The sequence below is a fragment of the Amblyomma mixtum genome, chromosome 4 (assembly GCF_055824585.1).
Source record: "Amblyomma mixtum isolate Tamu chromosome 4, ASM5582458v1, whole genome shotgun sequence".
Lineage (NCBI taxonomy): Eukaryota > Metazoa > Arthropoda > Arachnida > Ixodida > Ixodidae > Amblyomma > Amblyomma mixtum.
Window position 1 is genome coordinate 137,962,265 of NC_143015.1, and position 62,150 is coordinate 138,024,414.

General features: G+C 48.2%; 4 protein-coding genes across 10 annotated transcripts; 2 read left to right on the top strand and 2 right to left on the bottom strand.

Moving 5' to 3' along the window:
* Positions 1-3,243: 3,243 nt before the first annotated feature.
* Positions 3,244-15,479, bottom strand: DCTN5-p25 (Dynactin 5, p25 subunit). 6 transcript variants are annotated; one of them, XM_089588096.1, is made up of 8 exons: positions 15,415-15,479; positions 14,553-14,678; positions 14,386-14,454; positions 14,182-14,300; positions 13,396-13,507; positions 11,060-11,162; positions 8,955-9,110; positions 3,244-3,422 (listed from the first exon to the last, which is right to left on the bottom strand). In XM_089588096.1, the coding sequence occupies exons 2-7, from the start codon at positions 14,598-14,600 to the stop codon at positions 8,986-8,988; spliced, it is 576 nt and encodes a 191-aa protein (XP_089444222.1). In that variant the 5' UTR covers positions 14,601-14,678; positions 15,415-15,479; the 3' UTR covers positions 3,244-3,422; positions 8,955-8,985. The 6 variants fall into 6 exon arrangements, with proteins under 6 accessions (XP_089444222.1, XP_089444221.1, XP_089444220.1 ...); XM_089588095.1 differs by having other exon boundaries at positions 15,299-15,434; XM_089588094.1 differs by having other exon boundaries at positions 14,553-14,866; positions 15,299-15,425.
* A 68-nt stretch (positions 15,480-15,547) lies between these two features.
* On the top strand, positions 15,548-24,211 carry LOC149348413 (UBA-like domain-containing protein 2). 2 transcript variants are annotated; one of them, XM_089588100.1, is made up of 3 exons: positions 15,551-15,739; positions 15,854-15,922; positions 19,533-24,211. In XM_089588100.1, the coding sequence occupies exons 1-3, from the start codon at positions 15,632-15,634 to the stop codon at positions 19,800-19,802; spliced, it is 447 nt and encodes a 148-aa protein (XP_089444226.1). In that variant the 5' UTR covers positions 15,551-15,631; the 3' UTR covers positions 19,803-24,211. The 2 variants fall into 2 exon arrangements, with proteins under 2 accessions (XP_089444227.1, XP_089444226.1); XM_089588101.1 differs by lacking the exon at positions 15,854-15,922 and having other exon boundaries at positions 15,548-15,739.
* Positions 24,212-25,781: 1,570 nt separating this feature from the next.
* On the top strand, positions 25,782-27,538 carry Ddx56 (putative ATP-dependent RNA helicase DDX56). Its single transcript, XM_089588102.1, has one exon. It carries the CDS (start codon positions 25,872-25,874, stop codon positions 27,459-27,461), a length of 1,590 nt encoding a protein of 529 aa, XP_089444228.1. The 5' UTR covers positions 25,782-25,871; the 3' UTR covers positions 27,462-27,538.
* Positions 27,539-28,676: 1,138 nt separating this feature from the next.
* LOC149348415 (guanylate cyclase 32E) lies at positions 28,677-53,823 on the bottom strand. Its single transcript, XM_089541753.1, has 21 exons — positions 53,384-53,823; positions 51,687-51,884; positions 49,944-50,241; positions 49,361-49,507; positions 48,299-48,474; positions 47,250-47,385; positions 46,967-47,121; positions 45,407-45,497; positions 42,750-42,822; positions 42,125-42,239; positions 40,884-41,108; positions 39,506-39,682; positions 39,276-39,426; positions 38,464-38,613; positions 36,653-36,857; positions 34,608-34,748; positions 32,975-33,098; positions 31,880-32,123; positions 30,435-30,533; positions 29,433-29,524; positions 28,677-28,863 (listed from the first exon to the last, which is right to left on the bottom strand). The coding sequence occupies exons 1-21, from the start codon at positions 53,573-53,575 to the stop codon at positions 28,687-28,689; spliced, it is 3,366 nt and encodes a 1,121-aa protein (XP_089397879.1). The 5' UTR covers positions 53,576-53,823; the 3' UTR covers positions 28,677-28,686.
* Positions 53,824-62,150: the final 8,327 nt, after the last annotated feature.

Consider the following 62,150-nt stretch of genomic DNA (forward strand, 5'->3'; position numbering starts at 1 on the left):
GCGTTTAGCGTACTTTCAGGCCGAACTTGCGAAAGTGAATAGAGGAAAGGCGCCGCTGTGCGAGGAGAAAGCACAGGATGTTAAGTGCGTCTTGGAGGAATTAGAAGCAAAGCGCCAGCAGCTAGCGCTGGAGCTCGCTGAGCTCAAGGCGTCTAGGAAAGCTAGTGAACTGACCAGGGAGAACTGCTCCGAGTCCCGAGAGGTGAGACAGCCTGTGCTGGAAGACAAAGGATTATGCTTGTCATGCACAGGTCAGGGAAAAAGCAGTGAGGACGCTGAAAGCAATCAGCCGGTATGCGGGAACGCATCTTTCTTAGGAAACGCCGCGAAAGGTTCAGGAAGTGAAAACAGGATTCCTGAAGGACGCGGAAATACCACAGCTTTTCCGCCACCGCGGGCGGCTAGCAAAGAACAGGAGCAGCCCAATTCTAGTGATCTAGGGCCAATCGTGACCAAGGTGTCCGATAACAAACAGGACAGCGGTGGAATTCCTGTAGGCTCTAAGATTGTGACCTCTGACGCGGAGCTAGTAACAGCCAGTGAAAATCTGGCGTTGCCGCAACCGCACACTGTGTCGGGTATGGAGCATGAAGTGCCCCGTAGCGTTTCTGGTGGCAAGAGCCCTTCATCCGAGGCAAAGAGCGGAGGTGGGCCTGTTGGGCCGACCGGGCAGAACGCCGCGCAGATGAACGCACCCGGTGTGTGCCCGACCAGGTCAGTTGAGGACCCGGAAATGTGTGGCGACTTGCCGCAAGGCAAGCCCGGGTCAAGTGACTGTCAGGGAGCTCAAGGAGCCCCAGAGTTAAACAATGCTACGAAGCCGGCAAGCGCCGACCAAGCGCGGAACGGCAACGTCAAGGTTTGCCCGTGCAGGAACGGGACAAATGGCTCCAAGCGAGGCAGAGTAGCTGGAGGCAGGTGCGTGTCTTTCACGGTGGAAGTCGGCGCGGGGAACAGTACGTCCCGTGCTGCAGAACGCCAAATCACGTGTGGCAAGAGTGGTCACACTTATATGATTAGGCTGGACAGGGACTATGTTCCTCACGCAGTACGCGTTTCGAACCGGCGCGCCAGAGAAAGTTTGCCCTCAAGTGTGTCGCGCGCTGAGGTATTTGGACCTATCGAGGATCCTAAAGTGTTTGATCCTGGAGGGCAGCAATTTTTGAATTTTTGCCGCGCTGTGGCACCAGCCTAATGAGCCGAGTGGCAGTTAGGCGTTGTGTTGAGACGCGTAGTGGCTCGAACGCACACAGGGACGCTCGGTGCGACTAAGGAGGCTCACGTGGCCACTTACGGACGTCGTGCGAGTGCTACTGAACGCTCTAGTTGCGAGTGTCGGTGTGTGTGTCGAGCAGGACGCGGGTGTGCATGCTGGTGAACTGGGTGCAACGCACCAACTTGGACGCTGTGTTACGGCGCACGGCAGGCATGCCACCGTGTGAATTTGTGGAATTTGCTGATGTTGTGTGTGCATTTTGCATTTTTTTTTGTTTTTGGTTTTGTTCGTGCCAGTGTTTGTGTAGCTGCGGTATGTCACCCACAGGGTGGTTTTGTGACCCGTACCGATCCCTTTGTTAGAATTCTAAAAGTGGCATTTGAGCCCTTTGTAGAATCTTGGGAAGGGCGTGTAAGGGTTCGGTAGCGTTCGCGGGGGTCATCGGAACGCGGCTGGTGGTGCTCAAAGCGAAGCGTCTCCTTTCTTGGAACGCGGCCGCTCGCGAACGCGCCGGGAAGTACGGGTGTCCACCCACCCGCGGTACCGATTCGCACACGTGCTGGCACGGATGTGTATTTGTGTTTGTTCTATTTTAATTTTAGGGTGGAGGGAATGTTCTCTGCACGTACTGGCACGACCGTGCGTTTGTATTTGTGGAAAGGGCGTTTTGCCCTACGGAAGCTGGAGGGCTGGCCAGGCTCTCGATAAGCCAATCATGTGAACGTCGCAACATGATTGGAAGCCACGAAATGTGGGCCGGGCCTTTAGGGCTTTAAAACTGGGCCCCGGAGCCGTAAGCGGGGTTCTGGGCTAAGGTCAGATGCAACGCATCTTCGGCAACGCCGAGTTAGGGGCCTCCCCTAGTGTTAGCCAGATCCGCCTTTTTGTTGTTTGTCTTGTGCCGTTAATTTGTCTCAAGTGTCTTAACTTGTATCTATTGTACATATTTGTATATAAATCTCCAGTCATTGCCTTTTTCATCCCTGCGGCTCTATTCATCGAGAGACCGTCTCTGACGGGGCACCCCTGGTGCGAAGAGCTTCAGTCTTCCAGTTGGAACTAACCGTCTCTGGCGGGGGCACCTCAGGTGCAAGGGAAAGAAGAAGAAGAAGAACCTGATCTTTACTTGCACTGACATCGCACAGTACACGGGCCTCTAGAATTTCTCCTCCAAAGAAATTCTAGCCGCCGTGGCCGGGATCGAACCCGCGTCTTTTGGGTCAGCAGCCGAGCACCATAACCGCTGAGCCACCGCGGCGGCACATTACAAAGAATAAAAAAAAAGATACAGAAAATCTGCCGATACAAACAGTACCTAGTGGAGTCCCAAAATCTTCCCTTCTAAGCCTTGCAGGAAGCTACAAAAACAGCACACGCAATGAAACCAATGCTCCTTGAAAAACTGCGCACATGAGTGACAGGTACCATCAGCAGCAAATGAAACACAAATAGGACAACTGAAAAGCAAACACAAAAAAAAACTTAAATATTAGCTGCTGCAGAGGCAACACTTTGAAAGAGCACGCCTTAGAAGTGAAAATCAAATGCGCCAGCATTGTCAATGGCAGAGGGCCAATCAGGGTCCTGTAATTTCACCGACACCATGGACTCCGTCCTGACAAAATACTAGAACACACGGACGGCTCCCCAGGAACGGTAAGAATCACAGCAAAGGGCTGACCAGCACTTCAGTGCCCTAATAAAGTACAGGGTCCGTCAAAAGTTCCAAGGCCACAGGGTTTTCTTTTGAGCAGCATAGTCGGGCTGTTGAGATACCCTCAAAGCTCAAAATATCTGCAGAGAATAGAAGAAGGATCGTTCTACCATCTGAGAACCTCGATAGCTCTATCGGAATCTTAAGTGCCAGGATATACCAATGAAAAGCGGACCATGTGGCCTGGGAACTTTTGACGGACCCTGTACATCTTCCAGTTCAGCCCTCTGCACAAAACCCATTAAGCACCACATAGAAACTGAGCGCACTTTGCAAGACAATGCCAACAAAACACAAAGCTTGGTAACAGTCGTTGTTGTGAAAGCCAAGCGTTGCAGCATCTTTTAATCATTTACTTAAATACATAAATGCAAAATAACATTTGGGGCTAGCTGGCAGCGCCCTCCGATGGCTTGAAATGGTGGTAGTATGCCTTGGTGAAGTCAGTCATCAGATCTTGCGTGCACTCCGGGAGTTCACCAGCAAACAGACCTGGAGGATGGAAGAGATAAAAGAATACATCATTATTAAATGTGACAAAGATGAGGGTGATACAGCCAAAATACCTAGGTTTTGGAGCAGTTCTTGGAGCTGAAAAATAAGTGTTCTGGGGCAGATATTGAACAGGGCTATGATTTTCTTGGTCAGTAATAACAGAATTTTGGAGCATCTTAAAGGTACACTAAAAAGGAATCTGAACTCATTTTTTTTGCTGTGGGAACTCGCTCTACACTATCCGAGCATCCTTAGAAACTTCGTATTAAAGGGACAGTGAGGAGAGCACTATAAATATTTTTTTTATAGCAAAATCCGATAGTTCGGCATTTCATGGCTTTGTTGCCACTTGGCCGGCAGCGAAAGATGCATTTATTTGTAAGAAATTTGGATTCGAAGTTGAAAAAGTTTTTCCCGCCGCTCTGATTCAAACTTGAGATTCTCTTATGACGACACAGGACTAAGTGACATGAACATGACGTGCACACGACGTAACGCAGACTCCGTGATTTCTGGCGGCCAGCAGAGCGGCCTAGCGGCAGCCAAAAAGAAAGCTACCGCCAGCCGCACACTGAAGGCATCTATCGGCTATTGCGGCCGTCACTACAGTCGCTTCGCTTACGTTTGCACCAGCGTTTTGCCAGCATTAGGATGGATCCCGTTCTCGAAGTCGTCAACAAAGTTCTCGCAAATAGACACCTTTAGCATACCATGTACCTTGTTACCGTTAGTGAAATACCGGAAGCCCGCCTACAGCCGGTGAGCTGGCGCTGATTGGTCCCGATGCTGCAAGCGCGCGCGTAGCTGCCGGGCACGTGGCGCCATCTGGCGACGTCAAAGAGATTTGCGCATGCATTTGCTGTGCCTCAGTGATTTGTGGCTTCTCGGATCCTAGTGTTAAGTACAAGCGTGATGACATCATAGGACAAAACAGTGTTGCTAGAACCAATGGTTCTAGCAACACTGTTTTGTCCTATGATGTCATCACGCTTGTACTTGTGAGTTTGGCCTGTGGCGGCGATACCTGTATTTTGGTTCTTGCTCTTTTCTGCGTTACACGAGCTTTGTTGTCAGTATGAGTGGCGTTTTTGTAATCAGGAGCTGGTATTCTGTCGATACAAACCAACTTCAATTTCTCCTCAGTGTCCCTTTAATATCTTGTGTGACCGATTTCCCTAATTTAATTTGGATTAAACGTCCTGGCTCTCGCCATTTTTTGAACTCACCGCTGACGGTAGGAGGAGTCGACCAACACATGGAGTGCCTTTCAGACATTCCCGTGTTGGCTTGCCGCTCTGCCATCGGCGGAGTGATACGTAGCGATCGGCGAAAGCAAAGAGTCCACGCGTATTATTATATCCGTGGGCCTAATTTGCAGCTACAGCTTATATTATCTCTGACTGGATCTATTTATTCACAGAAACCTAAAAAGCAAAATAAAAGCGAAGCCGCCACGCGACTGCCTGAAAGGCACTTCACGCATTAGTTGACTCCTCCTAAATTTCAGCAACAAGTTCCAAAATGGGTGGGAGCCGGGACGTTTAATCCGATTTAAATTAGGGAAACTGGCCGCACAGGACAATAATTCGAAGTTTCCAAGAACGCTCAGAACGTGTAAATCAAGTTCCCGCGGTAAAAAATGGCTGTGGCTTAGCTTGGTTAAGCCCGGTAATTGCGAAAGCAATATCCGTACCTACGCCATGGTTCAGCTGCTAGGGTAGCTGGTGGTGGTGCTTGTGGTTAGACTTGTGGTGATGCATCGGTTATACAATCCAATTCAATCCAATCCAATCCAATATGCTAATATGGTAGCTACCGGCCTCGCTATGCGATGGGCTGAAAGTGTAACTAGTATTGCTTTCGCAATAAAAGACGAGTTCAGATTCTTCGTCGGTGCACTTTAAGAGCAAAAACACAGTAAGTTTTTAAACCATAGTTGAAACGAACTCGCGCGTCTCGAAATATCCATGTCGTTGAAAGTGCACTTCTCACTCAGGTTTCCTGGGAGACTTGCTGTTTTTCAATAAAGCACAGTTGTTAGTCCAGTCGTTGCGTGTGCCTCGTCTCTCCTTTGTCCCCGTCTTGTTGGCTGGTTTTTTTCATAAGTATGTACCAACTAACCCAGATTTCAACTCTCCTCACCACTTATCATGCCAAGATTTTGATGTATGAATATCTGGCCTGCGAAAATTCAATAAAAGTGCCATCAGCTGAGAGTTGGTGCTGTGCGCAGGTCACATTGTGTGCCATGCCACGAACCAGCTTCTCCATTCAGGCACTTCAAAGCATACCTGTCCTCACTGCTCAGCAGCGCTCAGTACTTCACGTGATTCTGGGTGACATGCATCGAAAATGCCTCGTGCTTTGAAGCTAGACGAGAATAAAGTCAGTTTCCGAGAGCAATCGGGAGAGGAAGCATGCAGAGAGGAGTGAGCGCCTCTCACCCAAGACTCAGTTTCATTCTTTCAAAATGCCGCCGCGGTGGCTCAGCGGCTATGGTGCTCGGCTGCTGACCTGAAAGACGCGGGTTCGATCCCGGCCGCGGTGGCTGAATTTCTTTGGAGGAGAAATTCTAGAGGCCCGTGTACTGTGCGATGTCAGTGCACGTTAAAGAACCCCAGGTGGTCGAAATTTCCGGAGCCCTCCACTACGGCGTCTCTCATAGCCTTATACCCGTGCCACACGGACAGACTTAATGCCATTAACTGCTTACTGCCTTAAGTTTTAATGGCATTCATGCGGTGCCACATGCATAAATTTAATGGCATTAGCCTTACTGCCATTCGCGACCTACTGAGTTCGCCACAACTCATTCGCCCGTGCAACGCGTACTCTCGTTCCCATTCCACATGCAGAAAAGCATGCAGCTTTGTTAGTAACAACTTTCTAACCAGTAGTAAATGGTTAATTCTTAACTTTCAGTCAGATGGGGCATCTATACCGCATTTTCGATGCGAAGAGCGATATTTTAAACAGCCTTATTGACAGGTACTCTCGACTTATGTGCTGACATGCGAGTTTATGGCTACTTTTTCGACTTGTAAAGCAGGAACAGCCGTATTTTCTGGAAAATCGTTTTTACATTACATTTGAACAACATTCCCGATATATTGTGCTCATTAAGAATGTTTATATTCAGATGAAACTTTTGACTACCTTGCAAGCGTTATCGTCATCGTCACTTTCGATAATGGCATTAAAAGTGGGCGTGTAGCACCAACTCCGAAAATAATGGCATTAACAAACTTAAGGCCTTAAGCATTTACTGCCATTTCTTGTGCGCGTGTGGCACGGGTATTAGTCGCTTTGGGACGTTAAACCACATAAACCAAACCAAACCATTCTTTCAAAGTGATAACCACCACTGCCAATAACCACCACTGCCAAGCCGGTCAGCTCCCGAGCACGTGAGCTTGAGACTGAATCTCAGCCATGCTGGTCGCATTTCAAAAGGGGCTAGAAGCAAGAACGCCCGCATGCTGTGCAAACGGAACCCCAGATAGCCCTCCAATGAGCAATCCCTAATTGCTAAGGTGGACATTAGGGACCCTTTCAGGCGCTTTGTGCACAATTGCGTAAGCGGCAAACTTACAGCTTTTTCTGAGAAACTGGAGCACTTAACAGTGATTTCATTATTTCAGTGAAATTGAGCACCCTTCTTGTTGCAAATAAGCTGCTTTTTTGTACCATGTAGTGAATGCAGTAAATAATATTTCACATAAGAGTGAGCTAGGTAGCACTTTGTCCGCCATTTTTGTGCAGACAGATTTTGCCACGAGTGAAAACATCAGTTGTTTTTGCTAAATTTCGAGCGTAATGTGAATCTTTAAAACACAAAGTGATTCCATGATCCCTGGGGTGTTTACCTGACACACGGGAACATTCTGATGCTACTATTTCTAACAAATCTGGCACTTTGTACGGAATTCTCCACATCGTCGTAAAAACTGACCTGCTGGTCTCTCACGTTCGAAAACTAACAAATTCCCTTCCTTGAGGCCTGAATATACTACTTAGGTGAAAAAATAATTGATTTCAGTCAAAACAAAAAATGGCGCCGGAAAAGATTAAAACCCTATACATCTACCGCCTATTAATGATACTGTAGTTTGAATCAGGAAGAAGAAATGGGCATGAACAGGTCATGTTACGAGAAGACAAGATAACTGATAGTCCCTTGATGTAACTGGATGGATTAGAAAAGAAGGCAAGCATACCAAACGGCGGCAAAAAATCAGGTGGACGGATGAAATCGTAAAGTTTGCGGGGATAAGGTGGTCGCACCGGTCACAGGACAGGGTTAATTGGAAGGCTATAGGAGAGGCCTTTGTCCTGCGGTGGGAGTAGTCAGGCTAATAGTGACAGTCTACTACATGCGAGTGACTCAAACCGATGAGTTGTGCCTGTGCAATAAAAAGGCTACTCAGCAAGAGAAGCCGAAACATAATGATGCGCGCACCAAGATCGAGAAGTCCATTCAGCAAAGTGGATTCGTTTTCAGTGATTAACATGCAGTACCTATGGTAAACACACACTGATAACATGTTTAAAACCAATGACTACTGACAGCATATTCATTCAGAGCACAGGTAACACAAAGAATCGACTCTGACTTATCTGCTCTTCTATTCAAAGTTCAGGGTTGAATAAGGTGACTCTGAGTTTCAACCATAACTGCGGTGAGGAAAGTTCAGAACCTGTTGTGCAGACCATACCACAGCTCAATCAGCAACTTTCACTAGCCACGGCTTTCACCAATTCCATATTTCATGGGTCATCTAGCTGTTTACGGCCTCGCACGCCATAGACTTTCATCCCACACCACCCAGGCTGTCAATAAAATTCCAGCACATTTTTTTTCTGTGTTTCAATTAGGGGTCCTCTCCAAAGGTTTTCTGAATGATCTGTGCATTCATTGACAATAAATATCCACACTGAGCAAACCAGTTGGTCTAAATGCATCAGTAAAGTCATAAATGCAGACAACCACATATTCAAGATTACCCAATCAATCCATTGTGTACACAGTACCCCTATTTCATTCGCTTATCATTACCAACCGTGCTAAAGACCTCCACATTACTAACATCGATATCTTAACACACCCTGAAGTAAGTGATTTACGACACCTGTTGTAAGTGATGTGCAACAACTTTGTGGATGTGTCCAGCAATGGCTCCTAGTGATTTATGGGGGTTTAACATCCCAAAGCAACTCAGGCTATGGGGGACTCCATAGTGAAGGGCTACGGAAATTTCGACCACCTGGGGTTCTTTAACCCCTTCACCGTTTTGTTATATCAACGAATTTCTTAACAAAACTGCTTATTTTTTTTATTCCTGATTTCGAATATTATTGCAATAAAAAGCACGAATTCGATCTTTAAAAAATATTTGAAGCAAACACGAAGTCGAATTAGCATATTCAAGTTTATTACTTCTGACATTACGGAAAACGAACTTCCTGCTGGTAATGAGCTATAAATATATTCAAGCAAGTCATCAGGCAAGCTTATAATGAACATCTTACCGGGAACTGCAAGAAAAGGAAACCGAGAGGGTCATGTAGGGATGTTACTGACGTTGACCTTCATGCACTGACGCACGCTCGCAAAGTTCGCTTCTGAGCTGTCCACTTCATCGGAAGAACTGATAAGCACAACGTCAGCACTGTCGTCCCCACTCCCTGAAACAATGTACACTTCGGTGTCTCAGTCACCATCGTCTGAAGAAGATTACGACGAAGAAGAGCGTCTTTTCCGAGAAGACGGGCCAGCAAAACACGCGTCGCCTCCGCCGGATGCCATTTTTAAAACCCAGGTTGCCATACGAAAAAAAACGTTTATGCGGTAAAAGAAAACGAAATTAACAGGTCAGTGCTGCCATCTGTCGAGCAAAATGTCATCGAAGCCACACACGAGCACTGCTCGTCCGAAACGAGGAAGAGAAGAACCTATTCAGAGAGGACGAGCTACAGTCGTCCAAAACGGTTTGGGGACGGCTTGGCAAGGACGAGCACAGCTCGTCCAAAACGGTTAAGGGGTTAACGAGCCCTGACATCGCACAGTACACGGGCCTCTAGAATTTCGCCTCCATCGAAATTCAGCCACTGTGGTCGATCCCGACTGCGGCGGTCAAATTTCAATGGAGGCGATGGAAGCCCATGTCCTATGTGCATGCAAGTGCTTCATCAGGGAAGCAGGCGTACAGTGGAACTGCACAAACACTCACCTTACTACAAATAGATGCTAGACAGTCATTTATAGCTACAGACTATCTCTGCAGGTTTTTTTTCATGAAAATAAGATAAATGCTTTCTGAAAATTCTATGTTCATCATCCCCATCCGACCTTTCCAAATCTGTGGCTAACGATGTGGCAGTAAACACAAAAAAAGTTTCACGATTTTGACAGCAATCCCAATTCAGCTCGAGCAGCCAAGAACAAGAGTGAACTATTACAAGTTCAATGACGCACCCCCTACTCCCTGGCGCAGACAGCCTGATAACAGTATTGCTTATTACCAGTAACAGTACTGGTACAAACTGTATTTCATGCACACCACGAAGCCAGGAAGTGCATAGCACAAAGAAATACTTTGTCAAGGTGGGGCCGTGACGCAAACGCCCGACATACTCTGCACTTCCATCTAAAAGTGCAGGAGAAAGGGGCATTTTGATTGTGAAGGCTCGGCACTCCGATGGCTGATGGTGGTTTAAAAGGGGCTTAATATCCCAAAGTGACTCAGGCCATAAGGGATGATGTAGTGGAGGACTACTGATAATTTCAACCACCTGGGGTTCTTTAGCGTGTATCGACATCACACAGCACACGGGCCTCTAGCAATTCGCCTCCATCGAAATGCAACCACAATGGCCAGGACTGAGCCAGACTCTTTCAGGTCAGCAGCCAAGAGCCATAACCACTGAGCACCGTGGCGGCCACCTGGATAGGTAAAAGAAACTGACTCGAAGATGGCATGGCAGACAGAAGCATGGCAAAATCACTTGATTGTGATAGCTGTAACTCAGCAGTCAATTAGCATTTTCGAGACAATTTTTGTGGCTGTACGTTCCAGAGGCAACACCCAATGACTGGCACAGTGAAGCAAATTTTCTATCAAAAAGAGTGGCAAGGGACTGTTTAAAGTAGCACATACAGCATTCTGAAGCAGTAATTAGACATGCTAACAGCACCAGACTATGTACTACAAGATGACAATTGCAGGACTTTGGTCACACTTCCAAAATTTACCACTCGGTGTAAACAACACAACAGCACTAACACACAGGACGGAAGAGGAGAACACAGAAACAGTGTTCTCTTCTGTCCTGTCTGTTAATTCTGTTCAGTTGTTTCCATTAACATGAATCAATCAGCCCAACTAAGCCCTCTTCTTGAACCACTGGGTTACTTGAAATCCATTTTTCTGCTTTTTTTGTTTATCGCTGTTCACAATGTTAAAATATCATGCCTTCATATTTGTAATTCGCCATCTACCACCATGTAATGCTCACTGAGAACCACAGTGATTTCAGTGCTTTACCGAATCAATTAGTGCTTTTGCTGATCAATGCTTGTTGGGGGTAAAATTTGAAACATAGACACACAGGTTAGTTGGAGTTAGAAAACTTGCCTGGGGATCCAGAGAAGACGGCAAATGCCGGCACGACAGTCTCAGGTGCCAGCACTGTGTTGTCCTCAATCATGCAGCAGTCCTTGAGGACACTCCGACGTCCCTGGGTGAACACAGGGCAAAGGTGAAGCCCAACCACACTTAAGAAAAGATAAAAACAGCTCATCGGAGGTCTCTGAGCGGAAGCATTTAAGCAGCTGCAAACTCACACTATGAGCTAGACACGCATTTCTTTATTGTATACGTACTGTAAATGTTGTTGTTGTTGTGACTGAGAGAAGGATGAAAAGGAAATTGCACGGGCATGCCTACTGGCTCAGCCGAGCCACCACCGCTGCCACGTGCAGATAGAGGAGAGTTAAAAGTTTAGAGGAAAGAGAAAAAGAAAAAAAGAAGACGCGCGTCGCAGCAACAACCGCGTCCCCCGAAGCGGACGCTTGCTGAAAAAAAAACAGATAAACGGCCGAAACCGCGCTCGCTTCACCTCCTCCCACGTACTGTAAAAACTTTATGGAACATGGCATAGCTGAATGAATTTAATTTCTTTGCGTCCAGGGCATACTGCTTGAGATTTACTGGCTAACTGTGTTATTTCCCAGCTTACAATAATGTTGCACATACCTATATCTATTAAAGCTAAGTGCAGAGATAGCGGAGACGACAGCAACATTAGTTTTTCTTTCAGTGATACTCAGTTTTGTGACTTTAGACAGCGGGTGTACTGCAACAATGGGTTCTTTTATAGTGCCTTGCTCCCTTCTACACTGAGCAAAGCTGTGAAATGAAAAGTATAACACGAAAAAAAATTCATGTTTCACACTAAAGCTGGTGACCATGCAATGTCAAATGTGAATGTCACATACAAACACACACACCACGGGTTGGATGAGCTTGTGAAGCAGCAACCATGGTGGCTTGTGTGTCATTGTTTCTTTTTTTAGCGTTTCTGAGCTGGTCATACATCACTGCAAAACAGCAGCTCCAAGACACGAAATATTTTGTTTCATCATTCTACGAGAGTCATTAGTGGTTGGATGATGGGGTTTAACGTCTCCTAAAGCAACTTGGGCTATGAGGAACGCTGTAGTGGAGAGCTCCGGACAACTTCAATCAACTGACACTCTTTAAAGGCGCTCTGAAGTTACGGTATGTCTGGGATGTTAAAGCACACCGCTTTGCAAATATTGTCCAGCAAGGATTTTGTATTGCGCTTTGCAGAAGCTAAGTTATCTGTAGTCAAAATTTGAATTTCAGTGTCTTCGCGCCTTTACCTCTCCACTCATCACTTGTTGCACGCTGGAAGGTCGGCGCTCTTCCGCCGGCTCCACCTCCTGGAGCGGAGCTTCCTGACCTACACGGCTTATTGGCTACGGCCATGGTAGCTGCCTGACACCTGAAGGTATCTAACCAATAGCCACATTTCAATGTGTGCACGCAGGTACGAGCAACGGAAGAGGGTGTGAGCGTGAAAAAGTCGTCGGAAAGGGCTCAGCAACTTTTGCACGTGATTGTGGGTCCTCTGCTGCTTGTAAAGTGTATTATTTGGCTGAGGTTTTCATGACAACACAATATAGTGATTGAGCGAGTTCATGTGCTCTCCTTGGTGTTTCAGGGCCCTTTAATGAGCATTGCTCTCTCATAGTACATGGCCCTATAGCATTTCGCCTCCATCAAAATGCGACTGCCATGCAACAGCATCTTTTAGGTCAGCAGCTGAGCACCATAACCACTGAGCCATGGCGGCAGCTAAAGTGTCATTAATGCTTACAACATACAACGTGTGGCTAATCAGGTTGCTCATCTCAAAAACATTTACCACTTGCACTATGGAGAAGCGTATGCTGACTAGCCATACGTATTTGGCGCCCCCACTGTTTTCTCTCCAAAAACCTGCCCTTGCTTACAGAAGCATAGAAACCAAATTTTGCTTGCATGTTTTCCTCTAAACAGCTGTCCGCATGCCCGTTTGAATGATGTATTTCTCGGACTTTATTGTTTAAAAAAAAAAAAAACTGGCTTCAGCATGTAGTTTTCCTCTGCAAAACTGCCGCTTAGGGGAGAGGGGGAACACGGCCAGTGATGACAATGCTTGTATTTCATTTTCTGACGTTTTCGTTCTTAAAAAACTCCATTTTCAAAGAAAGTAGCGCCTTTGTCATTAGTGCAGGGTAATCAATGAACTTCAATTTGCCCTCAGTATCCCTTTAAGCTTAAACACAACTCTTTGCAGTTACAGAAATGGTTTCCCATGTGTATTTGCTGTAATGCAGTACACAAAACTTAAGTTAAGAAAAAGGAAATGGTTTCTTAGGAAAAGCAAATGGACATGGACTCACGATAACACAGTTCTTGCCAATGTAGACGAAGGAACCGACATGGCCTGCATTGACGACAGTGCCCTCACCAATGAATACATGGTCTCCAATATGAAGCGGGAAGAAGGCCACACTGCAAAGGCAACAAGCGATTAGCATCAAGTAAAAATTGTTCCCCAGTTTTGTAACACGATACCAGCTCGTTAAACACTCTAGCATTGAAATGTGAGATCCAGCTCTTAAAAGTGAAAGACTGCTGCTGAGACACAAAAACTGGTGTTGAGACACAGCTATGAGTCTTTAACCATCATTTGTAAGAAGTACAAAGCTCCTATTGATGAAATCAACAGAAATCTAAGAACAGTATGACTGAGAGGCCAGCCAAAGTATGCTAAAGAAGAAGTTGATGCAAATATGCATCACGAATCAAAGTTTACACATGAAATGAGACGCCGTTAAATATATTCTAATTATCAAAAGAAGTCGCACTTTGTGTGACTTCTTAAGTTGTTATAAGCAAGCCTTGCACAGGCCAGGCTGAAGAATGAGTGGGATACTCGTAGGAATGCATTACTCAAGGTGCAATTCAAGTATTTTGAAAAGCAACAGAGCAAACTCCATCACAACCAGCTAGCTCATACCTTAGACGGCCCACTGGTCTTCAAACGCATTATTTGTACATCTTAAACAAACGCCACTTAATGCCGGCTTCTTACACCGGGCTACTGATTTGCCCGCTGACACAAAACACTTCGCTCCGAGTCAAGTGAATGACGGACGTGCACCCAGACAAGAAAAATAACCTACCCTTTGCTAAACTTCTTGAACGGCGGCCTGATTACTGACCGGCTGCTGATGACACAGTGCCTCCCAATCCTTACGTTCGCCAGGTCACCACGTATAATAGATTCGGACTGAATGATTGTCTGCAAAGAAACATGACAAGTATGACGCCGGCGAACCCCAACACGTCGAAACGCCAATGAAAGCACACACGAACATGCAGCATACCTTTCCATTAAGGATTATGTTATGGCTGCCGCAAAGCACCGAGTTTCGGCTCACTTTATTTCCCGATGCCTGTAACACAGCAAGAAAAATATGCAAGAATGCAATCGAAGGCGTGCTTCAAACTCTACGACAACCGAAAGCGCACGCAAAGCTGAAGGCCCCCTCACGGTTTCTATGTAGTCCTGCTTGTTGTACCAGACGTCGACGACATCCATTTCACACCTCTGTACCAGACCCTTCTCTGGTGATATAATTGAAGACAACGAGGTTACGAAGAGACGAGTTGCTCGACTCTAAAAAACGAAAACAGACCGCCGCCCACCTGCTTTAGGAACTCCGTCTAGGCGGCCATGTTACGATTCATACATCCAGCAAGAAGCCATGGATTGGATTGGCTGTCGTTCGACTGGACGGCGCTTTTCAACACGCTCATTCAGCGATGAGTAATTGCGTCATTTCTCTAGCGCAGCAACGCAGTACGCTAAATAGGCAAGAAAAACGTGCAAAACCACGCAAATTACTCCTTCTATGCACCATCGCGCAGTTTTTGCGCCATGAACACTAAAATGCTTATAAAGGGGCAATAAATTTGCAACGTTAGAGTTCTTCTGCGCGCTCAGAAATGAAGTATGACGTGTTTTTCACGCATTGCTTCGATATGCTTATGAGTCAGCTGTTGGCAGTAAAACAAAGCGGGTCACAGAAAGTGTGACAAGACTGTGGAATTTTGTTAGCAGCGAGCTACCCGATGACATTTACGCACTTTTTTTGCGTGATGCGTATATTAGGCTTAAGAACGAGTTCAGTGTGTACGGGCGTAACGGTGCATTAACCTCGCTAGCGTCATTTTCATTTCAGGAAAAACGCCGCTCGAACGTACAAGATGACAGGGCAGCAACGGCGCTTTAAATACCTTTAATTCCAATCGTGCACGTTACAAGCCTCGCCGGAGGGAAACCAACAATTTCGCGTACGCTGGCACATTTAGAGAAACGCCAAAAATATGAAAAGACCGACTTCCTACAGCACCTGCTTCGGTTTGTTTACAAACAGAGCACACTTCCCAGCCGTGTTTTGAGCCGAGGCGGAAGCGGAAATGGCTCCACCGCGGCGACCCAATAGGAAGGCGGCCAGTGATCGCGCATGACCAATGATACCCCGCGTAGCCGCCTGACGTCACTCGGAGAGCCTCGAGCGAGGCGAAAAACGGCGCAGGAGGCGGTGGGTCGTCGGGGGATCCACAGCAATGGATTCCCTTCGTGAACAGGTCATGATCAATCAGTTCGCGCAAGCGGCAGGATGCGCCAGGGACCAGGCCAGACAACTACTTCAGGCTGCCCATTGGCAGTTCGAGGTAAGCACTGCGTCGCCCGAGATGAATCGTCGCTACCCCCCCCCCCCCCCCCCTTCATCAACATGGCCACGGGAAAGCTTCCTTCATAACTCGACCGACTCTTTCATTCCGCAGACGGCGCTGAGCATTTTCTTCCAAGACGCCGCCGTGCCTGGATGTCACCCGGCGGGCCACTTTAGCTCGGTAAGCCTCTACGAAACTCTGTCCTGTCCAACTTTTCGGTGACGCAACTCTTTTTTGCTCTTCACCACGAGTTAGTTCCGTGGACGGCGACGACGGTGTAGCAAGCTCTCCCTCTGTCCTCCTCGCTGTAAACCTCCTCGTCTACTATCGACAAGCTCCGCGTCGCGGCCGAATGTATGAACCGTCTAGCACCTCGACACTTTTTTCCGTTGCTCGATCTTTGGACTTGCACCAGCCAGCTGCAGTAGCCGCGATCCGCTGCTGCGGCATGCCTGGCATTTCGGCTTTCGCTGCGGGCAGTTTATCAGTGACGCATCCTGTGAGAAAGACGGTTGTTTGCTGTGCGCGAGCCGCGCTGTCATTCGCCAGAAGCGGCTCGCTCGCGCTGATAATCGGCTTGACTGCACTGCCGCCGCGACCTCCGTGTCTCTGCTCGTTTTACTTTTTAGTGTCGACAACGCTGCCTAAACCAACACCTCCTAATAGGTGGTGGTACCGTAAGCAGCCCCCCTCGCCAGCGTTCCGGGCTGTTGGCTAGGCGTGCTGAAACCGAGCGATGTCGGTGGTGCTGGCAGTACCGGGGTTTGTCTAGTCGGCGGCGCTTCGCCGCGATTGCCGCCGCCACAACCACCAACGCCGTTAAACAAACCGAGAACGGGGAAAAGAAAAACAAATAAAAAAGTACGAAACGAAACACGCCAGCGCCAGACGCGCATGCGTCTACTGTCGCTGCGCGTGTGTTGGTCTAGTACTTCCCCGGAGCGTTTCGGTTTTGCAAGCTTTTGTTGGCCAACGGATTCGCACGCGATCGCGCGTTCCACTGTAAACAAGACGACGAAGTTTACGCATTCGGCAGCAACACCTGACTCACAGTCGTCCTGTCAATGTATAAAGCGCGATCGCGGCTTGCGTTGTTTTAATTTCTCGTCTATTCATTGGCGCCGTGGTGTTCACGCGCAGACAGCGTGCTTTCATGACCTTGCTTGGGGAGAACTCTCGCGACAGAGAGGGAAGGGGGGGGGGGGGTCGGCAGTGTTACGCAACGTTACCAGACGCGCCGCGCGGTTCGATGCTATCTACCTCGCTGCGACTGTTGCCTAAGCGTTGGTTGGCGCGGTCGAAAGGAAGAAAATATGAGCGAAAAAAAGAAAGCGCGAAGCTGGGAAAAGTCGGTATCCGTGTGTTGCCTTACAGCAGTGGAGTGTTGTCGAGATTGCGGCCAGCTCTAGCTAGCTGTTGCCGTGTTTGGTGTTTCATTGCCCGGCCAGCTGGAAATTGAGCTCTAACAGCTGCGGCCATGTGTTCGTGCGTGCGTGTGTCGGCATGCCGCAGTGTTTGCTTTTGGCGGCGAGCAGATAAATGACTCATGACAGGGCTTGTCCAGCAAGATCGGTATTTGCCTGACGGCAGGCTGTTGCTGCCCGCTTGCCAGTCGTCTGCTCGACGTCCGAAGGACGTCCGCGCGGGATATCTCTGGCCATTTCGTCGGCCGCGAAACAAGCTTGTTTTCTTGTATATCATTATTATTATTGTATATCTACATCAAAACAATTTCTTATCGACCCCAGTAGCTTCGGGCATTATTGCAGGCAGTAAAATGTACTGGACCGCACCTAATGTCTGTTGATAATCGGACGTGCCGTGCCGTGCCCTGTTGTCAGTCTAATCTGAGCCTTACGCCAGCAACTTTTGGATGACCTATGTCACATTGTAATGGCTGGCTGAAGGGTAGCACGTGCAACGGATGATACGACCTGTCAGCTCTAGGCACACTCAGTGGACTGCGTTGTTGCTATCCTATTCTCATTACAAAATCTGTGCATGTCAGCCAGTCGAGTTGCTTTTTCAAGTGTATGGATTTTAACAAACTGTTTGGGACTTCTCATGAGAGAGACTTGCTTTCTTACAGTTGTAATAAAACCATTTTACGGGGCATCTCAAGTGCTTGCAGCAGTCAGTTTGCTAAGCATTAAGCTGGTCTTGGCATTGAAAGCCTATTGGGAATAATTTTCAGTTGGTTTTGACAGATGGATAACAGGTTCCTAATGATAAAGAGCCTACTTTCGCAGAAAACTGAGCATATAAGCTAGAAAAAAGCAAAACGTTTGAGGTATTGCCGCCACAAGTTGTTTACGCAGTACACTGTGGTGACATGATGCGAGTTTTTTTGTTGTCGTTGAATAGAAGAGGAAGCGAAGGATTATACACCATATATTGCAAGAACTGCTGTGTCACTACTATGGTGGAAGAAAGAGACTGTGACTGTGTAGCCACACTGTAGTGAGAGAGCGGCCACTTAGTGTGACCGGAAGCGAGTGCCGCCAATAGGAGCAGCCATGTGTTCAGGGGTCGGGGGGGGGGGGGGGGGGGGGGGGCAATCCTCTCCACTGATTCTGCTGGTGTTGCTATGGAGCAACGGCACACGCGCGTAAAAATTTTTGACCTCAGTCAGCACACAAACACTCCAGGCCTAACTGCAAACAACCATGAGGCGGTAGTACCGGGCCTTCTACCAATCCAGACCTTTCGGCTGGTTATGTCACTCAGCATTTGCTGATTGATTTTCGTTGCACTTTTGCTGCTTTTCATTCGTTTTTACTGCGGAAAAATTGGTTTTTAGAAAAAGAAAGGCACAGTATGTACCTATCTTGCTTCTCGGTGGACACCTCAACCGCGCCGAGAGAGAAGAGAGGAACATGTGCTGAAGGAGAGGTCGCGCCAGCAGACACTGCTCAGCCGAGGTGAAGGTCTTAGAGTTCGGTATACTTCATTCTGGGACTACATACCAAAATAGGGGGAAAGATACCGAGTGTGGAGTTCAACTATGACAAGCTGACAGCTGCTCAAGACTCTAGTGCAGCTGCCACCACCTGTGAGATGCCGTGGAACTCGGTACACCTTCCCTCCAACGCATTTCGTGCTTAGATCTACTCTCGGCGAGATTGACTGTCAATTTTTTGTTTTAAACAATGTAAACCCACTGCAGTGTCATAGTGGCCTTGGCGTTTGGCTGCTGATTCCAAGGTCATGGGAACGAATCCCTGCCATAGCGGCTTCATTTCAATGGAGATGAAGCACGGCAACACTGCATGTGATGTGTGATGTCAGCACACATTAAAGAATCTTGGGTGGCTTAATTTAATCGAAATCTCTCGTCGCCCGTGTGTCACTTTGGGACGTTACGTCGCACACGCCATACCACTTAAAACAGTGTAACATACGACGTAATGTATGCAACATGTCTTTTAAGGCGAAAGCCTTTAATGCCTCATACTGTCGTTAGCAGACGCGTCGGCAGCCGTGTCGACAGATTCGTCCGCCTTTCGGCGTCAGTGCTTAAAAGGCTCAAGGTTCCAGCATGAATAAAGGCGCTAATGAATGCATGGGCTTCATAAATAAAATAAAAGGAGTAAAGTCAAGAAAAGGAAAATAAGAAAATAAACATAATAAATAAAAACAATAAAATTAAAAAAGGAGCAAAAAATAAATTAAAAAATGTGAAAATAAAAAGTAAATAAAAACAAAAAGTGGGCAGAAAACGCTTTCGCCTTGCAGCACTTTAGAGAGCCAAAGTGCCCCCTGAATTTTTTTCTCGTTGCTTTCCTCACAGATGTGTACGCCCGCCAACACACCGGCGACGCCGCCCAACTTCCCAGAGACATTGCTCTCGCTGTCCAAGCTGTCAGCGGCCACGCCTCCGACAGGTCCGAGTCCCCTCCAGGGCAGCCACCAGTCCTCCTCAACCCTGCAGGGCGGTTGCCAGATCATGGGCGCCCCGAGCCAGTACCCTCCGCAGCGGAGCGTCGGCCCTTCTCCGCAGGGTCGCTGCTACCCAATTAGCACCTCACCTTCATCGTCCTCCATGGAAGCTCAACGGTAGACACCACCCTCTCCCACCTCCCTCCGTTGATGGTGGAAGAGTCCCCTCAACGTCGAAGAGGGGAGGAGAGCTGCCCCGTGCCGACGAGACGCACCGTTGCCTCTTCCCTGCTGTGGTGGTGACCGCTCCAAAGGGGAGCAGCGGCGCGTCTGGACATTCGTTCGGCGGTGGGGCTGTCGAGAAAGCGGGGTCGACACCTGCGAAAGTAGCTGGCGCTGACATCAGAGTCGTAACACCTCTTGAAAGCGGTGGTGTGTTGCTGGTTTGTGCCAGGGCCTTTTGCGTGCACAGCATGCTGCGGTTGCCATACGTTTACCCCGGATGTGCGGTGTTTTAGAGGCTCCACACCTCTGTGGTGTCAGCCAGCTGGCCAGCACTCTCTAGAGCACTGATCAGTAATCATGCTGTTGCGATTCCGTTTTTGTTTGTTGGTTTTTTTTTTTAAAGCTGAATATTCCTTACTTGATAGCTAGTGACTGGAGGGATTTCTAAGCACTCAAAGTTCTTAGTCGCCGCACATACCACTGCGGCAGCCCGTTTTGAATTGGTTCCGTGACCCCGGCAGTTGCGGCGTGCGCCACCAAATTTGGCATTTGAAACAACATTTGCATTGCGAGCGTAGGGAGGAGTGGAATGCCGTAATGCATTTTACACTGCACAGATGGTTATATCCTGCAAGTCGGGCTGCTTAAACAGGGAAAGAAAGTTTCGTTTTTTTTTTTCTTTTTCCTGCAGACCATTCGCTTATCTACTCAGCATCTCAGCCTAGGGGAGATATTATTCGGCTTTCCCTAGGTGTCTAATGTACGTACTAGGTGGCAAGGACGTTTTGGTAAGTTTTAGCTCGTTAACCTTCCTGTCACTTGCGGATTCGACCACATTGAGGCAGAGCTTTTGCAGTAAGTAGACGCCAACGTGCTGAGGTGTTCGAAAAGGGAATTTCCCTCCTCCCATCTCCGTCTTACGCTTGAGGGCAGTGGAAGGTTGGATGCGCTGAAGGTGCATGTTTCTGCTTGTTTGAAAGCTCCAAAGGAAAGTGACATTTTCGTCGAATGCTTCAGTGGGCGGAATTTGTGGAGGCTGTGGTAACAGCACGCGCAGTAAGTCTTTTTTGTGTGTGCGTGTGAGTGTGTAAGAGTTTGCATTAAACCCCGACTTTTGTTGTTGCATTTCTCTGTTGGTCGGAAGTGGTGGATTGGGCCAGTCTTGTTTAGAAAAGTTGCACTGGGACAGTGCATGTTTGTGTTTTAATTTTTATTTTTCCTCCCTCCTTCAGTGAGCTCACTGTTCTCACCTTCTTTTTGTTATGGCTGTGGAGAAAGTGGAGGTTTCTGCCTGTGCGCCTGCGGAGTGAAATGAAGTTAGCTGCGCCTGTTGTGAATATAGTGGTATGTGAATAATACACGCTGTTTCGAGACTAGATACCCCCCCTACCATTTGCTGAACTTTGGAAATGATAATGCCGATGTGCGACGCAGTTTTATTCTCTACGTTATTTTCTTTGGCTATATTTTCCAGCGATGCAGTGGTGTATCGTGTGTCTGCGTGCCTGCTACAGAAACTTGTTTTCCATAGCATGCGTTTTAGAGTTTGATTATGTGAAATTTTAATTTGCGTGTTGCTCCAGTCGTCACACACGCATCATAAATGCTTTCAAATGCGAGGTCTCATTGTGGTTTTGTTTTTTCCGTTTTACAGTAGGCAAGACGTTGCTAGCCCACATGCTAATTATATTAATGAACTGATAAGTAATCAAAATGAAACGCTTTACCGACGACGCGGTGTTAGCTTTGTAACATGCGGCCATCGTGCAGGATTTCATTCTGAAGTCGCAGCATTCCAAACTCGTGCGAGCTCAAATTTGTGCAGAGTGGTGTCGCCATGGTGTGGCCAAAATGCCATTTTCTGGCTGTTGTTGAAGCAGTGGTAACATATTCTCCACTTTCGCACACTTGAGCTGTTTATTAATTTGATCAAACTGGTTCTATTCAGACATGCATGTAGCTCAAAACTCGCAGTGATCATGACTGCTGTTTAAGAAAACATTCCAACATCGGCAAGGACGCTTCGTTTATTTTGGCCAAAACACAGCAACCTAAATCTTTTTTTTTTTTGTATTCCTTTACCATTGGTAAAGGAAGTCTATTGCTACCTGCAGTTACTTCAAGGATGGAGTGGGATTCGGGCTATATATAATAGCAGGCAGCACACATTTACTCACTGTGGCCTATGTTGAACCTCTTTTCCTTTGCTTCTACTTGTCCGAGTCACCAGCATTTGAAATTAAGCCGGTTTGGAAGAAATGCGATACATGTCAGAATGGCTGATAGCTACTTCCGCTGCACGCGTTCCAGATCAGACCACCAACGCTTCTCTTATTTATGAATCTGCCCAGTCTGTCGAGACGATTCTTGTTTTGTTATCCTCCGCTAGGAGAAGCGTACAGCGTGCAATTATTGACTTAAACTGGTTGAACTGGTCTGCACCCACACCAGCTGGGCTTGGAAGCTTAAGGGGGGATGAGGGTCTTGAAAACTTTTTTTTTATTTGTTAACTTATCTTTCTGAAACTTAGCATCTGGGTGTATCATTGAATGCTGATTTCGAATATCTCACTTGGAAGAAAATATATGGCAAAATAAAATATCCTAATTAGGTCATCTCTTACGGGCCTTTTTAGTAATTTATAAGTTAAATAAACATTTTTAAAGAATAAGCAGACATTTGCAAAGGCCCAAAGCACATCCTAGAGCTAACAGAATGTCTACAAACTAATTTTGTTGATCATAAATAAACAACAAAGTTGGAAAGAAAAAATGACCTGGTGGTAATTAGCCCACACTTTGCCTAATTGCTCATATATCATGTTTAAAGGAAAAAAGAAAGCTTTAGCATGTGCTTTGAGCCTTTGCAAATGTCTACTTATTCTTAAAAAAATCATTCTTTAACTGATAGATTACTATAAAGGCCCGTAAGAAATTGCCTAATTTGAATGTTATTTTGCGATAAATTTTCTTCCAGGTGAGATATTTGAAATCTAAATGCATATTTGAAATCAGCCTTCTATGATACACCTGTGTGCTAAGTTTGAACGAGTTATGTCGAAAAATAAACAAGTTTTCAAGACCCTCATCCCCCGTTAAGCTTGAGACACAGCTACAGAGTGATGCTGTTGTCGGCATGGTTGTGACCCGTCGTAAGCGAGCCCAATGCTACCAGAAGCATTGCACCCGTCTCTTGAGGCTGCACGCACGATTCTGCGAGTTGCCCAACGACGTGGCGCTACAGTTGGCTGTGGATGACTTGGAGCTGTTTCTGCAGAGTTGCTCACTACGTAGATTTCTTCCTTTTTTCTTTAATTTTGCCGAGTATTTGTCTCTTGTGATCTGCAAATGACCGTACATGTGATGTTACCTGAACTCCGTAGCATGTTTTCATTCCTTACAAAGGGGAGTGTTTTATCTTGTGCTAGAGATAGAGAAGGCATGTGTGAACAGATAGCTTGTTGCATGCAGAAAACTGTCTTTGCATGGATAATCCCATCGGTCTCGTCTGGCAGAGAAGGTGACGGGATTGGTTTTGCAGGACTGCGGTGTCCGTCTCATTGTCATGGTGTACCAGTTGTGGTGAAGCATCATGGTACTGAGATGGGTACCATAAGATGGATGATACTGGGTACCCTCCGTACATCAAAAGTATCCACGGTGTTGAGGCGCATGTCATGATGTGCCCACCTCAGTACTATCATGCTCCTCAGTGCTGTGATGCATGTCACCTCATTACCTAGGCTCCTGGTAACCCAGCCCCTGGTAACCCAGCTAGAGCTCCCTCACCATGTGCAATTCTTGTCACACAGTTTTATTTCTCTCAGTATTCAATGTGCTTATGTGCCTTGGAGCAATTGACAACCATAACTCGCACAGCTTTTTGCAGGATTTGTCGTGTCGTTATGTTTGCCGGCATGTCTTCTAGGTTTGGCTGTAACATAACTTTTGGGCAAGTCCAGGAATACCATTGTGTATAGTGTTGCGTGCAGAGTATAACAGTGGGTTAACTTGCGTGAATGAGCACACCATTGAATTTCAGTGAAGAGCAATATTGTGTGTCGCAGTATTGATATATACCTATATATAATAGCGTAATGTGAACGATTAAAGGTCGGATTAATTATTCTAATGATGAAGATATTTTATTGAACTATGAGCTATTTTGTGTCCAGCAATTGTAGTCACATCAAAATGAGACTGCTGTTTGGCAGTTTAATGAAGTTTTAACCTTCTTAGCTTTTTGTTACCAATTCTAAGAGCCCATAGATTGGAAAGGGAAGTTGTGAAAGAATGAACGTATGCACGAGTGTTCATTGACTGAATAAACGCAGTGTCTTGTCACCGTCAGTTTGGTGCCAACGGCCTTTGTTTCACTGACCATCAATACATTGTCCTGTGCTGAAGATCCCTATCGTGAGAATTCAGCGTTAAAGGTACCAAACAAAGTTTTGAGCTGATCGGACTTTAGGCAGGTTTACACTGGCGAGTCACAAACATTGCGCAACCGATTTTGGTCAGTTAGTTGGGGAGTGAGCTAAACAAATCAATTTAAACCTATCATGCGACCTCTGCGACTCGCCAATATAGACCTGCCTTTAGCTTGCTAGCCCTTGCAGTATTCCAGCATAGCACCACTGCTTGCAATCTGAACTTGCATGCTCTCATGGCGTGTCAAAGCAGAGGGTATTGCTACAGAGACTAAAACGTCCAGGCGCAGTCCACAGTGGACTCGACGTGAACAGGTATGTAGAAAATCTTGTGTAAAAAGATATCTGGGCAGGCATGCGAAATGAACTTTCGATTCGTTTTTAATGAATTGTTTTACGGCACCTCTACTATGGCTGTGGTACGACTCCATTTTCGTTTCTCTTGTTTTGCTTTGTTCTGCAAGCATGAATGCTTTTAAACTCCTGAAATGGACGAGTGGAAATGACTATAATTGAGACCTGGAAATAGGATATAGTAACAACGATAGAAATTTCACACTTGTCTCGGAAGGTTGGAAATTTTTTTGTGTTTGTGCAATCCTGACATGCTCCTCGTGAAAATCTGAATTTTAAAAATTAACGGACCGTACGTCTTTCCTGAAGGGGCTATGTGGCTTTGGAACAAGCAGCTAATACATCCTGATGATAGATGCTCCACATCTTGACGCCCAGTGTCCTAAAGGAAGGGCCCTGGTAGTGACCACATATTAGTAGTAATAGGGTCTCGCCGTTACCTTGTCCTAACGTGCGTGCTTGTTTTACGCACTAAGCCTACTCAGATGGCCAACGATGTCCGACGGACGTCCGATTAAGGTCTGTACATCCGAAGCCGAATCCGGACCTTCGAAGAAAGAACGAAGCAGACCCGTAAACGGACATCCGAATCCGGATGTCTGGTGTGCTTACGATGGTTGGCCTTCTTTGGACCGGCTACCTGCAAGCCGCAGTTGAATTTTGTCTGTAAACGGGAGCTACGCAACAGGAAGACACGCGATGTTAACCGTTAAAGAAAAGCTGCCAGAAAGAGCACCGCGAGAAAATTCCAACGTTACTTCATTTCTTTAGGAACCGCTTGCGTAAACAAAGCAAAAACTGGACGTTGAGGGCTGTTTACGCGGTTGTTGTTGTGGTGAAAAAGGTATTGCGATTGTGCACATAAACAACAAAAGTGTTTCGTGTCACAGCCAGCACAACTCTGGAAAGAACAAAGCTCTTGGGAAGCGTTTTATGCTCATTTATACGCAAACTATCGTAAAAATACTAATAATATACAAATTAATGTTACTGGTGTAATTAAAGTGCTTTAATTAGATTTTTATGTAGACAATCCTTGTGAAGTTAAAATGCACAACAAATTTTCAACACATTAATAAATGTACACTAGCGCCACCACTTGTGGCACAATGATATTATACGTTCACGCCTTGAGAAAAACAACCTTCCTTCGACGACAATATGGCAGCCTCCATGTAACGGTGAAGTCAAGATCGCAACGCGTGCTTTGATATCCCGCCAGAGCACCACATCAGCCGAACCATGTCAGAAACAGAGCTCGAGTTCCACGAGATGGGTCTCGACGACCGCCTTCTGAAGGCGATCGCCAAGCTGGGCTGGGGCAAACCGACGCCGATCCAGGAGAAGGCCGTGCCTCTCATCCTCGAAGGCAAAGACGTGTTGGCCCGTGCACGCACGGGCAGTGGCAAGACAGGCGGTTTCTGCCTGCCCATGATTCACCGCCTGATGCAGTACCGCAGCGACGAAGAGCAGGCAACGCGAGGGATTATCCTAGCGCCCACCAAAGAACTATGTCGCCAGATAGCACGTTGTGTGTCCCAGCTGGCTGGTCAGTGGTTGCGCTGCGTCGACGTGTCGGGCACCGCTGACCTAGCCGTCCAGCGACCGCTGCTAGCTGAGCGGCCTGCGGTCGTGGTCGGCACCCCCTCACGTCTCCTGGCCCACATCAAGGCGGGACACCTCACCCTGAAGCTCGAACTGCTTGTCATCGACGAGGCCGATTTGGTGCTCTCCTTCGGCCATGAACAGGACCTCAATGAGCTGCTGACGCGGCTTCCCAATCGTTGTCAGACCGTACTCACCTCGGCAACTCTCAGTCCCGAGGTGCTGAACCTCAAGCGGCTCGCGCTTCGCAACCCCGTGACCCTCAAACTTCAGGACGGCGATGAAGAGCAACAACGCCTCGCGCAGTACGTCATCCGGTGCGAAGAGGACGACAAGTTCGCCCTACTCTGCGCGCTCTTAAAACTGCGACTCGTGGTGGGCAAGACGCTCATCTTCGTCACCACCGTCGACCGCTGCTTCATTGTCAAGCTGTTCCTGGAACAGTTCGGCGTCCGATGCTGCGTGCTCAACTCCGAGCTCCCGCTGGCATCGCGAGCGTTCATCCTAAACCAGTTCAACGAAGGCCGCTACGAGATCATGGTAGCCTCCGACGAGAAAGGCATCGAAGCAGTCGCGGAAAAAGGCAAGGGTGTCAAACGGAGACGCAACCAGGACCCAGAGTACGGAGTGTGTCGAGGTCTGGACTTCCAGAACGTCGCCAACGTCATCAACCTCGACTTCCCAACTACAGTGCAGGCCTACCAGCATCGTGTCGGGCGAACTGCTCGGGGAGACCGTAAGGGCACTGCGTTGTCTCTGGTCAAGGATCGGGAAGCTCACCTCCTGGAAGCTGTCCAGAAGACGCTTCCAGAAGGCACGCTGAAGCCGTACCTGTTTCGCATGGAAGAGATCGAGCCGTTCAGGTACAGGAGCAAGGACGCTCTGCGCGCTGTGACGAGAATTGCCGTGCGCGAAGCGCGTCTCAAGGAGATCAAGACGGAGATGCTGTCATCGCAGAAGCTGCAGTCGTTCTTTGAAGAGAACCCCAGAGAGAAGCAGCTCTTGCGACATGACAAGGCACTGCACATCATTAAACACCAGCCGCATCTCAAACACCTGCCAGACTACATCATTCCTCCTACGCTTCAGCGTAGTCTTCAGAAGGAAGGTGCCACGAAGGCTGGTCCGCCACCCGTGAAGCGACCCAAGACACGTGAGGAGCGCAACCGAAAGTATGGTAAAAAACCCCGGCGAAATGACCCACTTCAGACTTTCAGTTGTGAATGAACGCATTGTTGGTGAGCTTTATGAGAGTGTTGTATTCTGTTTTTCAACAAAGTCTGGCATGACAGCCTACAGAAAACGTAGTGATAACGCCCACTACAGTACTTCAAATGCCACATCAGGTGAATGCGCTGTCAGCTGTGAAATACCTCTGTGCCATTGCAACTGTGAGCTGGATTCCTCATTTGAGCCTCTCCAACATTGATGCACATTAACCAGCGCACATTTTGGCAGGTTGCATCGTGTATCTGACTCATGTCTCAAACAGTTAATTAATGAGAAGATCTAATAAAAAATGAGCACTGAGGAAAAAACTTGCAATTCTGTGCCTGCTGTTTTTAGGTGGTTCAAATTAAAGTTACTCATCAGCCATCAACATGCATGCCACAAAACTCTTGTTGTACATTATCTATTAGCACAAAAGAAAAAGCCTTCTGATCAGACAGAACACCAATGGCATACATTACGGGAAACTCGGTTGCGTAAGAATTGATCGCTAAAAACACATGATACAAATTAACTGAAGCACTGCAAGTAATGTAACATTGAAACTGGAGCATATTGTACTGCTAACGACAGTCCAAACGCTCAGATATGAAAGAAATGAAATCAGTTTCATTTAATGTCATTCTCTCATGTAAATCATGCGACATGTAATGACAAGTCTCAAGTAGCTACCATACTAACAGACATAACCTGCTTTGGAGCAGAAACCACAGTAGCTAGTTTGTGACATATATTCGGTAATGCTTGATCATATCAAAAGTGAAAAACTTTTATTAATAAATATGTGACATTGTGTATATGGTTTGCACATGACATCAGAGGCGCCATCTTTAATTGCAGAGCCTAGCTTCCATAGTGTAGGCCGGTCCAGGTGGTGACAAGCAGATTATGAAAATGCCTAGGTTTTTGCTGCGCTTCTGGTTTGAAACATGACAGCCGCTGTTGGGTGCGAACTTTATAAAACAGCGTTAAGAACTTTCCTGAGATCAAATTTGATAAAGGCAGTGGTCACTGTTTTACCACACTAATCCCATATTCGCTTGCATCATGAACACGCTTCTTTTCCCAAAAATTTGAGAAAATTTGGGGGATTGCAGTAATTATGTGGTGCCACATATTAGCTAAGATTAATATTTTTGTTAAAAAAGGGTGCGTTTATTGTGCAAGTGCATCCATTATGCATGCGAATATTGTAACTGAATATGTGCGCATTGATCAGGGCTCAGCTGATACCCTGCCATGGTGGTGCACCCAGATCTGGGCATGAATGACTCCCTTCCGTTGGCTGAGACTCGGTCAGAGCCGAGGTGTTTTCAAACTGCTGGAAGCCGGTGCTTGACCGGCACCGGACGCCAGGTGCCCGGCCTTCGAGCCAATATGTCCGCATGTCTCCCTTTCCCTGCAACAAAAGCATGGGTTCGATGTAATGGCATAACTTTGGAGAGAAAGCTCCTTTAATAAAACATGGCACACCTAATTAGGGAAAAGAGCCCATGCTTTTCTCCAATGTGATTCTGAATGAATTAAAGAACAAGAGAAGTATTATGTGCGCTGTTAATGCCACTAGCCACAATACATGTGGTAAATATTTTTGCTGAATAATGTTTGGTGACACAGTTAAACTGTAATTTTCTGAACAATGTGCCGTAGATATACAGCGATCTATGCTACACTTAGCAAAGAAAGCCCCGATCACTTTGACCACTCTTGACACAAACACAACACACAATGCACCATACAATCTAGCCGTTTTTACTTCTTGCATTTCTTTGCTGTAAGCTCAGCTCGTGCTAGTACAACAGATCCATGAAGGATTTGCCACCAAACTAACACCTTTGCTTTCAAAAGGGCCCAGTGTGTACAGGTGAATTTTGTTATCTGTTTCTTTTTGTCTTTGCATGAGCAACTAAAGTCAGCTAGAATGATTCGTTTGCAAGAAGAGGAAAGAGAAATATAGGAAACGCATACCTTGATGTATACCAATCCTCTCTCCTCTAGGATGAATCCACCTGCTTTTTCAAGGAGCAATTTGCAACTCTCGCTGCAGTGAATCTTAAGTGCTGGAACAAACAAAGCGCACATTTGTTACAGTTGGATGCCACAATAAAATAAGGGAAGTGTTTCAACTTCATCAAAAGATGATGCGACAGTCTTGAATACCCTTTGCATCCGAATAACAATGAGCTCTAGAGAAAGCTTTGTGCCTTTACGTTTTATCTTAAATGGTTGTCATTGCTCTGTTGATAAACTGCTGTGTTTCATAAAGCCCTGTTAGTGCATATACAGGAAAAAGCACAGTACTGACTAAATGAAGCCTTGCGACCCATTGCAGTGGCTCAGTGGTTACGGCTCTCAGCTGCTGACCCGAAAGATGTGGGTTCGATCCCGGCCGCGGTGGCCGAATTTCGATGGAGGCGAAATTCTAGAGGCCCGTGTGCTGTGCGATGTGAGTGCACGTTAAAGAACCCCAGGTGGTCGAAATTTCCGCAGCCCTTCACTACGGCGTCCCTCATAGCCTCTGTTGCTTTGGGACATTAAACCCCAATAAACCAAACCTAAATGAAGCCTTGCTTTTCTGAAAACATAGAAAACCTCGATATATTGGGTTCTCTCAAGCAGGAGTTGGGCTTTCGAACATAATCTGACGCCAAGACCAAGTTGAAACAGCTGCAGTGGGCAGCTGTTAGCTAGAAAAACTGGTTGAGGAAAAAGCTTAAAGGGCTCTGAAGGATCTTTTGAGAAGAGCACATCAACTCACTCAATCACTGCATTGTGTTGTCATGAAAACCTGAGGTGAATAATACACTTCTACAGCAGCAGAGAACTCACAATCACGTGTGAAAGTTGACAAGCCCTTTCCGGCTACTTTTTCATGCTTGTGCCCTCCTTCTTGCCTTTGCAGACATACTGCAACTTTATTAGAGCCCCTTTTGGAGACCCTTTAAGTGCTTTCTCTGTTGAAATGCTTACGTGTCCCTGTGGTCTCCATCCGGGAAGCAGTGTTCACAGTGTCTCCGAAGAGGCAGTAGCGGGGCATCTTTCTGCCCACAACGCCAGCACAGGCAGGGCCTGCAATGCGCGCGTAAAGACTCAAGTTGGCTGCCAATTTATTTTTATACCCTCCGTAGTCACAGGCTACCACCCAATAAAGTCAGAGGAGAATAGACTGACACGACATATACTGCTACGCTACACTTTAAAAATATATCCTTTCAAGTTCACATTCTTGGCGTGAGAACATTCTTTCTTCTTTTCCATTATTACTTGGAGACAGAAGCGTGCTGCCCGCGTACATGCAATGTTATTAATGGTATGCATGTGTGTGAGTATGTGTGCAGAGCTCATCTCCTTGAAGTGACATTGTGACCAATGCTTTGTGCTTGCCAATACAAAGTATTGACCAGTACGCAAGTTCATAGCCATTTATAACCAAAGCATTGGCCAACACTTTGGCAATTAATGGCTATCATTGGTAAAGAAATGAACACAGAGGACTCCCTAACTCAGAAACACGTTGACTCAGGACAAGCCCACGTCTGTCTGGTTGGCATCGCACAGTGCACGTTAAAGAACCCCAGGTGGTCGAAATTTCCGGAGCCCTCCACTACGGCGTCCCTCATAGCCTTAGTCGCATTGGGACGTTAAACCCCATAAACCAACCAAACCAACCGACATTTAACCAGATAGACGTGGGCTTGTCCTAAGTCAATGCGTTTCTGAGTTAAGGAACCCTCTGTGTTCATTGGATTACTTCTGCCGTTTTCGAAGCAAATTCTAGGCTAGTTAATTTTAACACTGTGGGTCCACTGTGGGTCCAGATGGGCGTTCCATGGAGGGAGATCGACTTGATTACCACAAGCAAATGCACAAAGTCTAGCAGTCCTAGAAACTTCAGTGGTCCCACTAATGAGAAGCTTACACTTACACAGTCTAGAATAATTCAGATAAAAACACCAGTATTGACCAAATGTTAGGGGAATCCCCAAGGTGGAGTAGATTTGCAATAAGGGAGTAATTACTCATTGACATCCACTCGAGCGCAGCCATACGGCTACAAAGGACAGCTTTCTCAGGAGCGACTGCTCCGGTGAAGCGGTGGTCCCGGGTTCGAACCCCGGACCAGGACGAATTTTTCTTCAACTATGAAGTTTCTGAGAAAGCTGTATAGCCGTGTGTAGCCATATGGCTGCGCTCGGGTGGACGTCAATGAGTAATTACTCCCTTATTGAAAAAGACCAGTAGTGTGGCAACAATTTCAGAACTTAGTTTATAGCAACAAGCAATGACTTCTGCCCACATAAAGGTACAAAAGCCACACTGTCATCAGCAGACAGCCCTAAGGCATACGGCAGTGAAGTTGTGTATACACAAATAGGGTATCAGGTAAAGAGATGCTCCATGGCGGCCATGCTTACCAGAGTGGAGCCCCACACGCAGCATGAGCGTCTCGTGCGGTCTGTGACTTATGCGGAAGTGACGCACGCTCTTAAGCAGGTGCAAAGCCATGGACGCCACCTGAGAGGCGTGAGCCACTCCCGGGTGACGTGCAAGCCCTCCCACCACCATGTAGGCGTCCCCGATAGTCTCTACCTTGTACACTGCGTAGTGCTCGATCACCGTGTCAAAGCACGTGTACAGCTCGTTCAGCATCTCCACGACCTGCGTCAAGTGGTTGAAGTTTACAGCTCAATGATTACAACTCGAAAGAGACCGACAGTTTCTACGAGTTGCTGTATTTAGAATAGCGCCGTCAAGCTCCCCTCGTTTCATGTGAGGTTTACGACTAAACGGTCAGTTCTAAAAAGCCGGAAGTTCGAACTGAGTGAGTTCGAATTAACGGGATATTACACTGCACAGGGCTGCGAGAAATGCACGCGGACGAATAAAAGCTATGATGTGAAAACGTGGAGCAGATCAGCGATAAGCAGAACCATGGATGAAAGCATGCTGGAAAGTTGGAAACAAGTAAATAGCCACCAGAACTGAAAATCAACACATTTTTTCAGCCTAGTGTCCTAGTGTTGGTGTATATTCGACGTGCGAACACATGTTTAAAAGAGATGCTCGTGCGCTTCCTGCCGTTGCATTGGTTAGTGATCTTCTAGTTTCATTCACTTACAGTTGTTTGCAGACTGGAATGGGACAATTTAATTGGCGAAGCATCTAGACAAGTAGGGGAAAGCATATAAATAAAATGAAATGAAGGGCTCTGGTGCTCGAGTTGGATGCTTCAGACAGGGAGCCCGGTATCACAGTCGCGTCCGACACGGGCTTGGCCACACTGCGCATGTGCACAACGCACATAGGCGCGCAGTAAGCATGCGCTGCGTGTTCCGTTGGTAACCGGTCTATTTCCGGGGCTGTTTTTCGGACTTCTCTCACTTCAAAAATGTTGATATTCTCATTTCTGTGCCTCTGAGTAGCTTTAGCTTATTTCATAGTCATGTTCAGGCTCATGAAGTCGCAGATGCGACCGGTGCATATGTACAGGACGATACGTCTACACCCACCTCCATAGGGGTACTCTGCGCCGATAGCCTGGTGAAGCCAACAATGTCGCTGAAGTAGATGGTTACCGAGTCGAAGCTCTCCGCCTCGACCTTCTTGCCGCGCTTGAGCTGGTCTGCCACCGTCCTGTGAGCGATACAAAAATTATTATTATTATTATTATAGAAAGGAAATGGCACTGTAACTCTCATTTCTTGGTGTGCAGCTGAACCGCGCCCTAAGGGAAGGGACTAAATAAGAAAGAGGGGCCGTACTGGAAGGCCCCGAAATAATTTTAGACCACCTGGATATCTAACGTGCACTGACACCGCACATCTAGCACATGGGCGCCTTTAGCGTTTCGTCTCCTTCGAAAGATAGCCGCCGCGGCTGGGACTGAACCCGGGTACTCGATCCGGTTCGGTAGCTGAGCGCGCCAACCACCGCGGCGGGTGAGCGACACGGGGTGTCTTAAATCCGCTGAAAGATGAGGAACATGGATGGAAGCGTCAATCGGAGGGTCGCAAGACTTTTTCCTCCCCCCTGCTAGAGCGTCAGCCGTAACCCCTTGGAACACGGCGGCGGCCAAAGCTTGAATGACGATGTTTGTTAAGACTTCTGGGTCTGGGTTGTGCATCAGAGCCTCCCATGAGTCGAGAAGATTTCTCCGGGATTTATGCTTCTGTACTGCCTGGCTTCGCAGCTGTGGGCTATATAAACTGTTTCTCTTCCCTGCTTTTTCTTTTTTCTTCTTTCTCTTTCTCTCGAACCTCCACACCCTTGCACTTCATTCACGTGAACCTTCCCCCACATCATGGTGCGCTTGAGGTGCCCACCCAGAGTGACAGAGTCATCGCGCCTTATCTTTCTTCATAGTCTCTCCCACCAGCCTGTGGCCTCGCACCACTGATTTAGCTCATTTTTATTACCCGCCACGGTGAATTGATGGTTAGAGCGCTCGGCTACTGAGCCGGAGTACTCAGGTTCAAACCCGGCCGCGGCGGCCATGTTTCGGTGGAGGCGAAACGCAAAAGGCGCCCGTGTGCTTTGCGATCTCGGTGCGCGTTAAAGATCCACAGGTAGTCGGAATTATTCCGGAGCCCTCCACTACGGCACCTCCTTTCTCTCTTTCTTCTTTTACTTCCACCTTCCTCCCTTTCCTCACGGCGCGGTTGAGGTGTCCACCAAGCAACATTTACTGCGTCACTTTCTTTCCTCAGAAACCACTAATTTTAATTGTTTGTTCTTTGCTGCGTTAACATTATACACACTATTTCAGCAAAACCCCGAAAACTCGTTATCTTATACCTTCTGTCTTGTACCATCAGTCTTTGCGATCACATCTCTTTCAGCTCTCCTTTGTCTGCACGTGGCAGCGATTGTGGCTCCGCTCGAGCCAGTGGGCAGGCCCGTGCATCTTCCTTTCCATTCTTCCTTCAGTCACAACTAGTAACCTAACCCACTATCTGTCTATGTGAAGCCTACAACTTCCGCGCGCCCGGAAGGTGCCTCCTCCTGTGGGTGCAGCCCCGTAAACCTAACGGCAAGCATATGTGCGCTGAGGCGAAGGCAGTCGCATTCCTGGCCGAAGTGGAAGCCGGGATGGTGAAGCTAGACAAATTATTAAATTGTTCACTCATTCCTGTGAGCACTCGCCTGGGCAGCATCTCGTAGAGCAGGGCGTCAGCTCGCTTCTTCTCCTGCGCCAACTGGTCCGTGCGTTGGTCCACCAGCACCTCCAGGTTGCCGGCGTACGTCTCCATCATGGACAGCATGTTGTCCACGATGCTAGGCTTGCTGCGCCCGCCGCAACCGGCAGTTGTAAAGAGGTAAAGTAGAATCGTTGAATGTCAGTATAGCATTATTTATACCGCCCGTTATAGTTTATGTACTGGTATGAGAAAATTCCTCCTCCCCCTCAAAGAAAAACCCAGAGGTAGTCCACAAGCCCGCTTTTAAATGTTTACAGGACTCATCACGTAGCGCCTTGGTTGTAACTGCACGAGGCTTAAGATTAAAGCGAAACGTTCCTGCTCACTCTCCTCCTAAAAAGAAAAGAGGAGAGTGAGCAGGAACGTTTCGCTTTAACTCTCCTCCTAAAAAGGCCGCCGCGGTGGCTCAGTGGCTATGGACCTCGGCTGCTGTCCCGAAAGACGCGGGTTCGATCCCGGCCCCGGCGGCTGGAATTTCTTTGGAGGAGAAATTCTAGAGGCCCGTGTACTGTGCGATGTCAGTGCACGTTAAAGAACCCCAGGTGGTCGAAATTTCCGGAGCCCTTCACTACGGCGTCTCTCATAGCCTTAGTCGCTTTGGGACGTTAAACCCCATAAAAACCAAAAACCAAATCTCCTCCTAAAAAAAAAAGAAATAACGGTAATCCTCGATAAACCCCTTGGTTATTCGTATATGGAACGATAGTCTCTGATAGCAAGCCTGAATTACGAACTCACGGAACGCGCACTCGTGCACTAGCGTGTGCATTGCCCCGATAAATCGTATGCTCTCCGAGTGGTGAGTCTACGTGGCGCCATTTCGCAAGTGTACATACATACATACATACATACATACATATTTATTTTGTCATATTTACACATGGAAGTATGTGTGCCCGCGGAAGCGCAAGACAGGGCGCTTGTGGGCGGGCCACGGCAATCAAACAAAGTGCAGACTCAGTACAGACAAAATTACATGTTTTGCAATATAAAAGAGAGAAAAAAAAACATATTGATAGGAACAACAATCACACTTGTACACACTGAAAAAGTAGGTTAAATACATAGATTATGAGGATGCAACAACAACAACAACAACAAAAAAGCAACCGTGCTTCGTAACACATATCAACAAGACCTTAAAAGTGTTTCGAGCCATTATGTCAGTGTACCGTTTTAAAGGTTCTAGACGTAACTAGCCAGGATTTTACTTGAGGCCATTTTTAAGTAGCCATATTAAATTTAAGTAGCCATATCCGTTCTTGCTTTCGTGGGCGAACCTGTGCGGAGACAGAAAGCCGAATGAAATATGCAAACGCCACCGTGTTTAAAACATATCCATTCAAATTTTGTTCTTGTATTAAAAAAAAATCGATTCTATGCTGTCCTGCACCGAAACATGCATTTTATTGTTGAGAAAAGTGGATTTAACTGAAAATGTTTCCCGCCACTCGATGACAACTAGTGACTTCAATACCGAAAATGACTCCATGATCACCGTTTGGAAATGGATGACGATGTAGCCTAGTCTCATAGATCCGCGATCAAGTCTGACGGACCGCAGTGAACCGATAGTAGCGACACGTGTAGTCAATTTTTTTATACCTTCTGTAGATCGCGAAAGATGCGTTTTCAGTGAAAATATAACCTCTTTGTCGTCAGGATGCGATAACCTGTTGGTCAAGTCCAGAATCAATTTGTGTTTAGTTTGGTTTATTGGGGTTTGTCCCAAAGCAACTCAGACAATGAGGGACGCCGTAGTGAAGGGCTCCGGAAATTTCGGCCACCTGGCGTTCTTTAACGTGCACTGACATCGCACAGCACACGGGCCTCTAGAATTTCGCCTTCATCGAAATTCAGCCGCCGCGGCCGGGATCGCACCCGCGTCTTTCGGGTCAGCAGCCGAGCGCCGTAACCACTGAGCCACCGCGGCGGGGCGATTTGTGTTTAGTGTCTAACACACTCGGTTCGTGATGTGCCCATACGTACAGGCCCCGGCGCATGGGTCTGAGCCTCGAGCGCACAGCCTTGAAGTCCGGCCTTTGTTCGGGCGCCTCGGCCCAGCAATCGGTTAGCAGGGCGCGCACGTACTCCACATCCCACTGGTCAGGCAGCTGGGACAGCGGCGGCCTGAACGGAGGGGCAGCCCCCTGCTTGTCCGCTGGTGGAGGGCACCGGACGCGGTCCACGATTTCTGCATGATGGACAGACAATGTGATGGAGTCACTGGGTAAATTCCAGAATACCGCGAAGGCCCCGCATTGTGCTGGCAACCATGATCGGCGCGCAAAAATCGTCTCGTTTGGTTTGGTTAGGTTATTGGGGTTTAACCTCCCGAAGCAACTGAAGCTATGAGGGATGCCGTAGTGAAGGGCTCCGGAAATTTCGACCACCTGTGGTTTTTTAACGTGCACTGACATCGCACAGGAGCATTTTTCATGGTATGCAGCGTTGCATAGCGACTGCAACTTCATATGGGTGATTGTTTCTCCTGAATTGTTATTTGAAGGTATAAGTACCGCGATTGTGACGCGCTTGAAGTGTATTTCGTCCGTCGAGCGCGCGGGATTTTGCATGTCCTCTGTTGCCGAGTGCAAATACACGTCGGAAATTTGCTTTGACCCCATAAGGACGAACACAATTCCCAAAGGAAACGAATTCCTAAGGAGGAGGTAGAAGAGGAAAGGCAGGGAAGTTAACCGAAAGAATAATCGGTTTGCTACCCTACACGGGGGGGGGGGGGGGGGGGGGGGAGGTGTGAGGGGATAAAAAAAAGAAAGAGAAAGGAGAGTAACAGAAAATTGAAGACACTCTAAAACGTAAAGTCACTCTAATTCCCAAAGTAAATGGAGCAACGGCTCTGCTTGGTTTGTTTTGAATGGTCAGCGTATTGCTATAGTAAACATTGACGGTAAACCACCGCGGCTCTCATGCATTTTTTTTTACCTTTCCCCTTCGCCGAGGAACACGGTGCAGTGTGTTTTCTGGCAAGGGACGAGCTCATAATTTGATTTTTCGCAAGCAGCAACGATCACAGCTTCATCACGAACGACTGGAACAAGGTGGAGACAGAAATGCACGAAACAACATTTACCTTCCAACAACAGGTACACCTTCCTTTCATGACTAGCATTCTGCGCACTAAATTGTGGGTGCATGGTTGCACCCACAATTTGCAGATTGCCTTTACCCGCCGCGGTGGCTCAGTGGTTGAGGCGCTCATCTACCGAGTCGGAGTACCCGGGTTCGAATCCAACCGCGGCGGCCTCGTTTCGATGGAGGCGAAACGCAAAAGGCACCCGTGTGCTGTGCGATGTCAGTGCACGTTAAAGATCCCCAGGTGTTCGCAATTATTCCGGAGGTTTCCACTACGGTACCTCTTTCCTCTTTCACTCCTACCTTCCTTCCTTTCCTTACAGCGTGGTTCAGGTGTCCGCCGAGATATGTGAGACGGATACTGCGCCATTTCCTTTCCTCAAACATCAATTTACCAATTTAGACAGATTGCCAGGTAAATTGGTATTTGAAGAAAGGAAACGGCGCAGTATCTGTCTCACATATATCGGCGGACACCTGAACCACGCCGCAAGAGAAGGAAGGAAGGTAGGAGTGAAAGAAGGAAGAGAGAAAGAGGTGTCGTAGTGGAGGTCTCCGGAATAATTTCGACCACCTGGGGATCTTTAACGTGCATTGACATTGCACAGCACACGGGCGCCTCTTGCGTTTCGCCTCCATCGAAACGCGGCCACCGCGGTCGGGTTCGAACCCGGGTACGCCGACAGGTGCAGATTTGGGCTCACCGTCGGCTGAGAGCGTGGTCTTGCCAAAGGGCCCCGCCCTGGCAAGCATCTCGAACAGGACGATGCCGAATGAGTACACGTCTCCCCGGGGTGTCCCTTCTGGCGGTCCCTCGGGGTCTCGAAGAAGCTCCGGAGCACGCCACAGGAGTCCTGTGACAGTACCCGGAGAAGAGTTAAGTCTGGCAAGTTTATTTGCTGTTGCTCTCTGCGTGTGTCGTGTATCGGACTATAGTCCTTAATATCGCTTATTAAATGGCGCCTCTCCATAGCAAATACCCGATTTTTTTCCCTTTTTGTGTGGAAACGTAAGCAAACGAAAATGTAAAACATAAAAGGAAATTATTTGAAAGAACTGCGCGAGACGGCTCTCTAAAGGAAGCATCGCGGTTTCTAGCTGTGCACTTCACTTCGACTACGGTGATATGAATATCGCAGCCTTTTATTGTTGAACAATAAATAACGTAAACCTGTCCATGTGCGAAGATTAAGACAACAAGCCTATCTAGCACCTTCACCCAAGCTAAACCGATTTCTCACAATCGGTATCGAGACGTAGAAAAAGAAATTAGGAGGAACTGAATAGGATGCAAAAACTGCATGGACACATCTACAAGACCATGGTGTCAGACATTTTTGCATGCAGTCAGAATAACATTGCTGCTACCGTCAATGCCCCTGTCCTGGTTTATTTACGGTAATGGTGGTAACGATACATGGTGGCAAGGCAGCAGCAGTCCAGTAGCCACTCTGGCCTTAACTACGACGTGGCAGAGTCGGCACTCAGCTGTGTTCTTGAGAATGCCGTGAGCCACTGTCCTGGTGTTGATCGTCGTCGGCGCAGTACTTGATGTGTGAGAGGCCAAAGTCGGCCACCTTGAGCACCCAGCGGCTGTCGACGAGGCAGTTGGCTGAGCGAAGGTCGCCATGGCAACGCACCGGGCTCTCGTGTAAGAACAGCATGCCCTGAATCAAGTACAAACGTTGTAGAGAGGGAGGAGTCAGTAGAATTTGTAACTTGCAAGTATAAATTAACAGCCCTCACCCGCACGAGATCGGCGACCAGCGAGGCGACGAACATGGCGTCCAGGCGGATGTCGTCGTTCTCCAGCAGGTCGCGCAGGCTTCCCCGGCTGCAGTAGTCGGTGACTACGCACACGTTCGGAGGTTCCACGCACACGCCCACCAGGGAGCACAGGTTGTCGTGGCGCAGGTCACGAAGCTGCGTGCACGCAAAGAGGTGTTACATTAGCGCGCGAAAGCTGAGTCGAGTACCGCGTTTGAGGAAACCGCAGTGACCGCAGATCCATACCACGAGAGGGAGATAACTAGGAGAATGAAAGTGGGGTGGAGTGCAATTCGAAGGAGGAGGAGGAGAGAGACTTTACAGGGTCCCGGAAAAAGATGTTGGAGGTTGGCCATAAAATGCTTGCATTACGTAGAGTATAGGCCACCGAGCGTTCATGCCGCGTACAAGACTTCAAAAGCGAGCCGATGATTTACAATACAATTTTAAGAAGTCCCGCTTCCGTGTCTCGCGGCGACCAGCGGTGGCGAGCTTTCGCCCGAATCCGCGCGCATTGCGTCATGTAGCGCTCTTTACGTCAGCAGCGGAATGTCATCATTGGTTCGCCGCGCCAGCGCCGTCGACGCCAAACCAGTTTAGGAGGCTTTGGTTCGCTCCTTGAGTAACTCCCACTCGCGTCGGCGGAGGTAGCGGAGGGGCCGAGTGCGTGGACCCGGCGGACCGACATTTCAGCGTGCAAAAAGTGACGAGAGGAGAGGGAAAGGCGCGAAGACACGGAAATTCAAATTTTGACTACAAATAAATCAGCTTCCACAAAACGGAACAAAAAAATTTTTGCTGGAGGATATTTGTGACGCTGCGTCCTTTAGCATCCCAGGCATATATCGCATCTTTGCTGAGACCCCCTTTCACAGCCCCTTTAATGAATACAGGAGAGGTCTGCCTGGTTGTTAGCCTAGCATGCTACTCCATGTGAGGGTGACAGATTAGAAGAATAGAAGAGGAGGGTGAAAAAGTGAGGAAAAGGAAAAAAGGAAAGGGTGAAATCAAGGATACTCAACGCTCATGCACTCACAAACACACATGGTTATCAAAAGGTGTGCACCAAGGTGCTCTCAGGTGATGGATAGCAGTTTGCCAGTATCCCTCAAGATCTTACCGGAGCAGAGGCGCAGCGGCTAACGAAAAGGGTTTAACTTAAATTGAGGACAATGCAGCGAGGTATGGAAAGGAAAATTATAAGCGAAATGGGCATATGGACAGGGAATGTAATGTAACAGAATGGATTCCAAGAGAAGGCAAGCCTAGCAGTGCGCGAACACCAACGCCAGACAATTTTCGCGAAACGCATAAAAACCTGCCCTCAAGCCGAGCTGCCCCGACCCTCATATCTCACCATATTGAGCTGCTTTTTGAGGCTGCGCGTGATCACCAAAGACCGGGCGCGAATCCTCTTCACGGCGCACAGGCGGCCCCTGTACACGCCCACGGGGACGTACAGCTGCGAGTAGCGGAACTCGGGCTGCGACGACAGTGACAGCTGCGACGACGTCGGCGCCGGCATCAGGGTGGTGCTGCCCTTTTCTGAATGGCCAGTTCCACCACGACTCTGTGAAGCGTACTGCAAAAGGTGCGTACGCAAAGACAGGGAGCGCCATTTTTACCGCCGAGCTATAGCCACTGAAACGCATACACAGCAAAGGTACAGTAGTCCATGTCAAGTAATGATGATGATGATGATGTCCTCAGGGTTAATGGCACATACCCACGGCGGGGTATTGGCCAGGGTGCATAGATACAAACGCCCTCAAGTACCTCATGTACAAGGAGTGGAGTATTGTATTCACACGGTGCCGTAAAGACGAAGACAGCCCTACCTTCTCAAGCCCTTGTCCTTTTGTTCTTGTCCTCATATCGCCATTGGCGGTGACCTACCTGATGTCAATATGAGCAATATGATGGCAATAGAGGTAGAGATCGCTCATATTGCCAATGCATTGCGATATAGCATAGTACCAGAGGTCACATGACAGCTTCGAGGTTTAGGTTATCGGCTACATGGAACGGCGTCCTCGCTGCCAAAGGCCCGGTCTGCATACTGGCGGTCTTATTTTCCATATTTAGTGGCCGTGTTTGCACCATCAGTACATGCATTGCCGTTAAAGCTATTCGAAAGTAGCCGAATGCTCAAAGAAAGGGCACGAACATCTCAACTCCACACACGGTTGGCCGTGCCTTGCGAGAGCCGAAAGCTTCGTACAACAGTTACGCATATGCAGCGTTGATCTTGACTTCTGAGCATCGTTTGTGAATGATCGGCTGTTTCTCATTACTATCACAATCATTAGTATCAGTATCGGTGAGCTCTGTCAACAAGCAAGGAGTGCAGTATTTAAACGGACGCACATCTTTCCTGTTGTCACTGTTGGGCAAAAGGTTTCCACAAGGAGGCCTAAAAACAGCCCTAGGACGCAGTGTTGCACGAAGGTGATATTGTGGTAGAAGTATAGCACAAGCTTTACTAGCATACCAGAGAACCACACTCGTATCTGGGCTGCGTCGCACCCCAGTGTTTGTGCTGCTTTGTCTTGGATGCAAACGTGTTCTGACAGTCCTTCTTTGTGGCAGTGGACTTACCAAAGATGCCGGGGGCCTGGCGGACTGGTTCGCTGAGGGCCCTCCACGCATGTGTATCTCGTGGAAGTCCAGCTTCCACAGAAGCCTGTCCAGCGCCTGCTCGTAAGTCCAGTACCTAAAGAAGCGGTGCACATGTATGCTTGCTTGTAGAGCGAGTGTGACTGTGAACATCGTAACTTGGAGTGACTTAAACAGGCAGCTCCACAGTGATGTGAAGGAAATAAAAGCAGTATCGCACGGCTTGGGACTATACACGTCCAGATGTCAACTATACGAAGAGATGATAATCGACTGGGGACTTGTTCCAACCGCTGACTGTCAAGACAAGGAAGACACATGAAAAAGCCCGTCAGAATTTTTTTCTATTCGAATCTAATTGAAGCGTTAAACAAAACTCCTGTGAGCAGCGAGCAATACCATCAGATAGTTGATTCAACTTGAAGTCCGCCTGCTTAGAAGTTATCTCTTAGAAGTTGTCAGGTGACCTTCCTGAGATGTCTTTCTCAGAAGAAATCTTTGGACGGACCGCACCAAACGTCACGTCCGCGCGGTTCTCCCCTCCGCGGCTGTTTCACCCAGCGTGTACGGAAGTGACCGCAGGGCCGAACACGGAAGCCATACTTACCGGTAGGCGACGAAGCCAACCATGGACAGGAGCACCAGCACGCCGCAGGAAACGCTGCCCAAGATTTTCCACACTTGAAGACCATGCGTGACGAGAAAAAAAGAAAGAGCAAAACACTGAGGCAGCATATTAGTATCAAGAATATTGCGTCAATATCGAAAAAATATTGCGTCGATATCGAAAGAATATTGCGTCATTAGCCATCTTCGCTATAACCGGTGCAATTATTTTGTTACATCTGGATACCTACTTTTTATGCCAACGTATACAGCGTAAGAAGATAAATCGTTTGACACCACTTCGAATGTTTTATGTGAATTAGTTTGGCCGTAATGGACGTTTGAAGCTTCAAGAACTGACGGTTTGGGGAACCGAAGGTCGCCGGTGCGAATCCCTATGATAATTGACGCTTTCAGTCGACTAGCAGTCTTACGTTCCGTAACACGCTGAATTTTTTTTATCCAACTCCGAACATTCTACGCCAATTAGGTGGTCCACAATCTATGTACTGAAGATGTATTGCCGGCGTGTCAATGCCGCCATGACCGAGGCTGACCGTGTTCGCCACGTCCTGAAGGGTATCGGCTCTGTGGTGTTCAGTGCCCTTGCCGTCCAAAACCGTACGTGCGTCGATGCCATCATAGCGACCTACAAGCGTCTCGATCAGCTGCAATCCATCCGTGCTGCGATCCCGCACCTCCACCACGCGTAAGGGAAGGCTTCACGGAAGACGTTTATTCTAACCCTCTGCTGCCTGGGACGTGTTCCAAGCGAACAGCACCAAGCGATGACGATGGGAATTTACAGGTGAAAGAGAATGAAGTCGCAGCCTGTGTCTTGGCCACTCCCCCGTAGTGGGTATGTGCCATTTTATTTGAGGCCAACCAACCAGTGGTACCACCCGCTGGTCCCACTTAAATGGCGTTGTGTTTCATACTAACGCGACCTTGAGTAACGCGAGTACTAGAGCTCATGCTCTAAAAGTGGTTCACTTCACTGAGGCTGCGTAGACGGGTACCGGAACCCTAAAGAAGCAAACCGACGCATTATAGGACGAGAAGCTAGAACACTGCGTTACCGCCATCACCAAAATATAGCTTATATCTTAATTTACGTTACTCCCAGTGCAGACAAGTCGATCTCCGATGATGAAGAAAATTTGCAGACATCAGTGAGATTCCTGTGGCAGAATATAAGGCACCATGCTTTCCGAGCACTGCGAACGCGCCGATCACAGAATCGCCTTCGAAAAGGAGAGCGTTTTGGCCATGGAGCCTACTCCGTTCAAGAGGCGCCACGATGAGTCATTGCACGTCCGGCTCACAAGGACGACGGTGAAAAGGACACCATGGAACGTTCCCTTAATGCATTTCGTCACGTCTTAACAAAGGGAAAGCGAAGGCCGCTCCCTGCTGCTGATGGCTCGCATCTCGGACATCCCTGAAGAAGTGGGGACCGAGTTGGCCTCGAAACGTTGGGTTGAAAATAAATTAGTGGTTGGTATCAGTATTTCTCAACTTTTTTTTCAAAAACCCTGTTAACTGTACCAAAAAAAAAATTGTACCATACAGACTTCCGTCGAAGATGTTCTCGTCCAACACGACGCGTGATCGGCTACGCCGAAGTTTTATCTGGTTGGTTGGTTGGTTTATGGGGTTTAACGTCCCAAAGCGACTAAGGCTATGAGAGACGCCGTAGTGGAGGGGCTCCGGAAATTTCGACCACCTGGGGTTCTTCTGTTAACATTGGCTTCACAAGCAAAATATTTCTGTTTCTTCTGTTAATTGTCGCCTAATCATGACACTGAAACCACCGAACACTACTTTAGTGGCTGCAAAAACGCGATATTATTTTGGGATATTATACAAAAGGACATTGAAGAAAACTGTTTTGAATTCTCGCAGTGTGCGTTTCCTCTAATGGCCACCCAACATGACCACGAACCCTTTGACATGATTCTCCTGCTCGGACTGCACAGCCTGTGGAAAACGCGCATGTTGTACCGGCATGCTGAGCCATGCCGTCTTCTCCAGCACACATTTCCGCCAGATGGTGCGCCGGCTGAAAGACACTTACGAAGACAGTGACTATCAACCGGACTGATTCCCGTTATTGATGTCTTGTCTTTCCTTGCCACAGTTTTAGTTACGTTGTGTTAAGACGTGTGTTTTAGTTGCGTGAAGTTGTGTTTCCATTCAACTTGCTCGGCTACTGGCTGATTACTTGGTAAATGATGCATATAGCTCTTTCCTGCATATAAACGCGTGTAATAAACACCGTGGTAAAAAAAAATGCGGTGATAGCATAGTGCTTTCGTGCTGTGGCCAGCGAAGGTGATCTGTTCGCACCGCTGGGGGTTCGAATCCCAGTTGCGCAAATATTTATTTAATTTATCTATTTGTGGTTAGGCCAAGGTCAACATCAAGGTTAAGCTTCACACAAACTCGGTGAGCCGGTTTGACTTCGTGAAGTATGCTTTCGCACTAAAAAATGATTACGGCGTTACGGTGAGAGAAAGGTGGCGCAGGTGCATTACTAAGCTCATGGGAAGCTTGCGCAATAGCTTCGTTACAGGGAAAACGAGAAAGAAAATTCCATTTCGATTTCCTTTCGTGTAATACGATCTTCAATTTTCGCAACGCTGCATGTAAACTCACGTATGCACTTTTCTCCGCTAAACCCACACGGCGGTTCGTCTCTTGGAGGCACTTCCTTGATCCACTCGATGGTGTCGAAGAGCTTCAGCACCTTTGAGCATGAAGAAGGGAGAAAAAAAGCAATAAAGGTCAGAATGAGACTGTAATAAGTGAAACAGCGAGAGGCGAACGACCACGTACGGCGACGAAGAGACGACACGACACAGACCAACGCTACTATTAACTAATTTTATTTCCCGCTCAAGAACTCTTATATGTACACATTTACATCGGACGCGCACAACGTGGCGAAGCCAATGACTTTCTTCCTTTCTACGTATTCTCCTTGTTCTTTCTCTCTTTTTCTTTATTTCTATCATGACAAACCACAATTTATTCAACTCTATTGCAAACACGTCTCAAGGAATTCTCACTCCACCGAACATTTTACGAGGGAAAATGTGGGATGTGCATCTAAGGGCAAAACCGAAGAAAAATTCTTATGCCTTCTTTTCCGTCCTCCCTCGTTGTGTCGCGCTGTGCGCCGCAGTATGGACATTTCAATATTCTGCTTTAGCCGAAAGAGTACTGAGCTACGTGGGAACTTTGTGCACCAAAACGGGATCGTCTTTCTGCGTTTCGTCATCTTCTATTCCTGCTCTTCCTCTTCCAGCCTCACCCGGATAACAATCATCATCGTAATCATCATTCATGATTCTAATATAAATGTCCCCATAGTGTCATCGCGTCTACTCTCTCTTTTTCTCTTTCCCCTTATCTTTCATCACTCCTTTATCTGCACGTGGCAGCGGTGGTGGCTCGGCTGGAGCCAGTTGGCAGGCCCGTGCACTTTCCTTTTCATTCTTCTCTCAGTCGCAACCAACCAACCATTGCATAAGGAGACGCCAAACAACAGTTGCACTTGATGGTCATGCCAAAATGCGCAGTGTGCATTAAATACAGGTCGTAAAAGTGGGCACTTATAGGAAACGCGCTGTGGTCTGTCTTTCTCCTTTTCATATTTTCCCAAGAGCACAAAGATAACACAATACGTGACGTGCAGCCGAGGCGAATGCGAAGGGAACTCCATGTTGTTGTTGTTGGCCTCATAAAATAGCACATACCCACAAGGGCAATTAGCCATAACCAGGTGGTGACTACCTGTACTGCAAATTGCATACGGCAAACTGCATGTTTGTTCTAGCTCATCTCCACTGCGTCTACCTCTTCTACGCATCGTCTGTCTCTTCCCCTTCATCGGGCCTTTCTCTTCGGAGTGACGGCACTATTTACACAGCGCAAATTATGAACGCTTTGCCCAGATGATGACGAGACCCTTTTGTCGAAGCGTTTGAAAGCACCCTGAGGCTTTCCCTTCCATTGTTCACTTTGTGAGCGTCAAGAAACCATCTACCTGCCCCCTCTTCACCATGGACTTCTACTACGCTTCGTTCGTCCCGCACCAAACATCACGAAAGCGCTAAGGTTTGTTTCACACGTGCTTCGCATTTAGATGGCGAATACGCATTATCTAAATAACCAGTCTATGCCAAGCCTTCTAACGTGGGCTACGTTTCTCACCGGCAGGTTCGATCCGTTGCCGGAGAGCTCGAAGACTCCGACCGGAAACAGACCGAACGTACCGTCCGCCCGTCCCGTCCTCTTGCGGGCGATCAGGGTGTAGTTGCCTTCGGCGTCGCCATTGTCATCCATGCGGACCATGTACCCCATGGCGCCTGCGTGATCGGCCAGTAAGAAGGACATCAAATACTGTTGGTTTTAAATTAAGCAACTGACCCCCCCCCCCCCCCCCCTTCCCTGCCACTGGCTTCACGTCCCTCTGGTCCGAACTGGCATCGCTTACTCTGGTAGGAGCGTCCTCGGATGTGCTCAAACAGGTGCTTCCCGTTCCGGAAGTCGCCTCCGTGTTCCAGGCACGCGTTGACGGCCTTGGCGTACACCATGACGGCGTCGTACAGGTAGGCGCCTTCCGACGGTATCTGCGCCCACAGCGTTGCGCGCATGAGTTGCTAAGTCACTGCTGAAGCAGTCGTTGACCGAGGACACCAATACAAACAAAAGTAAAGGCAATAAAACTCTTCATCGTTGGCACCACAGTTCAGGATTCACTGCAACAGTTTACGAGGTCTTCGGGGGAAGGCCAGAGTCATTTTGTAAACTAGGATTGTTGATCTAAAAGGATAATTCCTTCGGGAGCGTAGAAAGGAATTGATGGACGCATGAAACGTGTCAGATAAGTTGATTAATAGGATAATGAACTAAAATGTGCGAACTAACTTTTTAAGTTAGTTCGACCAGGACGACCAGGACGAGTTAGTTAGACCAGGACGAAGTTTTCTTCAACTACGAAGTTTCTGAGAAAGCTGTATAGCTTTCCTTTGTAGCCGTATGGCTGCGCTCGGGTGGATGTCAATGAGTAATTACTCCCTTATTACAAATCTACTCCACCTTGGGGGATTCCCCTAAACATTTGACCAACACAGTTCCCACTTCGAGTTATTGATCAATTCGCTCTCTCCCTACCGTGAGCTTGCCGTCCCGGTTAGCTCAATTGGTAGAGCGACTGCTCCGGTGAAGCGGTGGTCCCGGGTTCGAACCCCGGACCAGGACGAATTTTTCTTTAACTACGAAGTTTCTGAGAAAGCTGTATAGCTTTCCTTTGTAGCCGTATGGCTGCGCTCGGGTGGATGTCAATGAGTAATTACTCCCTTATTACAAATCGACTCCACCTTGGGGGATTCCCCTAAACATTTGACTAAGTTTAGCAGGCTTAGTTACAGTTGCGGTACAGACACAACCTGAGGCCAGGTAATTTGGAAACGCAGGAGTCCAAACTGTGACTTTCACTGTGGGAATTAGAGAACGCGATGCCAGTTCCGGTGAAGATCTCACCTTCTTCCTCCCTCCGATGGTGTCGGCGGCGTTGACGATGTTGAATGGTGGCCTCTGCATGTACTCGTTGACGGCCACGGAGAACTCCTGGAAGCCCGATGCCGGAGAACCCACGATGCCCAGGTAGGAGCGAAAGGCCCGCACCACCAAAGGGTCCGGCTCTTCACGAAACAGCCCTTCAACATATATATTACGAAGGACTTCAAGATTTTTAAAACCTTAGCTAAGAACAGAGTGTATCATTGCGACGACGAACGGAACGCTGGCATTGGCCGAATGCTCCATCTCGTTCAAGCTCCATCTTGTTAAAGATACCAGTATGGCTTAATACGAGCCCTCGCTAACTGACTACACAATGAACGAAACTGTATACTGTAAAAAAGTGTGAGGTATTGTACACATAGATAAGGCAAAGATAAGATAATTAAGCTAACGATAAGGAAGGTCAGGTAAGATAAATGGCAGATAAGGGTGACACGTGGACAGAGAAGCCTCGAGGGAGAAGTGGGCTACAAAAGCCTATTCCGTAATGGCCCCTATTCATTCCATTTTGCATGTATGAACAACGTCACAATTAGGGCGCTTTAAACAAACCCAGTGGATGGAAAGAGCTCGACTTTGAGGGTCTGAAAATTCTCAATACACAGTTTTGCCGTATTCTTTTAGGCATACTTGGAAGGCAAACCGTTATTCTGAACACTTATCGAAGGCCTACATTCTGTACCACTCTCGCTACTACGAATAGGCTCTTGCCGGATACAACTCAAGAACGAAGCGACAGATGCCTTTCAAAAGAGGTCTTCAAGCCAATGGTGACGACCGAATTTCATGACACCGCGATGAATCCGATTAAGCCGTGGGTATTCTTCATTCATATGCCACCTCCTGGGACTTCATGATAGTAGGTCCAAGGGGATCGGTCAAGCAGGAGACAGGGAGGAGCGGTCGACGCCATTGGTTGGAGGAGCTTTTTTGAGGAGCATTTGGTGCTTCGTTCTTGAGTCGTATACGACTATAGTGCCACGGGCGTAGGTGATAGATGTGCGTCTTATGCACACTGACCGGTGAGGTAGCGTGCGGGCTCTTCGACGTCGTACTGCCGCACGTCAACGCCGACGACGAAGTACTCGCCGCCCTGGAGCAGTCCCCGGGCGTCCAGGCTTGCCATGAGGCCTATGTGCTCGAAGTATTGGCCGAGCACGATGAACACTGCGCAGATTTGGATGCATACATAGATCACAAAATTTCCCTAAATGGCCTTACGGGTATTGCCAGTGATGTTGGAGCACCTAATAATGCAACATATCTTCAAGAAATATTAAACTAGTACGAATGATGCAGCTGTTGCAAGAGTTAGTGCCACACGTATGACTATCAGATGGTTATATGCTTTCAGGCCAACTATGCAATCAAAGTGCATAGATCAGGATACAGCGATGCTCATAAATCGTATGTAAACTTTATCAAAACTCAAGCAAGGACTGTACTCAGCTGAAAAGCTGGAACAACAAAGAAGTCTTCGACACTGACAAAGCAGTTCCGGTTTCTGTTCAACATTATGAAACTGACGCTGCCAATATGTATCGTGGTGATCCGGGTTATATTGACGGCCAGCTTGTTTCGACGTCGAGTGCCATGTGCTGACCTCTCGCCTTCGCCACTGCCTCTCCGAGCATCGCCTCGAAGGGACTCGGGCCGTAGCCGTAGTGGAAGGTCTCGTTCCACGACGTCACGTGACGCAGGCGGACGCCGTGTGACTTCAACGTGGCCATGACGCTATCAGCCACGTGACCCAGCCTCGAGGCGTAGAAGAGCGCCACCTGTCGCCAGCCAAAGAAGGCCAACAGGGCTGCCACCGATTTCGAGATATGCGTCTCCGGTGGACGTGTGCGGGCGAACGTCGGGAAACGCTGCTTGTCCGACGTCTCCCGGTCCAGGCAAAACTGCAGCGAAAAGCGCGCGGCCAGACAAGCTGAATGAAGCCGATGGTTGCACATTTCTTAAGACGCATCAATATCGCTACGAGTACAGGTACGAGCGGTATGAAAGGGAGCAGTTAGCTCGCGGCCAACATTTAAGTAAATTCTTACTTCTACATTAAGCTCGGAAAGCCACAAAATGAACCAGATACAGTCTAGCCCACTTATAACGGCAGCAGTTATAACGAATGCCCGCTTATTACGAACGAGGGCGGTGCTATCGCGAAAATATGCATTAGGGAGATGGGAATCCGTCTCGGATACAACGAACACCTATGGCGGCGTAACTCAATTAGAACGAACGAAAAAGCTCCGTATGCGTGGCCCCGCAGTCAACAAACCCTCGCGGATATGGAAGGGCGTCTCCAGAAGCCCATGCCTCTCTCTACTGAAATAAACTTGAGGACACGAAAAGGCAATAAAAAAAGGCTAGATGCTGCCGACAAAAGGGTACAGATTTAAAAAGTGTTGCCGTCGGAAACGCATGCATTGAAAGGCGGCAACTGCACTGATGAACGACACGGAAAGCTTTTGCGTTAACATCCTAATGCGAACGAGGAGGAACGGCAGCGCCCGCTGGCGGCCCTTTAGCACCGACGGCCTCCGTCCGATCTGGGATTCTCGCGGGAGCGCATGCACACATTCAGTGAAATGACGCAGGCCTGCAAAGCCGAGCGTCGGCTCTACCCCCACCCCATCCCTCCCTCGACAGTTATCATCAGACACCTTGGAGGCGGCTCCAAACACGCACTTTACTCCCCCCCCCCCCCCCCCTTCCCTTCTTCGCGGGGCCTGGAGCACCTTACTACTTCAGAGGCTTAGGAGGCCCTACTGCGTTCCGAGTTGGTTCGGGTCATGACATAGACATCGCCATGTTATACACTGACGAAGCCATTGTATGTGAAGTACGAACGAAGCTCGGCTGCCAGGAATCTGATGACGATGACGAGGAGGCCGACAACCAACTATAGTTGCCGCGAACGCTTTGCTCACGATAAGTTTTTTTAAAGCAGCTTAACTGTTGACACTGAGGGTCTCGGCGAAGAACATAAGGTATGACTGCTCGTGAAGGCCTGGAAACCACCGTGATATGGTCTCCTTTGAAGAAGCCGCCGCGCAAATCGAACTTATGCAAGAAATAAACGCCAGTTTTGTTGCACTTAGCATTTCTGGCTGTGATATAAGAAGTCCAATTACTACGAACTTCGGATACAACGAACGCAATCTGCGCGACCGTCAGGTTCGTTATAAGTGGGCTCTACTTATTTTTCTTTACGATTAAACTGCATGAAACGAAGGCGCCATGCTAGAGTCTCATGTCCCAAAAAGAAGACTCAAGACATGAGACATTGGAGTTGGGCTATACGGAAAACACTGGAAGTCCACGGTGCCAACGATATGCAACGCACGTAGGACACCATAGGCAGGTTGAGGGCGGCAGCGAGGTAGGCCTCGTGGACGCAGGTCTCCTGCGGCCCGATGAAGGCCGAGACATTCTGTCTCCATAGCCGCGCCGTCTGAAGCACGCTGTGGCGTTCACGCCCAAAAGTCTCAGCCACGAGAACGTCCAGTCGGAGCCCGCCCATCAGTGGAGCATGCAGGTTCACCTGCATTTCAGAGTGCGTAGAGTCGCGTCTAAGCTTTCACAACGGTTTGGCTCTAGATTTTCAGAAGCACCTTGAACAGTCATCGTCATCGCCGTCCCCTACTGCAACGTTCCGTGTGACGATTCAAGTAATTGTCTATACTTTCGGCATGGCTCGCTTATAAATCATACGGAACGTACGGAATATAGGTGCACTATATGCGCGGTAGCTCATACAGAGAAGTAGGAATATATAAGAACTCCATATGACGTCGTGCTCGTCACGTGGAAACGATTCGGAAAGCATGCCAATTTTATGGTGTTTCCACGTCATGCGGACACTGTATTCCCATAATCACGTGTGAAGGCTCGTATATCCAGAATTTCAATATGGTCATCAACTTGAATGGGGAGTTGTTCGTGTCCTCCCGAAGGAATTGCATTCCCGGAGGATAGCATTCTTTGCGTGTGAGCATACTTCACGGGAATGCACGGGGACGCTCTCATGAACCTCGTCCATCAGGCGAAGCTCTAGCGATTCATTTAGCCCTAGTGCCCTACACCGCCAAGCTATAGAGGTTGAAGACATGAGGGAAGGGGTCCGTACTGGTGCTGTGGTTTAATGGTAATCGAAGCATTCGAGGGAAGAAGACCTCTTCGGTCACATTTATTCGAAGCTGACCTCGCCTACCTTATACCCGTGAATTTCCCAGATAGAATACAACGCAAAGGTACCATTTTGTTGTACAGGGCGCAGCGTCAGTGGTGCAAACTGGAAAAGGGGGCGATAAGCCTATTAGTATTGTCGACGGCCTTTAGTCATGCTGTGAAACTGGTGCGCACTCTCTATAAGTATATCTACTCTTATATCATAAAAAAACTCATTTTATTGGTGCTATGTGTGTTGCACGTTGCTCTGAAGTCTGTGTCTGAATTTTATCATCAGTGGTTTAGTACTCGGTTTCTTTTTTTTTTTCTCAGAATTTTATATTAGACTGTGTGCGTTTTGGAGAGAGAGGCGAATAATGCAACGCAACCTATAGTGACTAAGTCCTTCCAGCATACAACATACGTACGAGTTCTTCACTCATGCAAGGTCTTATCGTTCGTAGAACAGGCGTCTGTTCATTCTGATATGTGTACGCACACTATCCACGGACGCGACGCATGAATGTTCAAGACCTACTCTCTCCATGTTGCAATAGACGTCGGCGACAACCCTTCTATTTCCACATGCCACAGTGAGTCATTCTTAACTCTCACTGCACGCACTTTTGTGTCCATGCCCGCCTATATATATGCACTAAAGTCTATGAATATGGCCAGATACACTGCAAAAGAACAATAAAAAAACCAACACTAAAAACCCAAAATGCATAATTTAATGAAATTATGTTAAATTTTCACACAAAGTAAAATTTTATGTTTAAATTTTAGGCTTATAATTATGTAAACAGCAAAATTTCCGCTAGAACGAGGGATAAACGTCGAACCTCAATCTAATCCAGCACTTTACCTCACCTGGTCAACGGCGAGCGTGAGCGCTCCGGAGATAGCCAGTCCCGGCCTCCGGTAGCTCCTGTCGCCCGGAAGTCTCTGGGATCCAGTCAGGTAGCCGAGCACAACGGTTTCATTGGTTGCTACTGCAGGGAAAAGTCGCTCGCACAAGACAAGCACGACGGCAACGATGCTCGGTATCATCCCGATATGCATGGCTGCTCCTATTGGGCGTTACAAGTGCAAAGCACCTTGAAGAACCTTTGTTGATACAGATGAAGCGTCGAACAAAAACTTCGCTCGCAAATGAGCTGAAGATGGTAGAGGTCCGCTACATTTGTGCTGGAACGAAGAAATAAACACCCGGATAACGGTTGCGCCTAAAGAAGTTGACAGCTCTTGGAGCTGTAGCAAGCAGGAAGTGAAGCTTGGAGGTACGTATGTCCAAGCCGGGACATCTTACCGACGTACGGAACGGACCTTCGCAAGATCAGTAATCCAGACGCACCCATACGCTTCTGATTCGGACCTCTGCACCGTTTCGCGTTGCCTTCCGATCTAGCGAAGCCTATTAGTGTCGCTGTACCCTCATGTAGGAGAGTTTCCGACGCAGCTTATATGCGGGCTCGAAGGTGTTACCGTGTGTAAGGGGGGGAGTGTCGCATTTAATGTCCCACTGGGGTGCGGGTCGTTGTCCCTTGGGGCCGTCCTCCAGTGAATGTGGGTATTTAAGCCAACAACAATATACTAAGTATACAACACCGTTCGGAAGCGATGTGCTCTACCGAATTACGAAAGATGCCGAAAGACTGCTGTTATGCTAAGAGGTAGAAAACGCCGCCACGACGCTACTTCTACTGCTCAATGATAACTTTCAAAAACTAAAGTTAGGGCAGTGCGAATAGTACTTTTCCTGAACCTAATCGATCACGAATACGAATCGAGTACGAACAGTCAAGCTAAAAACCCGCTCGAATACGAATCGAATAGCGCAAGAACCGAATCGAATCCAAATCGAATATTCGTGTGATTATTCGCCACTTATTATGCCTTTTGTTGCATACTTCCCTTCGAGGTCCTGAGAAGTTCACTTTTCTGAGTTTTTATGGGGCGCTAAACGTAATGTACCCACACTTTGCGCGCGACACGCTTAAGCTTATGAGAGACCTGGTGAACGTATGGAACGAACGCAACGTTTTGCCTATTCCTTGGTTTCAATTCTGTGTGGCCCATTCCGTTCCGTCACCCCCTTAGTAACCCTTACAGAACACTGAACGGAAGTGATTCTGGAAAACCAGCTGACTTAAATCGCTTCATGTGAGTGCGGAAACTGTTCTGCACCACGACCTGGTGATGGCATTTTTGAGGGCTCCTGAAGCGTCTTGTTGTTTAAGATAAGTCACTCATGTCACTCAGACAAGACGCGACCCTCATTTCCACCACGGAGCACGCAACACAAAGTCATTATGTTAGTGCTGCGACTGCTATGTCATGCACATAGGAAAATCTCATTTTGCAAACTAGCGCCAAATCTCTATTGCAGAGAGGCACAAAATTTATTGCCCATGGCCTCCGATACCGGGCATGAAGTCTGTTTCCTGAACCTGGCAAAACACTACCGCGTCGCCCGGGGCCGTATACTAAGTATTTCAAGGAAGCCCGCCACTAATTTTTTAAGAACAGTGGTTTTGAGGTAAAGAGAAGCTTTTTGTGGCATAATAATACCAGTGTTGGCGGGCGTGAAAAAAACAGGCGAATCAACTAGTGGAGTGATTAACAAAATTTAAACAATTAGCTTCTTAACTATTATTCATAGGCGCATGATTGCGATTAAAGATTTATAGCTGGCCGTCGATAATAGCCATATCCGTTTTAAGAATTTCTAAAACGCGATTACCTTCGCCGCCATGACACAATAAATATGAGCCATTTCTCACGCCGTTCGAAAACCGCGCGCCTACGGGGAACGCAAAGCGACGCTAATCAAATCGCTACTCACTGTGACGCACGTACCACGTGACAGTATCTGCTCCGGCCACACCAAGGAGGATATATAAAACTTGCTGGAGTGGAAGCCGCCCATACGCGCCTATGGGCAAGGGCGGTTATATTAACTCTATGGGCAAGGGTGAAGCCGCGCCGGACGGGCGGCGGCCATCTTACCAGAGGCAAAAAGCAGCGCAGCGCGCAGCCGCGCCTGGCCGCGCTTCTGCTTTTTAGCGCTGCTGATGAAGTTGCGCTCATTCAGAAAGCAATGAAAACAAGTGGTTCTAGTTGTAAGCGCTTATTTCCAATCAACCAGCACCAAACCGCCGTGATGAAGGCAGTTTCGCTGCAGAAGTATTAAGGAGAAAGGCATAGCGCAGCCTGCAGAGGCAAAAAGCCGTGCTTCTAGTTTTTCGCGCTACTCATGAAGTTGCTAGCATTCAGCAATCAACGAAAACGTGTGGCTCTAGTTGTAAACGTTTATTTTCCATCAACTAGCAGCCAACTGGCGTGAAGAAGGAGTTTAACTACGGAAAAATTCAGGGGCACTTTGACTGTCCAAAGTGCGTAGAGGCGAAAGCGTTTTCCGCACCACTTTGACTGCTTCCGTGGCACTGGTGGCGTCACATGTAATTGAGTGCTTTACTAAGTGACGACGAATCACTAATTAATGGTTAATTACTGATTTGTGCCTGAATACTAATTAACTGCTAATTAATGACGCTTAAGCTTCGCCTTTAGGAGTGGAACGCGACATGCGTGTTGTAGCGCTGCCAGGGAGTCCACGGAACGCCACCACACGTTCGGCGCGATGCTTTGCCCTTTGAACGCTTTTTGAGGAAAGGAAAGGGCGCAGTAATTCCCTGTCATCTCGGTGGACACCTGAACCGCACCGTAGAGGAAGGGAAGAAGTGGGAGTGGAAGAAGAAAGACAAAGATGGCCCGTAATGAAGAAAATGAAATTTGTATTTGAGGAAAGGAAATTACGCAGTAACTGTCTCATATATCTCGGTGGACACCCGTCAAAATTCAGGGGGGCACTTTTTTGACCTAAAGTGTGGTCGAGCCGCCGCGGTGGCTCAGTAGTTATGGTGCTCGGCTGCTGACCCGAAAGACGCGGGTTCGATCCCGGCCGCGGCGGCTGGAATTTCTTTGGAGGAGAAATTCTAGAGGCCCGCGTACTGTGCGATGTCAGTGCACGTTAAAGAACCCCAGGTGGTCGAAATTTCCGGTGCCCTCCACTACGGCGTCTCTCATAGCCTCAGTCGCTTTGGGACGTTAAACCCCATAAACCAAACCAAACCTAAAGTGTGGTCACTGATGTGTGATTAAGATGTTAAGAAGGAATGTCGTACGCCAAAAAAGGACGAAACAGGAAGGAAAAAACACAGAACAGGAAAGAGGCGCAACTTCCAACTTTTTCTCTGCCCCTTTCCGCCTCTTTCCTGTTCTGTGTTTTTCCTTCCTGTTTCGTCCTTTTTTGGCGTACGACATTCTTTCAAGACAATGTACCAACTAACCCGTCAAAAAGTTCTACTAAAGATGTTAAGCTTCGCCTCTAAGAGCGGAACGCGACAGCGTCTTGCAAGGCTTCCAGGAGTCCATAGAACGCCATCGCCCATTCGGTTCTATGCCTCGCCCGTCGGTAAATTGGTTTTTGAGGAAAGGAAATGTATCTGTCTCTCATATCTCGGTGGACACCTAAACCTCGCCGGAAGAGAACGGAGGAGTATGGGAGTGAGCGAAGACACCGTATTCACTAGACGCACCTTTGTTCTTCCCGAACCATCGAGCTGGCATGGCGGAGTGGATAGCATGCTCTTCTCACACTCCGAAGACCGGGGTTCGATTTCCGAGCTCGACCAATTTCTTATTCGGTTTTATTTATTTATATGGCCTGACTAGAAAAGTTAATGAGGCTAATTGAGTAATTAAGCAATTAACTAAACTCAGTCCCACTTACTTGGAGCATCACTATACCATCCCTTCAATTGGTTGCCTGGTTACTAGCCGAAGTACAATTGGCCCCGTTTGAAATTCGCGCACTGTGACGTCACGACCGTTTAGACCAACTGAAAAGCGTGACATTTCTGTCGACAACTGCTGCTTACAACGATGAGACTTTAATATTAAGGAGAAAAGCATAGCGCAGCCGCGCTTTTTCGCGTTTACAAAGCGATGCAAACGAGTGGTTCTAGTTGTAAACGTCTATTTTTCGTCAACCAGCGGCAAACTGGCATGTAGAAGGCAGTTTGCCAGCTCAGATATTAGAGAGTTTTAGTATTGCGGGCTTTGCGTAATTGCGTGCATAGCGGAATAGCGGGTCCAGAGTGCGCATGCGCAGAACGCTAACGGGGAAATAGCGTTAGCGTACGCACGCAATTTTCAGAATTTAGCGTTGCGGCAGTTGCGCCCTTAGCGTGGAAACATGGCGGCGTCCTTTCAAGCGACAGCCGCCCGCTTGAGCCGATTCAGCAGCTCTTGCGATTCCGGTCGGCGTGTTTACCGGCAACTACTGGTGCTTTTGCTTTTCGCTATGACTTGCCTTGCTTTGACGATAAAGTTTAAGCTGCAATTCAGCCCAGTTTTTGAGATACGCTCTCGATTCTGGAGCGCGCAAGCCTAATGGAACCTCAAGCTGCACTGCCACCGTCTGCAACGGCCCGAAACGCAGCAGACACCTAGCAAAAACGTCTGGAACGAGACAAAAATAGATTTGGAGGTTTTTCGCGGTGTTTTATGGGCTTAAATTATGTAAAGAGAGTTTATCATAAATTTACAAAAGTTTTTTGAACATTATACGTCATGTGATGGCAAATACTCTTGCTCCAACGGCTTGTAGTTAACATTGCCTTTACTAGATGGCGCCACTATTTTACGTTTTTATTTAATTTTATTTTAATTTCGGGGTCATTTTGCAGACGAAAATGAACGCATATAAAAAACTCGGAAATATTATACTTTGGCAAGTTAGCGGCAGTGTCGACCATTTTAGAAGGGCGGTTCGCATCCATGTCAAGCAGATGCCGTTTAACGTTTTCAAAACGCTATACTAAAACTGTCTTTGGGGATAAGCTGCTTGCGGCACGCTAGCGTAATTTCCCTTAGGTCCGCTATCACGCTAACGCTATACTAAAACTCTCTATTAACATGTTTGCAGGAATACGGTAGCCGTAACTGGCAAAGAACAGGGTTAATTGGAGAGACATGGGAGAGGCCTTTGCCTTGCAGTGGGCGTAGTCAGGATGATGATGATATAATGCCATAGGGCTCTGCATTGTGCCCTATACTAAAGGGGCCCTGAAACACCTTCTGAGCAGAGTAAATAAACTCGCCCAATCATTATATTGTGTTGTCATGAACACCTAAGCCAAATAATAGAAAATCGCACGCAAAAGTTGGCGAGCCCTTTAAGGCGACTTTTTCAAACTCGCGTCTTCCTCCGTTTGACGTTACCGCGTATGCCGATTAAAAGACGGCTGTTCGTTAGATTCTTTCAGACGTCAATCAGCTGCTATGGCCGCGACCAATCAACCGCGTCGCTCCGGTGGGTCAGGAAGCTCCGCCCCTCGGGGAATTCCCTCGCGCGTCGGTAGGCGACGGCGGGGCCGTCTACAGGTGGGACCGCTATACTTCGTCTCACAAGATGTTTGCAGCACTGCGGAAGGTAGAGCTCTCTCGTCCAATCAGGACTGCAGAAACACAAAAAATAGTCCCTCGAATATTTGAGGAGTGTATGACTATTAATGAAAACAACAAGCATAGCAACTTAAAATATGGTTTGGACAGGTATATTTAAATGGTAAAGAGTGTTTCAATCACTGGTGATATTGATACAGCTCAGAAGTGGACGAAGAAGAAGCACTTCTTCTTCGTCCACTTCCGGCCGCCGCCTCCGTGGAGCGTCCCCTGAAGCTGAACCCTTAACAGCGCTGACCAGAGACGACACACCCTTCTTGTGGGGAAGCGACCAAGAGGATGCTTTCGTGGAGCTCCGCCACCGCCTGCAACGTCCACCGATACTCGCCCATTTCGATGACGCCGCAGCAACTGACATACACACTGATGCTAGCAACGTAGGCCTTGGGGCGGTCCTGGTACAGTGGCAGGATGGCGCCGAACGAGTCATCGCATACGCAAGCCGTACACTTTCGCGCTCGGAATGCAACTATTCAACGACTGAGAAAGAATGTCTTGCGGTAGTCTGGGCCATCAGTAAGTTCCGCCCATACCTATACGGAAGACCATTTCGCGTTGTCAGTGACCACCACTCGTTATGCTGGCTGGCCAGCCTCAAAGATCCATCTGGGCGGTTGGCGAGGTGGAGCCTCCGTTTGCAGGAGTACGACGTAACGGTCGTGTACAAGTCGGGGCGGAAGCACCAAGATGCGGATTGTTTATCACGCGCGCCAGTGGACCTTGCTTCCCCGGAAATCACTGAAGACTTCTCTTTCCTTGGTGCTGTTAGCGCAACCGATATGGCGCAGCTTCAAAGGCAAGGCCCAGAGTTAGCGCCGCTCATCGCGTACCTGGAAGGCTGCGACGGTCCCCGCATTCCTCGTGTTTTTCTTCGTGGACTCAAATCCTTCACTCTGCAGAACGGCGTCCTCTACAAGCGCAACTTTGAGAGCAACACTGCAACATTTCTGCTCGTAGTCCCGTCCGAGTTGCGACCTGATATCTTGAGCGCTTGCCACGACGAACCATCTGTCGGCCACCTGGGGGTCAGTCGTACCTTAGCGAGGATTCGGCAGAGGTACTACTGGCCAAGATTACTTCCATCAGTGCGGACATACGTCAAAACCTGTCGCGACTGCCAGCGCCGTAAGTCTCCTCCCTTCAAACCCGCAGGATTTCTTCATCCCATAGCGCCTCCGAAGACGTCTTTCCAACAAGTGGGAATGGACCTACTCGGCCCTTTCCCGAAGTCATCCACTGGAAAACGTTGGATTGCTGTCGCGACGGATTATTTGACGCGGTACGCTGAGACAACGGCGCTTGCAAACGGAACTGCTGTCGAAGTGGCTACGTTTTTTGTACACAACATCGTGCTGCGTCATGGCGCTCCTGCGGTTATAATTACTGACCGTGGAGCTGCTTTCAAAGCCCGCTTGACTCAGGCAGTCCTAGATCTGACCCACACCAGCCATAGGCGTACAACAGCGTACCACCCACAGACAAATGGTTTGGTAGAGCGCCTTAACAGAACCCTGGCCGACATGCTCTCCATGTATGTGGATGTGGAGCATAAAACATGGGACCAAATTCTCCCATACGTAACGTTCGCTTACAACACGGCCCTGCAAGAGACAACGCGGCTCACGCCCTTCCAGCTTGTCTTCGGTCGTCCAGTTGTTACTTCTTTGGATGCCATGTTGCCCGTCGACTCTCAGTGTGACCTAGAGCCAGATCTTGACGTCGCCACTTTCGTTCAGCGGGCTGAAGAAGCACGTCAACTGGCCAGGCAGCGAATACACCGTCAACAGCACGCCGACGCTGACCGCTACAATCTCGGACGGCGATTTGTTACGTACGAACCAGGCGACCACGTGTGGGTTTGGACACCAGTTCGTCGCCGTGGGTTGTCCGAAAAATTACTGCGCCGATACTTCGGACCTTACCGAGTTCTCCGCCGCATTAGCGACGTGACGTACGAAGTTTCACCGGCAACCCCAGGCCGCCCTTCACGCAGACCACCGCATCCGGATGTTGTGCACGTCGTTCGTATGAAGCCGTACCACGACCGTCCTGCTGATTGTACTTGACGCTGAGTGCCGCCGGTTGTGTGTCGTGATAGCTGTGTCTCACTTTCCGTGTCTAACCCATTTTCCCCTCTGTGAAAGCGGCCCGCATCGAGGCGATGCTGCAGGGGAGGGAGCAATGATACAGCTCAGAAGTGGACGAAGAAGAAGTGCTTCGCCATCTCGCGCTCAGAAGTGGACGAAGAAGAAGTGCTTCGCCATCTCGCTTGGGACGAGGAAGAAGAAGTGGTTCGTCTTCTTGCTGGTGACCGCTCGGCAGACTGGAGCAGTTCTTGTGTCTCTGTGTGTTGTGTAATATTCGTGACAATATTACCAGACAAAGCCCGTACGGACACAGCTCTGCGGAGGCCTGCTGCGAGGTAGTGATGCGTCGCCACTTTCCAACATGGCGTCGGTCGAGTCTATTGTGTCTCCTGTGTGCTCTACACCGACAGTGCGCTGTTTCCCCAAGCAGGCGAAGCAGGTGGCTTTAAATGTTCTTGAAGCGCTTCGCGTCGAGTGCGGGGGCAGTTCGAGTACAAATGCGCTCATCAAGAGGACAGCAAAACTCACGCAGGTGAGCGAGCGAACGCTGTACAAGTGGACAACGGAGACGTTGAAGGCGGGCCGAGTGTTGTCACCAAAGAAGCGTGCTGGCGGAAGAGGCCGCGACCGGAAGAAGAAGCTGGACGATTTTGACCTGAGCGTGCTGCGAAGGGTGGTACACACCTTTTTCCAGGGAGGGGAAATTCCAACTATCGCGAAGGTGGTGGCGCATTTCGAAGAGGACGACACGCTACCGACCATGTCCGCAACGACAATGCAGAGGATGTTGAAGAAACTTGGCTTCCGATACAAGAAGCGCTCTCGGAATGCGATGTTAATCGAAGCGACGCACATTGTGCAGTGTCGCCGCCGGTACCTGCGCCAGATAGCGGAGCTGCGCCGCCAGAGTAGGCCTATTTTCTTCACCGACGAAACGTGGGTTAACGCCGGCCACACGCGAAGTCGAGTGTGGACAGACTGCACCATCCAATCTGCACACCAAGCGCATCGATCCGGAC

Bases quoted from the DNA above. Each gene is read 5' to 3' on its own strand.
- DCTN5-p25 (XM_089588096.1), bottom strand. From the start codon at position 14,600: ATGGATGTCGTCGACGTCTGGTACAACAAGCAGGACTACATAGAAACC. The intron at 14,301-14,385 runs GTATGCTGCATG...GTTTCTTTGCAG, and splicing joins ACATAATCCTTAATGGAAAG to ACAATCATTCAGTCCGAATC. The intron at 13,508-14,181 runs GTAGGTTATTTT...TTGCCTTTGCAG, and splicing joins TTCAAGAAGTTTAGCAAAGG to TGTGGCCTTCTTCCCGCTTC.
- LOC149348413 (XM_089588100.1), top strand. From the start codon at position 15,632: ATGGATTCCCTTCGTGAACAGGTCATGATCAATCAGTTCGCGCAAGCG. The intron at 15,740-15,853 runs GTAAGCACTGCG...TTCATTCCGCAG, and splicing joins CTGCCCATTGGCAGTTCGAG to ACGGCGCTGAGCATTTTCTT. The intron at 15,923-19,532 runs GTAAGCCTCTAC...CTTTCCTCACAG, and splicing joins CGGCGGGCCACTTTAGCTCG to ATGTGTACGCCCGCCAACAC.
- Ddx56 (XM_089588102.1), top strand. From the start codon at position 25,872: ATGTCAGAAACAGAGCTCGAGTTCCACGAGATGGGTCTCGACGACCGC.
- LOC149348415 (XM_089541753.1), bottom strand. From the start codon at position 53,575: ATGCATATCGGGATGATACCGAGCATCGTTGCCGTCGTGCTTGTCTTG. The intron at 51,885-53,383 runs GTGAGGTAAAGT...TCTGAAATGCAG, and splicing joins TCACGCTCGCCGTTGACCAG to GTGAACCTGCATGCTCCACT. The intron at 47,386-48,298 runs GTGAGATCTTCA...CTGTGGGCGCAG, and splicing joins CCATCGGAGGGAGGAAGAAG to ATACCGTCGGAAGGCGCCTA.